A 65970-nucleotide genomic window follows, 5' to 3' on the forward strand; every position below is an offset into this window, starting at 1 on the left:
AAATGATCTCATTAAGGAAAATGGAGAATTTTACAATTATGATGAATTTATTAGAAATCATAATATAAAAACAACTTTCTTAGAGTTCTATGGACTAATCTTGGCTCTTCCAAAGGAATGGAAGAATATAATTCATTCACAAGTATTTATCAAACTAAATACTGTCAGTCACAAAATTGTTACCGCCATAAAAACAGTTGATAAAGTATCAAAACATATGTATAAATTTTTTCTAGAGAAAATAAAGGAAACCCCATCACGCATACAAGAGAAATGGAAAATAAAATTGGGAATAGATATTGTGGCCGAAGAATGGAATTATTTTTTTTAGTCTTCCTTTACTTATAACTGAAGATCCCACATTAAGGGCATTTCAATACAGATTACTCCATAGAATTCTAGGAACAAATATTTTACTTATGAAGTGTAAATATAGTGAAACAGAACTGTGCACTTTTTGTACAGAAACTAAAGAAACATACATACACCTCTTTTTTGAATGTAGATACGTTCGAACATTCTGGCTTAATTTTTTTCAAAAGTTAGAAGATGTATGTAATGTAAGCTTTCTCCCAACCTTATCAAGTATAATCTTGGGTGTTAATTATCACATATTTAAAGATATTCTAAATACATGTATTCTGATATTGAAGAGATATGTTTACTTATGTAGAGTTAGATTTACAGTCCCATCTGTTGCTGAAGCAATTGAATGGCTTAACTATTATTATAGGGTTGACATGGTCTCTATGAGTTTGTGCTCTACCAATAAAGCAAAAAGAATAAAAGAAAAATGGTCAAACATTAATAATATTATTAAAAAATAGAGCTCGATGCAGATGTATTCTGTATTCTGTTATTTGACTTTGTACAATGTATTTTATAATTTATAACAAGTATGGTTAACCATATGTTTAAGATTTATAGCAGAATAATTTGTGTGTACATCTTTATTTGTAGATGAGATTTGAAAATGATATGAAAATAATAAAATATATATTACAAAAAAAACATTTCGGTGTTGACATGAATATCAATAATGTGGTCATTTTTATACATTTCCTGTTTACAAAACTCTGATTTTGTTTCGAAAACTAAGGATTTTCTTATCCCGGGCATAGATTACCGTAGCCGTATTTGGCACAACTTTTTGCAATTTTGGACCATCAATGCTCTTTAACTTTGTACTTGTTTGGCTTTATAAATATTTTGATATGAACGTCACTGATGAGTCTTATGTAGACGAAACGCGCGTCTGGTGTACGTAATTATAATCCTGGTACTTTTGATAATTATTTACACCACTGGGTCGATGCCACTGCTGGTGAACGTTTCGTCCCCGAGGGTATAACCAGCCAACTTGTCGACATTTCGGTGTCGACATGAATTTCAATAATGTGGTAATTTTTATAAATTTTCTGTTTACAAAACTTTGAATGTTTCAAAAACTAAGGATTTTTTTGTCCCAGGGCATATATTACATGTACCTTAGCCGTATTTGGCACAACTTTTTACAATTTGGATTCTCAATGCTCTTCAACTTTGTACATGTTTGGCTTTAAAAATATTTTGATATGAGCTTCCCTGATGAGTCTTATGTAGATCGAAACGCGCGTCTGGCGTACTAAATTATAATCCTGATACTTTTGATAACTATTATTCTGAACATGTTCGAATAAAAAAAGATTGATTTTTCTAAATTTTCATATTTGAAGTAAATAAACTGTCGTTTGTTGGTTTTATAACTAATAAAAGGGTATATTCTGACAAAAAACTGAATTATTTCACTGAGTACATACATTCAATATTTAATTCTGGAAATCCGTGATAGGTCATCATATATTTAATGTTTTGGCCAATTTCGTCTAAAATCATACCTACTTCTTTGACAATGCATGAAGTAATATGTCTTTATTAATGTAACTATATACACAGGTATAAAATGCCATGTTTCCTGTGATTTAGATCAATAAATAACCATTTATTATTTAAAGATACGAATCCTCGTAGGGTTTTGGACAGTCAAATTTAATATTAAAATTCAATTTCTATTTGGAAATTATGTTTGATAAAATTTTATTAACACATTAAGGAATCTGATGATTAAAATACTTATCAAGTTGTCTCCGATGTCATGTAAATAATGTGCAAGTATAACTAAAGCTTCAACTTAAGTATTGTAACATATAATAAATATCGCTTATCAGATATTTCGCTTAGCTAGCACCTACTGCTTTAGCTGGTATTATTTTAATTTTATTTCATTTATAAATATAAATCTCTAACAATTCAAATTTTTAAGATACTCAATAGAAGGTAAAAAAGTATAAAGATGAGAAAAAACTGTAAAACTGTCACAATTAATGATTGCGAAATACAAATATTTTTGACAATAGTCTGTGATAACATCACCAGCTTTTTCAACCGATACAATATTTTCTAAAAGACTCAAGCTGAGTAACTTACCATACTACAACATAATCGAATCTACAAGATCCTTAAAACAACATAATACACCTAGGAAACACTAGATAGAATTAGATGCAATTTTACCAACTACTCTTTTGACTGAAGCACTACTGATGCAGCTTGAGTAGATCGATGCACTTTCTTCAAATGTCATCTTTGTTGACTTTTAGCGTTCTAAAAACTTCAACTTTGACGAAATTTGCTTGCACAAGTAATTGCTATTGTGCATTAAACTTGTCCATATGACTATACAATTATGGTTATGCATTAAAATTTATTTCCTTGGTGCTGTTTAATATGATGTAATTTTTGGGAAAAGCTCAATATATTTTACTTTGAAGATTATATAAACACTAAGTTTATATTTTTTTTCTTCATTTTTTTAGTCAGAAGTTATGTTGAATATCTATTTCAAAAGTAGACACATGAGAAGAAATTTATACAAATAAATCAAAACACAGAAAAACTCTTGTACATTTCTAAAACTTTCAAAAGTGTAGTTTATTTTAAGTATTTACAATAAAGACTGCATAGAAAGGCTTCTAATATCAAAAGAAATGTGCGGTTTGAACTGGTACATTTCTAAAAATATATATATATTAAGATGAATGTTTCAGTTTTTATGTCATTCAAATGATGGTCTAATTTTCATTTCAGACGCCTTCAAAGCTATTCTACCATGCCAAGTTATCCAATGAATTGTGGTACCTCCTTTTCTACCTTCTGATTTGTATTGACCATTCAAGTTGGAATAAGAACATGATCTATGCCACCACGGGCCTTTTTTGCTGTCCCGCACGCAATTCTTGCTTCTTTCATCGTTATCTTGATCTGTTGTTGAAAACATGACTCCATTTAAAGTGTTATTGCTGTCCTTCATCGAGTCACCTAAATAAATGCAACAACAGTATTTTTCGATTAAAATCTGCATTGTAATTTTTAAAACAGTCTAGGGAAAAAATGTCCACTAGGCTGATTTAAATATTACATCGTTGATTGATGTTTGAGGATGTAAGGGATCAAAAGAACCTTTTTTGTAGTATTTTATTCTATCTTGTCTCATATGCATATACGTCCTACACACATTAGTTGTACAATATAAGTTGTAAAAAAATATTTTATATTGATAATGAGTTACTAAAATTGAAAAAGCAATAAGTAATACTATGTCGGAAATATATATTTATTACGTGTCAGATTGACATATAACAATGAGTGTTCCTATCTTTCAAAAAGATTTTTTATTTGTTTTTTTGTTTTTTTGGATTTGTCATCTATAATTTTTAATACACACCAAATAATATATGTAGCACAAGAAATTTTGCTTTAAACGTTCCTAATGAAGATAATTCTAGAAATGCGAAACGGATGCATGTAATGATAGTATTAATTTCATGTTATTAATTGGTGTTTCCCACCATTATCCAAAATATTGCCCTTGAAACAATATCAATCACTACTTATATATTAACAAAACTAATTCTCACCAGCAGTTCCAGTATAACTACCAATAGTCAGTTTATATTTAGAATCAGCATCGTCTATACTAAATGTACTGTATATAGCATATCGAGTGTTTCCTGTAAAATCTTCAAGGTCAATTCGTAATTGGCATCGTCTTTGCGATGTCAAAGCGTGAATATTCCTATTTCCTAATAATATGTTGATAAATGTAAATTTAACATAACTCACATGTAGTGTTGATCTCAAATATACTACTGAATGGGTCTGACATAGTCACTAAACACCTCTATCATGTCACCTAAATACGAACGATATTATCGAGTCTACCTGCGTAACACGATGGGTGTCGAAAGCGGATAAGAAACTGTGGACATGTCGTGACTCACTCTTTTTTATATTTTGTTAATAATGCTCAATCTTTAGTTTTCTGTGAAAGTGTAGTGTTTGTAGTTTCAGTTTTTAGCCGTTTAAATATTAAGAAAGGGTTATCATTTAAACTTTACATGCGCGACTCCTGTTATGCATTCGTAACAACGAATAATAATTAAAGAGGCTCGCGGGTATAAGATTTTCAGGAAAAACTTAAACATTAATTTTTCAATACAAATTTTATTTATTACCTTTAGTGGTTGTTACTTTATCATATGGTACAAAAATCATTCCAAAAAATCAATTCGTGTTGGCCCCAGGTTACTTTTAAAATGTAGATATCATTGAAAAAGCTCCAAATTATCTCCCTTTGGTGCAAAAATGCCATTTTTTGGCATTAAAATTGAAATATCTTTTTTAACTCATCGGTGACCTATATTTTTTATTATTGTTTTCGAATAAGCTGTACATAAACTAAATAATTGTAAAATTTAAGCGATTTCTGTAATTTAGTTCTTTTTGTATTTCGATATTACCGCTATTTCTCCTATTAGTTCAACAGAAAAAAAGGACATTAACAAAAATGTATGCTTCTTTCGAAGGCAGATTGTGAGCGTAAATGAACGGTGACCCATTTTTTTATTTCATTTTTCTATTAAGTATCAGAAAAAGTTCATTTATAGAAAATTATAGAGAAATCCTATATAAATTAAAAAAAAAAATGATTTAGACCCGCGAGCCCCCTTAAGACTCGATAAGGAAAATGACGCAATCGATAAATAAACAAATCAGACGAATTTTCCTGAAAAGAAAGAGGCGGATAATACCCAAGGGATATCCAAACTCATAAATCAAAAATAAATTGATGACGTCATGGCAAAAATAGAAAAAGTCCAAAAAAGACAAACAACGATGTGAAAAAATTAAACTGAAACTTCAGATCTAAGACCTTGAAATGAAAACAGAAAACATCTTGGCAAAATCATAAATCGAAAAACGACGAAAAGACAATAATGGTTAAATACTACAAATCCAATTAAGATTGACCTATATAATCACAAACAAAACCATGGGTTAATTAATGTGTTCTGAAGGGGTAATCAGTTTCTGTTTTACCAGTATAATCCGTCTTTTTAATCGTTCAATTTAAATATGGCGATAATAAGCATTCCGTCAACTCATTATTGAGAAAAAAGAGGAAAAATGGATTTATCATGCTTGAATTAAGTACACATTCATGGATCTATATTGATAAGGTTGCTAAAATATTCATGATGTATGGTGAACAAATTACTTTATTAAAAATTACAAATTTAAAATAGACAGGACAAAAATTATTAACAAAGGACTTGCCCAACCAGAATTCATTTTCAGGATCACCAAATCCACTCTCGTAGTCGTTCCATCCACGGTAAAAATTAGTGACTCCGTCCCGTCTTCTTTGGAAAACCTGGGAAATTTATCAATTAACTGTAGTAAATTCAAAATTATTTCCATATACTTTTGGTTCAAACTTAAGATATCGCATACATAAGAAAAGAATAATCATTCATTTGAAAATTATAAATTGTCAACATTATAAAAAAAATAGCGGAATTCAATATTTGTTTCTAATTTTCCCCATAATTTTCATCTTATACATGCATATATATTCACATAAATGGCTTGGTGGCGTCCATAGCTGAAGACAATTACTCGTCAAGGTATCCCGACTCGCTCAATACTATTTAGATCGTGTGAATTCTCAAGTTATTACCTTGTAAACATCAAAGGAATGCTAATCCAATTCCATCATCAGGTGGGGTCCTCCTTCCTTGGCTGTTTCGGCGCTATTCCACAACAACCTCCAGAGGTGCGCCGGCTCAGAAGATCAATCTGAACCTGGAACTGGATGGCCTACACGGCTCCGATGTCTCAGCTGATGTCATTGCTGTTCTTCTGTAACTGAATGCTGTTCTGTATATCTAAATCTGTCCATTATCTACACAATAAATGTTCATTGTTCTAACACTTTGTACTTTTCCACACTTCGTCTCTTTTCCTCCAAATCCACTGTGATGCCACTTCTGCTTCTCTACACACTTCTGTAATCAGTTTCTTCCTCTCTGCTCCTACTACTCCCAAGGTCCTAAGTGCCCGCCACATTGACTGTCCTGCAAAGCCCCTGCATCCGACTTCTATTGCCAAACACCACGTCCTCCATCCCCGTTGTTTGCAATCCTCTACTAGCTGCTGGTATTTTGCCATCTTTCTTTCATAAGCTTCCTCTATTCTGTCTTCCCATGGGACTGTCAGTTCCAGCAAGACCGCCTGCCTAGTTCCCTGTGACCAAATGACTATATCTGGTCTTAGCGATGTTGCTGCTATTTCTGCTGGGAAACTCATGCGTTGATGTATGTCTGCTGTCATCTGCCAGTCTGATGCTGTTCCAAGTATCCCTAAACCTTCTGCCTGGTTGTCTTTCTTTTCTCCAGCCCTCACAAAATTTACAAATGTGATGTTCTTCTGCATCTTTCTCTTCTTTCTCCTGGTGGTATCCAACTTTGCTGCTATTGTTTTCAATACACTGTCATGCCTCCATGTATATCTTCCATCTTTCAATGCGACTGGACATGCTGACAACACATGCTGTAGAGATGCTGGTTTGTCTTTGCATAAGGTGCACGTTGGGTCGTCTATCAACCCCCAGGTATAGAGGTTTGATGGGCTTGGTAAAACATCATACACTGATCTTAGTAGAAAACTCAATCTGTATCCCTCCATACTCCAAATCTCGCTCCAGGTCAAAGCCCTGCTTCTCGCTCCTTGCCAATTCAACCAACTACCCTGCTGTTTCATTCCTACTGCCTTAACATTCCTACTCTCTTCTTCCATCTGTCGTATTTCCTGTTGCACCAGTTCCCTCCGTCCCTTCTCATTTGCTGTATCCCACCTTGGTTTTGTTGTCATACCAAATCCCTGTCTACCAACTGCTGTTACACCAACGATGACACTGTGCTTTAGTCTAGTCTCAGCTTCCTTAACTGCTTCCTCTGCTTTCCATTTCTTCCTGTCCTGATCTTTACTTTGGCTCCTCTCACTTTAGCATCTTTGCTGTCTCTCAACGTCATAACCTGTCTTGTCTTTGTAACTTTATACTCTTCTGTCAATGCCTTCATTGGTAATTGTAGCTTTGTTCCTGTGCTGTACAATCCAATGCTGCTGAAACTTCTTGGCACACCCAACCATCTTCTTAGGCATGCACTGATCTTTCTCTCTAAGGCCTCAACTTTGGACAATGGGAACTCGTAAACTAGTAATGGCCACAATATCCTTGGTAAGACCCCATGTTGATATATCCAGGCCTTATATCTTCCTGGGAGCCCACTTTTGTCTATCTTCGTCAGCCATTCTACCAATTGCACTTGAACTTCACCCATGTTTACCATATCTGCTAGTGTTGCATCAAACTTTTTACCTAGGCATTTCACTGGTTTCTCTCCAACTGTTAACTCAAATGTCTCATCTTGTACTTTGCCTTTCCTCACTATCAAACTTCTAGATTTACTTGGTTTGAACTTCATCCTGGCCCACTTAATCATCCTTTCCAATTCCTCTAAAGTCCATCTTCCCTCTATGACTGTTTTTGCTGTCACTGTCATATCATCCATAAAAGCTCTTACTGGTGGTTGCCTGACCCCTGATGACAATAATGGTCCTCTACTTGGTTTTTCTACTGATTTTACAATCAAGTTCATTGCTGCTGCAAACAGGACTACTGATACTGTACACCCCGTTAGTATTCCAACCTCAAGTCTCTGCCAAGCTGTGGTGAAGTCTCCAGCTGTGAACCTCATTTCAATCTTGTCAAAATACTCTCGCAGCATAGTTCTGATAGTTGGTGGAACATGATACCTCTCCAATGTCAGGTCTACTAGTTTGTGAGGTATGGACCCATAAGCATTAGCCAGATCTAGCCAAAACACTGCTAAGTCACTTTTCTTCTCCTTTGCTTCTCTTAAAATCTGTGTAATAACGCTGGTGTGTTCGATGCAACCAGATACTTCAGGCATGCCTCCTTTCTGGACTGCGATGTCTATATATTCGTTGCCAAGCAGGTACCTCGTCGTTCTCCCTGCTAAAACTGCCAGGAATATCTTCCCCTCAATGTTCAATAGGGAGATGGTTCTAAACTGTTCAACTTTCCTGGAGTTCTCTTCTTTTGGTATAAAACATCCTTCTGCCTTGTACCATGACTCTGTCATCTTTCTCCTCCAAATTACTTTTAATAGCTTCCACAACCTTCTGATCAGTCTGGGACAGTTCTTATATACCCTATATGAAATACCGTTTACCATTTTGCCTTTCTCACTACGTCCTGCACTTCTTGGAACTTCAGGTCTGACTCATCAAACTGTTCTTTTGGCTCCTCTGGTGTTAACAATTTCTCACATTCTTCCAGGTCTTCTCCTCGTCTCTCATCACTGTGGGTCTTCCTGAGATGTTCTTCCACTTCTTCCCTCGAGTTTTCCAGTTTGCCAGATCCTCTCGCTCCAAATAATCGCTTCATATACTGAAATGGGGTTGCTGTAAATGTTGTTCTCTCCTTTGCCTTTTTCTTTCTATCTCTTCTATGCGTTTCTGCTCTTGTAAGTGTTTTAAGTTTCTCCCTAGTTTCCTTTCTTAACTGCTGTAATGGTAACCTTTCATTCTCATTGGCGACGTTGTACCTCTTCTTTAACCTTCTCAGGTCTCCTCTCAATTCCTTGATCTTCTTCTGTCTCCGGTTACTATGGCCTAGTTTTGTTGGTTGTTTCCCTTGTGGTACCACTCCAAATCTGTCCTTTCCTACGCTGTAAATAATGGACGTCATTGCTGTTATCTTTCTGTCTACACTGCCTGCTAATGTTGCCTCTAAGATGTTTTCCAAATCTTCGTCAAGCGCTTTCCAAGCTGCTTTGTCTGCATTCGTTGGCCATTTGATCTTCTCTTTGCGTGGCTCATTCTCTTCTCTACGGGTTGTTGGTTCTATCCCGTCTTCTTTACGGACTGTTGTTTCTATCCCGTCTTCTCTATGGACTGTTGGTTCTATCCTCTCTATCTCTTCTGCCTCGTCAAGTTGTTCTACCTCTGTAGGCTGTTCCTCGTGCTCATCCTCACCCTGGGTCACAGGGAGGCTATCATCACTGTGGTTTGCTTCCTGGATGGTCTCCTCCTCCGTCTGACCAGATCTCTCTGTGCGTTGATTGCCAGAATGGGGTTGCACACATTTCATTCTACTTTGATGGATCTTCAAACCTCTAGAATTCTTACAGACTTTACCACAAAAACATTTACATCCGTTGTTCTTGTTCGTTGTCCTTGTCGGTTCCATAGTCGTTTCCTGGTCCTGTCCTATGGGCTGTTCATCCTCCCTCGCTCTCGCACAGCCCCGAGGGTGTCTTAGTATATATCGTTCCATAGCGTGTAAAATGGGTTCCCCTTCACAGGAGATGCACTTTGACTTGCCAAGCCTCATGCCCCGGTTACCAGTCTCTCCTGGCTGCCTCCTGTCTCTCCAGGTTGCCACTGTTCTCTTTTATTATTTTTCTTATTATTTACCTTGATTTGTACGTATCTAATTATGGAAGTTGTGGAATGTATACATAGGTTAACTATTTTCTAATTTAAAACATTGAAGTTTTTTATAACGTGTAAGCTGTTTTCAAAAAATTATTACATTGTAATTTTCTAACAGAGAGATTCTTACTTTGTGGTAACACTTAAATTCTCTCTGTTTGAAGGCGTATGATTTCTTCTTTGTCTACATGTACTTTGTACCGTACTACAATGTTATTGCAGGCCAATTATTATTTATTTATTTTTTTAGGGGGGGGGACTTTTTTGTGATTTTATTGTGCCGAGTTTACCTTACAACGTAACATTTGATAACAAGTAGAAAGTCAATCTACTCACCGTCCATCCACCACCATCAGTATCCATATCACAATAGACATTAATTATCTGGACCTGGTTGAGTCGGATCGTATATTTTCCACTTGGCATTTCTTTATGTAATCTACTACAGTCAGTTACTGGTTGGGTTGGGGCTAGAAGTTGGATTACAATAATCGATGTTTTAAGGATTATAGTTATTTTGGTCTTAATACATAACCATTCATTTTTAATTGTATACACACATTTACATGTCACAGTCTTTTATATTATACAAAATATTTTTTTTCCCGTTGTTAATTATATTTAACCTTTCATAACAAACTTGATAGCCTTTATTTATCATCATATGCAAATTTGTAAGATTTGATGAAATAGAAAGATTAATATCCATGATAATGATTACAGCCGACTTTCGCTGGGCTTCGTGTTGCTCATTCTTTAGTTTTGTATATAGTGTAATGACGAGGATTTCTTGTGCTTTCTTTACTTTTCAGTGTTTTTTTTTTGTAATGATGTTGTCGGTCTCTCTTGGTCGTATAAGTTTTGATCCTCCTTGTGGTATCATTCGCCATTTTTTGTATCTTTCATTTATCTTTTGATTAGTGACAAAATAAAAAAACAAACATTGAAAACAATCAGCATGAAATGTGAATCTACTATTAAAAATAATCGGTGTGTTTTAAATGGCAATGGATCATTATGTCTGCTGTTGAACACTTATACCTTAGGAATTATCTCAGTAGATTAACAGCAATTTGCTTTCAAGTCAGCACTGCAAAATATTTGTCATTATACATATTTGATGAGACACTTAATTTTCACGTTATCATTATATTACTTACCCTAACCTTTTACTAGATATTTTTTTTTATAATTAGATAAAAAGAAGAAACACATTTCTTGTAAATAATGGTCCTATATCAACTTACACGTGTCTTTAGCACAATGCCCAGTTCCATTTTTCATCGTGTTGCAAATCTCTCCAACTAGACAAAACACTCCAGTAGAGCATGGATCGTATATACGGACCTAGTTTATATAATGAGAATTCTATCACTAATTGATGTAAACAAAACAATAAATAAAGGCAACAGTAGTATACCGCTGTTCGAAAGTCATAAATAGATTGAGGGAAAACAGATCCGGATTCCGTTGTCAATATAATGCAATTCGAACAACTGTCCTACAAGTGAGAGGGTTAGCTAGCTATGGAACAAGGTTAAATCCACCATTTTTTACATATGAAAATGCCTGTATCAAGTCAGAAATATGAGAGTTGTTATCCTATCGTTTGATGTGTTTGAGCCTTTGATTTTGCCATTTGATTATGGATTTTCCGTTTTGAATTTTTTGAAATTTGAGTTCAGTATTTTTGTAATTTTACTTTTTAGATAGACAGTATAACTTAATTAACCGATATGCAATATGATGACTTAACATATTTATGACAGTTGTATAGAGTTCTGTTACATTGACAAAATTATCTAAGCAACCCAAACAGACATAAGTGTTTCTTTGCAGCATTCCTTATCGGTTTTATTAAAGCTGTCAGTTTTAAATGTACCAAACCTTGAATTTTGCTGACCGCATTTGATACGGATTGAAAATCTTACTTCAAATTCTGTCCATTGACAGCTTATCTTCATTATGTGTTAGATATGTTGAAAATAACATGCATTGCAAACAAATATATTATGTAGCCATACCTTTTTGTACTGTTCTATGTTGACATAAACATAGTTATTCCCCTCCACTACATCTGCTTCACGGTTCCCCTCATTTATTTCACAATGACGATTTATTCTGTTGTAATTAAAGGAAAGGCATCTAGGTCTTCGTATACAGTCATCAAAACAGGTATTCGGACCAATTTGTTCAAAAGAGATGAAGGTATATCCATGATGTCTAGACTCAGTTTTATCTGGATCGACACGTAAAGTCCTCACTGTACATTGCTGACATAACAAAAGATCAAAATTCAGGAATATGCCACAGACTACAACATTGTTCACCACCGGCATCATGTGTTTCATCACTTCGTGATATTAAATAAAAGTTGGACTTCTTGTCGATTCAAATATTCTTGTTATGCGAGTTAGTTGCTGAAACTTAACTTTAAATATTCAATTTTCTTGTCACTGATTAGGTATAAAAAATATTAAAAGGAATCTGTTTTGAATCGAGAAATTAGTTTTAATGCTCCAGTAGCGTTTAATTATTTTTCATCTGTAATTGATAAATCAAAGAAATCCAATGTGAGAATTTACAGTTACATCATACCATTCATTTCAAGATCAGCCAACAATTTTCGAATAGAACAGAAGATAGGGGTATTCAAGTAAAAACTCATTCTTCACGATTTTTATCAAACCAAAATGTAAATTAGCATTGTTTTTACATGTAAAGTCAAAACAAAAAATCATTGATATTTTACCATTCAATTCGTGTGTTCGTCATCATATCAATGTCGCTAGACACAAAACATTAACACGACAAAATCAAATAAGTAGAGCATGGACATCGAACAACAAAGTGATAAAAAACGTAATGTCGCTGGGCTTCCAAAATGTCTTATATAACTTTTTTGGCTAAAATTACTTTTTTACACAAATTGACCTGGCGGAAGGTTATCTTTGATACTTCAAAATAGCATTCAGTTAGCCAAATCAAAACATTTAAAATAAGATGATAAAATTGACTGTAATGGCCTGACCATTAAGTTTAACCGACGATTGGGCTCAAGCAACAAGACTATCAGGTGCTGATAATTTATTCTCAAACCAATCTAACAAATGGTAAAAAGCTGAAAAACAAATAAAATACAATTTTACAATGTGTTCAATTAATGTTATTAAAACGAAATGTCAAAGGTAATAGATAGCACAGTCCGTTGAATCCGAGAAAATGTTGTACTTTCAAGAGCAGTTAAATTTCCAGTGTTTCACGGAGAGAATGTTCAAATATGTATAGAGTAATTTGAAGGCTTCAAAAACAATGTTGTAAAGTTAACTCACTCTGTGGTTAGCCACGAATTGTGTCCTAGATGACGTTTGTCCTTTGAAAAGTTCTCCAGAACTGGTATGACCTTGCAATGTTCGGTTTGAGATCCGTGTGAGCAGGGGAAAGGTAGCGATGATACGATGTTTTAATGTTCTTATGAGGTTAAAGATGAATAATCCTCCTAGACTGGAACACATAAATAGATTAAGAATATAATCAAACGAACTATATAAATTACGGAACGGTGTAACAGAATACTCCCCGTCTGATGTCTATCTGATATCACTTTTCCATAAATTTTTCGAATATGTATACAAGATTTACACAAATGAATTAATCCCAATATAAATTGAATATATACAGGTGAAATGTCCACTATTTCGTGTGAGAAATATCAGATCTCAACGATTTTTCACTAAAAAGGTTCCTAATAAGTACGTTCCACGTGAAACTGGGTAGGCACAGTTTTTTGTCCTTTAGAAGAAGGGTGTCTCGGACGACATTGTTGTGTTCTGTAGAATGTTCTATTACTGCTGTATCGATAATGGGAACTGTTTTCTCCAACGTAGTTAGACGGCGATGACGATCGAAGATAGATCGAAGTATAACAAGAGTTAGTAGTTGGTTGTCTTCCGATTTGGCGATATGACACATCTTTGTGAGTATCAGACGAAATTAGGCGTTTCGTCATAACGTCCAATCCTGCAGATCTAGTCGCTCTATCTGTAGAGTGGCGTCCTCTATGTTTGATTTTGTCGTAGTAATGTCCAAGAAAAGGTGTTACTCTGTGACGATGTCCAGATAAGACTACTGGTTCCTTTTCACTTATATTCAAGTCAGATTTGACAATACTGCTTCCTCCTCGTAGTAGACGTTACTCATGCAATGGCAGATTGAGATTGGCAATAGGTCCTTCTTTCGGAATAGGTTTGTGAATGCTATTGATTTCCTCTCCACGAACTTTAGGTTCTGTTGATTTCGGATTGAAACTTTCTTTATCTATAGATTTTTCTATAGAAGTCACAGATTTTGCTTTTAGTGACGCGAGTGATGTCCCTTTAGATGAATTTGTGCGTTTACCAGGCTTGGTACTAGGTCCATTACATTCAAGGGATTGTATTGAATGCGATTTAGCGACCTTGGCATTCGAATGAAAGTTTTTGTCGTTATACTGAACAACAATTGGATTCTTGTCCTTGACGGCTATTTCCGGTCTTGAGGCAAGACGTTGTTCTGATTCCGTGATTGAAACGTTAGTTATCTTTGTGTTGACTTGAATAGAAGTTTGCTTGTCAATGTATGTATTTCCAATTATGACCCAACCAAGTCTCAACTTTTGGGCAAATGGAGTTCGGGATGGTCCTAGGCGTTGTTCAAGGACGTGGTGTGCCTCTATAAGGTCCCTTCCAATAAGGAGAAGAATTTGACAACGTTCCTCTATTGGTGGAATGCTTCCTCTGAGTTCTTTCAGATGAGGATGATGCATTGCAACTTCAGGAGTAGGAATTTCGTCTCGATGATTGGGAATATTATTACATTCAATTAATGTAGGCAGATCAAATTGTACGTCACTATGTACAGATTTTATGACGAAATCTTTTCCTCTTTTCCCGGAAGTAGCTACTTTGCCGGAGCATGTCGTAAGAGAGTAGTTTTCAGGTTTCTCCCGAACGTTAAACAGACTGAAGAATTCAGGAGAGGCAAGAGACCGGTTGCTTTGGTCGTCAATAATGGCGTACATCCTGATAATTTTGTTTGTCTTGTCCTTGTGGTACACGTCCACAGGTAATATCTTGGCATAAGATTTCTCGCTCTTATGATCTTTGTAGATTTCTGTGCAGATCGAAGTTACAGAGGTTAACTTTGTTTCAGCTGACTCGGTCTGCTCCCCGCCGTAGACTTGTGTTAGCTCCCCGCCGTAGGCTTGTCTGGGTGAGCTAAACTGGGAACTTTCAGATTGTTGTGGTCTAGTGATGTGAAGTGCTGTGGTATGTCGTTCACTTCCACACTCGTTACAACTGATACTTGCGTTGCAGTCCCGACTTCTGTGTGTGGTTGACTCACAACACTTGTAGCACACATTGTTTTGTCTTAACAGTTCCTTGCGTTCCTCGATTGGTTTGGCTCGGAATGCTCGGCATTCATTCAAGGTATGCTTTGTCTTGTGTAGGATACACAGATTTTGTTGTTGACTGCTGTCTTCAGTTTGCTGTTCAACAGCCGTCTTATGGACGTTGACTTTAGAGTACGTCTGAGGTGTGAACCTTGGCGTAGAGTCTTTTGTATTTGGTGTTACCTTTGAACCAAAGATGAACCCAGGATCGTTCTTAATTTTGCTCATTTCCCTGATGAAGGCAGAGAATTCTGTAAAAGGTGGAAAGGCAACTTCATATTTAGACTTGTATCTTGAAGCCCTTGTTATCCACTTTTCTTGGAGTCCGTATGGTAGTTTTTCCACAATAGGATTTACCCCCTTTGACGAGTCGAAGTAAGCTAGCAAACATCCCAGCTTGGGATTTTCTTTGTGATACTCTATTTCTGAGATAATGTCTGACAAATCGTAAAGGAGTGAGTTGTCTTTATTTGTCAGTGTTGGAAAGTTGTCAAGTTTGTTGACGAGAGACGTCTGCAACATTATTGGAGCACCATATCGATCGTCCAGTCTTTCCCATAATCTGTGTAGGCCTCTTGTTGGGTTGTTGGCATTTGATGCCCTTATACTCATGGCATGTTTACCTGACTCTGGTCCAAGCCATTTAATAAGTAGGTCTATCTGTTCTGAGTCTGAAACTTGCAGTTCGTCTATGACATTTTTAAAGCTGGCTTTCCATGTATGAAATGATTCTGCCTGGTCGTTAAAGCTTGTTAGCCGGGAGAACAGCAAGTCCTTGCGAAGGAGAAATCTGGTTATCTCTAACGTAGGATTGTTTTGTTGCTGGTATGCTACAGGGTTCTCTTCTATTACGCCTTGTTTTGGGTGTGAAACAGGGATCTCTTCTATGACGCCTTGATTTTGGTGTAAGACAGGGATCTTTTCTGAAACGCCCTGTTTTCCTATGTTAGTTATTGTTCCCAGATCTGGGAATGCATTAACATCTGGTGACTTAGCACGTGTAGGCAAGACCTTGGGTGTTTGTGATGGCAAGTTCAGTGCCACAGATGGCACAAACGCTGGTGCTTCATGACTCAGCTCAATTTTAACAGGAATTTGTTTTTTCTTTTGAGGTCCTGTTACTTCCTTTACAGCAGTTGATACAGGAAGTTTATTGACGAAATCTTGCACACGCTGGAGCGGGTCTTCCTTTTCGTCAGGGAGATCGCTAAACGCTTGGCTGTCATCGTATTCCAGGATACGAGCCTCGGCTTCTGCGGCTGCAGCTTCTCTCTGTGCTTCAAGAAGGTTAAATTTGGCTTTAAGCTCGACCTTTTCCCGGCTTACTCGTGCGGCTTCTTGTTGCATTTGAGCCTTACGTTGAGCGACTTCTTGTTCCATTTCAATTTGTCTGGACAGGGCTTGTTCCTCTAACATTGCTTCCTGTTGTAGGATAAGGGCATGTTTTTCTACAAAGGCTATTTTAGACTTGGCAGCCTCTGCCTTGGCACGCTTTCTCCGTGCTAGGCTTGACATGTCTGACACGTTAGAGCTACCACTGCGTGAGGTTTTCTTACCTTTTGACCCTGAGGTCCTTGTTTTGGTTGATTTAGCCTTAGTGAGGGCAAGGCGATGCTCGTGTAAAGAGTCCATGGCCAGTTCCACTTTGGACAGACGGAGATCCAATGTAAGGTTACATGCGTCTATGTCTTTTTGACTGTCCAACGTTCTGGTCCTTTTTAGAAAGTCCAGATATTCGTCTGTGAGCCTACGATAATTTGTACAGGCTTTTACAAGATTGTCCTGGGCTGTTAAGACTTGCTGAAGTTCATTGGGAGGTGTGGTGATTTCCGATAACTGGGTCGTTATATCTGACCAAAGGACCTCTAATTCCTCACAGAACTTGTTACGTCTTTCTGTGTAGGCTCCTTTACCTTTTTCGGTGAGATCCCGTACTCGCCTAGTCTCGGAATTTTCATCTAAATGTGTGGTATTAGACGGATTTTGTAATAGTTCTAGATCTGGGACATTTCCCTCTGGGGGCTGTATCTCTTCTTGTTGTTCCACATGACTGGGATCCATGTTGACTCAACGTTGTTGGGTTGCTGCCTAGTACACACAAGATATGTACGTATGTACGTTGCTACGTTGTCGTTCCTTGTCTGGATATGTAAAGACAGGTTGTCGTCAATTAACTGTATGTCAAGGGATGACGCGTACATGCAGGGCTCAACAGGTAGGTTGCTGTGTAGCTGTGGAGTGGCGTTATCTGTGAGACACAACAGGCAAGTTGTAGACTTTTTACTGTAATGGCCTGACCGTTAAGTTTAACCGACGATTGGGCTCAAGCAACAAGACTATCAGGTGCTGATAATTTATTCTCAAACCAATCTAACAAATGGTAAAAAGCTGAAAAACAAATAAAATACAATTTTACAATGTGTTCAATTAATGTTATTAAAACGAAATGTCAAAGGTAATAGATAGCACAGTCCGTTGAATCCGAGAAAATGTTGTACTTTCAAGAGCAGTTAAATTTCCAGTGTTTCACGGAGAGAATGTTCAAATATGTATAGAGTAATTTGAAGGCTTCAAAAACAATGTTGTAAAGTTAACTCACTCTGTGGTTAGCCACGAATTGTGTCCTAGATGACGTTTGTCCTTTGAAAAGTTCTCCAGAACTGGTATGACCTTGCAATGTTCGGTTTGAGATCCGTGTGAGCAGGGGAAAGGTAGCGATGATACGATGTTTTAATGTTCTTATGAGGTTAAAGATGAATAATCCTCCTAGACTGGAACACATAAATAGATTAAGAATATAATCAAACGAACTATATAAATTACGGAACGGTGTAACAGAATATTGACAATCTCAATTGCTGGTAAAGTTTACTTCCAACATTTTGTATGTAAACTTGAAAAGTGTCGTATAATTGATAACTGAATCAAATTCTTGTGTATTTCTGTTTTTCTGTAAAATAAGTTTAGTTTCAATGTTATCTACAAATGCATAGTTTTTATTTCACTACCATTTACAAAAATATTCAGGTTCACTAACGACATTTTGAAAGCATACATGTCAACCAAATTTTCAAGGCTTGAATATGAAAATAATTTTTTTTAAATTTTTTATTTAGTACATTTTGGAAGCCCAGCGACGATATGGCCAAATAATCAACTTTAAACTCGAGCCTTGTTATTAAATCATGTATTATTCTTTCTCATTCAAATTATTTTACACAAAGAATAAAGATTCAGTCAGCTACAGGCTCCAATAAGACGCTAAGTGGAGTTTGTATTACTCAAATCCTATATTAGCCACATACCCCATTCTTGTTTATATTCAGAAAAAAAATGTTGTGTTAACAGTAAGAAGACAGACTTTAAACGGATAACACTGCAAGACGGCACATGGATTTGAACATAAAGTTAAAAACTGACAGAAGCATAATCAATATATCCATATTAATAGGCTATAGTAAATCAAAAGTTTAGAACTGATTAACTGAAAGGAGTAGGTTCAGTAAGACCCCTTTTTGGCCCCAAAATATAGCAGTTTTACAAAATTGTTAAAATGTAAACCTTTAGTTATTTATTGGACAGAAGAATGCTTCTGCTACATAAATATGGGCTGTTTTTTACAATACAATGCACATATATCCGGTACGAGCACCATTAAGTCATGCTAAATTACTGAAATCCTCATAATTCTAGCATTTTAGTTAAATTTTAGACGGTTTTCGTTTAAAACGAAAGTGGCCGCATTCGTGTTCATCCTTAATATTGAAATGTAAGTTGTACTTTATGATAATACATAACATATATAAAGGTTGAGGATGAACACGGATGCGGCCACTTTTATTTTTACGAAAAACCATCTGAAAAGTGACATTTTTCGGCATATTAGGTAGATTTTTCATATTTAAGCTTAAATCGTATCGTTTTTAATGACTAAATCGGTTAAAATCTTTTACATAAACTAACTAATTCAAATAAAATAGACACTTAAGTGTTTAAAAAGTGGTCAAAATCTTTCGTCAGATGAACCTGAAATTTGAGGCCAAAATCGGTCCTTACCGGACCTACTCCTTTAGAAGATTTTCAAAATTCTGCTATCGACATGGAATTCTTGAAATTAAACCATCAATTTATGCTAAGTAATAAAAACAAACAGTGATAGGACAAACACATGAATATAAAGTAGGATTAAAGAAGGTTTGTTTTCATAGTTAATATCTAAACCATCCTTTGTCTATCTAAAAGATAGGTAATAAAACACATATTCAAACAATTGGATGCATAACTGCAGTAAGTTACTACTATCAGTACTTTGTGTCTTGTCTATCTGATGAGTCACACATTTTCCAACTGGTTTTTATTGTTCGTTCATAAGTGACACTGTTATGCCACTGTCTAGGGAAAGAGAATAGTTAGGACTTGCTTATTGTTGAAGACGTACTGTACTCCCTCTTTAGCATAAAACAGTCATGTAAAAACAAATAATATAACATAATTCTGCCTATGTTTTAACACTGTTGGTTCAATTCTTGAAATAAATTTGTCATATTCCCTATGTAAACAAATAAGACACAAAGTTCAGTGAGAACCAATTTATTATCTCTAATAACCATAATATTTTGAATGATTCGTCAAATCAGCTGTGTAAGTTACTTTGAATTCTAAATTATTCTTTCTTATAAATAATTTACTGGGAGATTTGATTCTGTGATTGTTTCCATATTGTTTTATTTATGGTAGATTACTCCAAAGTTATTTAGTAATTAGAAAATGTTATGTTATCAAATATTTAAAAGTAGGAACGATTTAATTATTTTGTAGTTATGGAAATAAAAAAAACCCACCTCTGTGACGTAAATTTTTCATTTAACGCTCAGTTGAATTTCCAAAAAAAAATAATTAAGTCGTTATTTATTTTTCTTCTGTATTCATTAAGATATTTAAAAAGTTCTTGTGGTATTGACATGGTCATGTTTCTAAATAGTGATCACTAAAGTACTTATTGTTTTCTGCGATTTTTCATAAAAGCAAGAAGTCTAGCTGGCTATAAAAATGTATAAACCCATGTTTAATCCACCATTTTCTACATAAAGAAATGCCTTTACCACTATTGTTTTCCTACCGACAGATGGGTTTGCGATTTAATTTTTTTTTTTTCGTTTTTAAAGGACTTTCCGTTTTGAATTTTCCTTGCATTTCGGTGTTTTTGTGGGGTTTTTTTTCAGTAACGAAATAACTAGTAAAAATTTTAAAAAATCGTATAAACTTCTTAATACTGGAATTCAAGAATGAAAAGAATCGATGATGATCAATAAAAATCAAGTACCACATGATGTATAGTCTTTAAAGGATATAAATTATTTTGAGTAGAATCTGTAATTCTTAAGATATAATAGGACATTTTCAAATCCTTTCAATTAAAAAAATCCAGTCGATGCAGTTATAAATTATTTAAGGACTAGGATATAATCAGTTTCATGATTCTATTTTCAAATTCTTCTTTCCAATTTTAGTCATCTATATGGATATTGGTATAACAAGCTAGAACGATTAGCATTCTCTAATGACAATTTAAAAACTGCTAATATCTTGAATATATCGTTTCGTTATTTTCGTTATATTTAAAAAAGAAATACGTGACGCTTAAAAAACCCAAATTAATAAACCTGACTGAATACCTCTGAATTTCCTTAGTCACTTCTTATCATAATCTTTTAAATTCTGTTAATTAAAAACAGCGGGATATTGGAATTTGAATTCTTATCTTGAATATATTACGGTTCAATCGTGATTTTTAATTGTATATTTTAATTTTATGACTGTAGTATACTAATTTTATATTACAGTTGAAAAGTGACTGAAACAATTAATTTGTCTCGAATTTTCTTTTATTGTGAAATAATACGTCTTTGCATCGGAAATAAACCCACTAATTTCATAATCACTGTTGTTGGCAAGATATGGGTTATGTACAACATGTAACTTTCATGATGATATGATACTTAATCCACAACGGGAGGGATTGTGAATGATTTTCTTATGACGAAGACATAATATTTCAATCAGTTTGAATGAGGTCTTGATATGACATGCCAGTTACTGCTAGTACACGTAATCCTTTCATTTTCCGATTTTAACACCGGACTTGGACTTATTTTAAACTGGGTTTACTGTGCGTATTGATGTGTATTTGTTTATTCCACATTGAGTAGGAGTATAGGGGATGATTGATTTTCTCAAAACATGTTTAAACACGCCAGATGTTTTGCGCAAGTCCCAATTCTGAAATATCAAGCCTTTGTTTGTCTTCTATTTTTTATATTTGTTTGGGTTGTTGTTTTTTCCGCATAATCCCAGTTTAATTCTTTATTCTATTTATATGAAATTATAGATATAGGAAGATGAGGTATGAGTGCCAATGAGACAACTCTCGATCCGAGTCACAATCGGTAATAGTAGACCATTATATATCAAAGGACGGCCTCCACCACGGAGCCTAGGCTCACAACGAGCAGCATGCTATAAAGGGCCCCATATATTACTAGTGAAAAACCATTAAAACAGGAAAATCAAAGGTCTAATCTATAAAAAAAACGAGAAACAAGAAACACTTATGAACCCCATCAATATACGACAACCACAGAACATCAGGTTTCTGACTTAGGACAGGTGAATGTAAACTCAACACAGACACAAGGATTGGAATTTTGTATTTGCGCCAGGCGCGCGTTTCGTCTACAAAAGACTCATCATTGACGCTCGAATCAAACTAAGTTAAAAAGGCAGAATAAAGTAAGAAGTTGACAAACACATGCAGCGGGTTTGACCGTTTTAATAGACTCCAACCTTTGCCCAACATGAAACAATAATGCAATTTCACAAAATAGAAAGACACACTATCGAATATCGATTATTATCTCAATCAAAAGACATTCACAAAAATAAGTGAACAAACACCGAAAGAATAAATTTGATTTATGACACAATGTAAATACAAAATTAATAAAACAAGGAGATACGATGTATGAATACTCTTTTTAACGAGGTGATACGTTGTATTTTTAGATTCAATTAATGAGTAATTATAGTCTCACCACATTCAACAAACATTTCAAACAAGACATTACAGCAATATGCGTATTTCATGAATTATGTCGGATGCAAAATGATAAAATACAATAATTTAGGAGAATGTATTTCATCAAATTCAACTTATCTTACGTTAGAGTATGATAATTAAGATTCATGTAATAAAATTAAATGCCACCTTGATGTAACTCGGTATTGCAAGCTAAAACACGGAGAGAGAAGCGGAAGCTAGTGTGAAGCTAATTATATATGAGTACATACGCACGTACTTCGTAAAATGATTTTTATAAATAAGTATTGTGCCTAGTCACATATTTAGATCAATGGTCCTGCATTGTTTAAAAACGTTACATTCAATTAACCGTATATATTTAAACGGATATTTTAATAACATTCAAATTATTGATGACAAGTCTCTTTCGTTTTGAAGAACGTTCCGAGTATGAAGTGTGTTTTACAAAAAATATTTACAATCTTGATACCGTTGCTTTTGTTGGGTGAGTACACATTCAGGTATGCAAAAAAAAAGGAGGAAAACAGAAATACATATACATTGTGTATCTGCTATGGAACGGAAATTCAATGGTTACTTCGCGTACAATAAGTCAAGGTTCGTTAAAAATATTTTGTACTTCAGAACGTTTACAACTTATTCACCAATTCATGTCAACTGCCAAAAGTGACTTAAGTAGATATTCATTTTGTATATCGACTATGAATTGTACAATGATCGGCTCTCGTGTTTTAAAAGGTGTATATATGATATTAACTCTCTAATATTAAAATATTACATTGGACATTGTCGATATCCTTTATATGTGCTTTTTTATTTCAATTGATACCTAGCAAAATATAAATGTTGTATTATTATCCAGCTTGCAAGATATATTTTGTTACTATCTTACAAACGTATGTCAAGAAAAAAAAAACAGAGTCGTTTTGATATAATTAAAGCGAAAAGTATTTGAAATCCAAATGGTATAAGAATTGTATTTGATTAATTCTTTCATCTTTCCTATGTTTTAATTTTCATGAAAAAAAATGAAATGATTACATTCATTTAAAATATACCCTTGCCACTGTGATAGGCCTAAGAACATAGCCGTCGTGTAGTAGTAAATGCATTGGACTTCTAACACAGAGTTTACTGTTCGATCCCCACTCTGGTGAGAAAATTTCAGGGACTGAATTTTCGGCTCTCCCTTGACACCATTTGCGACTATGGTCTTGAGGAAACGATAATAGTCCGTCGGAAGAGGACGATAAATGGCTGACACGTGTTAAGAGATAGCCATATCTCTTGCACGTAAAAGATACCCTTGTAGATTTCGAAAAAGAGCAGGCTTATGCCGCTACAAGGCAGCACTCGCTGCCGCAAAGTGAAAATGGATTAATATAAGTTGCAATAACTTGTTTCCTTATCCACTATAAATAAATATGTTTAAACTAAACTAAAGACAATTTTATAAATGTTTTAAAGCAAATAGCTACAAATTTTATTCAATATTTGTTATTGCGTGATTATCATTATTGATATACAATTGTTTTTATGAACGGTTCTCGCGTCTTCTATAATTTGTTGCTTGCTTGTCTGGTTTCTAATTGTATTTCTTATTTCTGTCCGTGTCTTTTAATTTTTGGTTTCCAAGCCTTCTTGTGGGCTTTCGATATTCCCTTTATATCCCGGCTATTTGTTATATCAACCCATAAAAAGGCGTGTCCTTCTTGGGGATTGTTTGTATTGTCTTTTCAAAGGTTGCAAGACATATCTTGAGTTTTTATTTATTACGCTTTTGAAAGTTGTTGTATGCCTCAGTGTGTTGATAATTTCTATACGTTTTAGCACATAAAATGCATTTATTCATCAACTTATATTTTCAGTGACTAATGGTAGAACAGAAGGCGACGATTGCTACGACTTTTATGACACTTATTATAACTCGTATACTGTTTATTGTGCCTATGACTCGTAAGTAAGACATTTACAAGTGAGAGGTTGAGCTAGCTTTAAACCAGGTACAATCCACCATTTTCTACATTAAGTTATCATGTCATTATAATATTTGACAAAACACGATCGATAATTTCATATTTTGATAGCAGTTATGCTTAGTGCCTTCTTGTGAATAACACAAAAGCTTTAGTAGAAATATGTAATAAATCGGGTATAAACAGATGAAAATGTTATAAAACTATATAGGACTCGAATGGTCTAAATAAAAGTGAAACTCCGTGCGTTATCAGATTAATAATCTCATGCTGTTAGTGTATTATCCGTCAAAGGCCATATCATGCGGAACATATGGGCCTCTGACAGAATGGTCTTAGTTGTTCTTCAACGATGTCACTAGCATGCCAAATATGAGATCATGGGGTCGAACCCTGCATTTGACACATGAAATTGACTCCAATGCAATCTTCATTGACTGGGATTGATTTTTCATCTGTAAAATGTCTGTGTTTTTTTCGTTGCACTGCAGTTACCTCCTCAATACAAAACTGACAGTCACTATACAGTCAAGAGGACTGAGAGTGGCATTAAACAATAACAAGCAATCAATCATATAATATTTTCTAGTATGTTAAGAATCTAAAACACTGTAACAATCAGCATATTTAGTAAGAATTTTGTAGAATTTACAGTGTGATAGTTTGTGTCGTTCTTTTTCCTAACTTAGTGTTGTAGCTATTGAGAAAAAAGTACCTCTGTTTGTGCGATAATTATAACATACATTGCTATGATGAATAAACTGAGAAACTTAAATTATACCGATACGAAAAAAAGAATTGAAAAGAGATGATAAGAAGACAGTGAATTATACATCACTTAATAATAAAACAACTTTAATTCTGACTATATAGTCAGAACGACAAATCAAAATACGTTACAAGAGGTTGGTCTGATAAGGTGCAATACAAATTCAAATTTCATAATATACTACAAAAAGACTAAATTGCAATGTGTCAAATTTTCTATTCCAAGAAGCGACGAACACTATCATGTACAGCAGATAGAGCTTTTACTGTTAAGTCATATTTTAAATTATTTCAACATTTGTCGCAATTTGTTCATAACACGATTTTTTGGAAGAATTCTTTGTTCTATAGTTTAATCTAATATCTTTGTTTTAGCTACATGATAATAATTTTCGCTGATCGAAACGAAATTGGTCTCTGACGTAATGACGTCTTTACACTAAATCCGTTGTGTGTTAGACGTTAATGGCTTTAAACTAGCTGTCAGTAACTCCGAGTGCTTTCAAATCTGTGCTAAATGTCTTTTTGTTGTGGGGATGAATGTTTATCCTGTCATGTCCACTCAGAATTTTCATTAGATGTATTTCTATTAGTATCAATCTGATAAGCTAAGCAATTTTCAACTGATTCATGCAGTTTGTTCTTATGTTGTTGTAAATAAATAAACTCATCATAGATACCAGTATTGAAATTAGCCTTTGCGCCAGACGCGTGTTTCTTCTACAAAAGACTCGTCAGTGACGCTCTAATTAAAGAAATAAAAAAGGCCAAATAACGTACGAAGTTGAAGACCATTGAGGAACAAAAATTTCTAAAGGTTTTGACAAAGACAGCGAAGGTAATCTATTCTTGAGGTAGAAAACCCTTAGTTTTTAAAACAAATCAAAGTTGATTCACCACTGTCCCTTGTTAAGGGAGGTTTGACACCTGAAGAATAGTTTAATTGCTCCACATTATGTATGTGCATGACCCAAGTCAGGAGCCTGTAAATCGTTGGTTTTCGTTTGTTGCTGTTTGTGGTATTTGTTTTTCATTATTTTGTATAATAAATTTGGTCGTTAGTTTTCTCGTTTGACTTGTTTTGCGTTTTCATATTGGGGCATTGTATAGATGTGTATGCGGTAAGGAGTTTGCCCATTATTATTTATAGATGGTTGGTTCTGTTAATTTTGTGTCATTTGGTCTCTTATGGAGAGTTGTCTCGTTGGCAATCATGCCGAATTTTCTCATTTTTATATGTTACAATCGGTCATTACTGAGATATTTTTAGTAAACAGGTTTTTACTTTTTACACGCACATTCTATTTATCAAGCGATGCAGCAACATTGGATTTATTAAATTGATTTTTTGGTTATCAAATATAGTTTTCTTAAACTGTTCATACTGTACTTTATTTTTCATTTGTAGTATCAAAAGGGGAAAATCAAATGCACAGGCTAAGCTTCTCCGACAAAGACACCATCATTCTCATTCTTCATATCTCTAGTGAACACCGTCATGATAGAGGGATAATACGACTATCATGGTTTCTTTGGATGCAAATCCGCAAAAAAGGAGTTGATATACAGACATATTTCACCAAACACCAATAAAATATATTTTATTGTCTGAAATTGACAGGAATGGACGACTTCAAACTCATATCAAATAGAAAAATTATACTTTTGGGTTACCAATTCATCTTTTCATTTTGAAGATGAAACAAATCGTCTTTCCAATCGTGACGCGTTTACGTATCTGTATAGATACGTTAAGAATATGCATGGTGATGTTCCTTTGGCACCATCTTACGGTGTTTATATTTCACAGCTCGTTCGCTATGGCCATTTCTGTTGTGACGTTTTTTTATTTTAACGAACGCAATCTATGTATTACTGGTAAATTGTTAAACCAGGGATATCGTTAGCATAAATTACCTGAAACCTTTACTAAATTTTTTCCAAAGATATAAAGATTTGGTTTTGAAGTTTGGTTGTACCTGTAGAAAACTTATTTCAAACGGGATAGCACATCCTCATTTGTAGGGAAATGTTGTTAACCGTGCCCGGAAATTTAGAAATGATCCTTGTAAACTTATCGCTCCTTTAAATAAACTTATTCTAAAAGGTTACCAATTCAACACTGAAATAAGATCATTGAATATTGATTTTATTGGTATAAATATTGATTTTGTTATCAGTAAATTAAAAGCAAACTAAATATTACTAGTATGTTATATACATATCCACATTCATGGATCTACAATCTGTCGATACTTGTAACTTGGCATTGCACAAATTCATGTTTTTCTCTGACTGTTTATGACGTCTTTACACTAAATCCATTGGATGTTGGATGTGTACGGATTGATTGTTTAGTTTTAGATGCATTATTTTTTTTATTAGTTGTTAGTGGCTTTGAACTAGCTGTCAGATAACTGCGAGTACTCTCAGATCTGTTCCTAGTGACTTTTTATTTATCGGGATGTACAAGTGACCGGCCACGTCCACTTGTATTTTTGTCAATCTGATGAGTTAAGCCTTTTTCAACTGATTTGTTATAGTTTGTTCTTATGTTGTACTCTTATACCACTGTCCCAGGTTAGGGGAAGGGTTGGGATCGCGCTAAAATTTTTAACCCCGCCACATTATTCACATTAATTGGACTCTATTGTAATTGGTCGGATTCTTGTGGAAAATGTTCTGACGCAGAGGAGTTGGCGAATAACCAATGAAATAAGGTTGGTGATAACCGACAAATGTTTGTGTCTCAAACACTTGGTTTTGACAGGATAGTTAAACTTTTATATACTTTAGGGTAAACATGCATACAGGTCTCTTTAATAAAATATGAAAAAATATTGACATTTCAGATTAAAAGGGTGATCTTTGACATATTTCGAGAATCATATTTGTGTTAAAGTCGTTCTTATACGTTTTCTTTTGACAGAGTTGTTGGTGCAATAATAGGAGGAGTAATTGGTGGTCTTTTTGCACTCGGTATATTTGTAGTAGTCATTGTTGTATGTTGCCTTCATAAAAGAACAGCACGACCAGGACATGTAGTGAATTTAACAGCTGTTCCAACTGTAACACAAACTCAGTGTAAGTTTATCTTTACATTTCTAGAACTACAAAAAGAAAGGAATATGGAAGATGACACCTTACTCAGGGTTTTATTATTCTTGAAAACAAATACTGTTTTGTAAAACGTAAAACCAACTTGTGATTTCTCACGGTTTTTACTCTTGAGAAAGCATTTCGCATACATATAGTTATAAACAACAAAACATGCAAAACACCGTATCAGAAACATTGTTCATTTTGAAATTTAAACAGAATAGAATCTACATGCTAAATATCACATCAGTCATTTTTAAAACCGAAAAGAAAGCTATGACATATCTCATTCTAAAGACATACAATATAAACAGCACAAGTTTGTCGTTTTATCTGTTATGATTCATCAACGGTTTTTACATCAATCATATGGCTTTAAGACCCTTCTGATCACGAGTTCATCCGATTATTATTTGGTTTGTGTCTTTATATTTTTATCTCTTTTATGCAAAGTTGTATGTAAACTCGGGAGTGGAGACGGGTGTCGTTGAATTTTTTTCTTTTAATTGTCCCGTTTTCTGTTTTTCCCTACGGCTTTTTATCACATCCACACCTCCCCTCGGGTTTCTTTCTTCTAACTTTAATAATTATTCATAATGCATACTTTCTTTTCCAGTTGGTGGAACCTATGGTAATAATTTTTCAAACCACACTACCACCCAGTTTGGAACTCAGTTTACATATGGTCATCAGCAACAGTCTCAGCCTAATCCGTACCAGCAACAGTCTCATCACGATTTGTATCCTTCACCGCCAGCATACAACTACTAGCATAATTAAGACCTTGTATATTGCACCAACGTGATTGTGATGTAACATTATAATGAAAACATGGTTCATAAAGACAATACTGCAATAAACTATGTTTATTGACTTTAATGAATTCTTCGCAAAATATTACGCCACTCAGATTCTATCAATTTCAAAGTTGAACATACCATTGTTAACGAACAGAACAAGTAAACAAGATCGTTCTTCATCATCATAGAACAGTAATGTTTAATCGAACTTTACGTTAAACAACCAATAAGCAATCGATCAATGGGCTAAATGATATCAGCAAATGATGCATACTTTTCTTTGCGTTTGTATATTCTAGATATTTGTTCCTTTTGCTGCTGTCAACTACAAAAAAATTGTGTTGGTGTATTTATCAAATTCACTATCAATTAAAAAACATTTTTATTTGTGTCTATTTTAATTTATCTATTTGTATGAGTGTTGAACCTTTTAGTCAGTTTTGTTGTATGTTCAATATAAAGAAACTATAAAACAACTGGCATACAAATGGAAGATTTATCTATCTATGAAAACCAGGCTTAACTAAACATTTTCTTCGAAAAATGTATGTACCAAGTCAGGAATATGACAACTGTTTTCTTTTCGTAATCTAATCTAAAACCAGACTTAGACTTATTTTAAACTGGCTTTTACTGTACGTTTTACTGTGTGTGATTATGCAAAATTTGGAATAGGAATAGGAGAGGGTTGGGTTCTCTCAAAACATGTTTAAACATGCCAAATGATTGCGCCTGTCCAAAGTCAGGAACATCTATCTTTGTTTTTTTTATTTTGGTTCATTTGTTTTTTCGAAGTTAAGTATTGCGCTTATTTCGCTGAACGAATATACGGTTGCAGGAATTGCTGGTTGCGATGTTTGGTTTGTTGTCTTTTTTGACACACTCTTCGTTTTTATTCTCTTTCATATTAAAATTAGTTTTCATTTATTCAATTCATCTGATTTTTTCTATCAATAAACTAATAAACTCATCAACACAGACTAAGAAGCCGTAATAATTCTTAAATTGAGTTTTCTTTTTTTCAATTGTGTTCATCTAGTTTAAACTGTGAATAAGGCGTCATGCAGTTTATCGATGAGTAAATCTCGGAAACGATACAAAAATAAATAGAAAAATAAGGTAGCGAACAAAAACTCAAAGAATATCATGAACTTCAAAAGGAGCGAATCTGAATTCGTCGAAAGAGCACTTGCTTTGCATGCATCTTCAACCATTCAAATTCCAATTCAGTGGTAAAATTATTAAAATTGGTTATAGGATAACAGATCTGACGAATAACGATTTTTAAAGAAATCATGTGGCAAGTATGTTCATACACCGAAACATCGTCTCGGTCAAATAATTCGTGAAGGTGACTTTAAAACGTATGCAGTATCGATTTCAGTCGATCTTCCTCATACATGTTACTCTGTTTGAGTAGTTTGTGTTTAGCAGCACATCTATGACATATTAGTCAAATAGTGTAAACAAGTACGATCGTAACTTATTTTAAGATATATAACCGACATACAAAAGGACAGAGTGTATGCTTTTGACAAGTAGGAAATTGAAATCAACGTGTTTGTCGTAAATTATCGTCTGAAGTCGTTCATCTGTATCAATATCGAGGAAAATATCAAGACACGAAAAATGATATCACGAAGTTCGAATGTATGTATTGAAACGATAAGTGGGTCCCCTGAAATGGAACTTGTTTCTCCTAAATTTGTGTGATGACGTTGTTTAAATCTTAACGATAATTGACTTTTCTTATTATATATTTCTTGTAAAACTATTATTATTTGAACATTGTTAACTCTAAATCTCTTTATTATTCTTGCCTATGTTTTTACATTCGGAACACCTGTGCATTGTTTACTTCAACTGTTTTCTGGATATATTGTTCCGCTATCCATTTTCTTTAATTCACGATATTCTATAAAGCTTAAGGTTTATGACCCCTTCTATAGCCATTTTTGTACGAATTTTTACACTTCAATTGTATCAAAACTACAGATATAATGTATAATAGAGATAGGCCATTTTGTACATATACCAAGGGGGAAATTTGATGCAAAGCATTATTATTAACTGTTTAATTGCATTTAAAAGAAAAAGAGTACTTTGTGGCAAAAAAACAAAAGATTTTTATAGAAAATCCTCAGCCTTTAATACAGAGATTTTTGTTATAAAATTTGAAACATAGATTACTCACTTGCTTTTCTATAATGTGCTAGTGTTTATATTTTACAAAAAGTTCTAACCAACCTGTAAATTCCAAAATACCTCGTGCTGAGTCACTAAAGTCGAGTACACCCTAAAAGGTGTACTTTATTTTATTTGGTCCATATTTTTATTTGTTTTAACCAATAACTACATTAATTAACTTGTTTTAAAGGGGCACTAGCTGTCAAATTCATGGTCATCGATTATAACATTACAACAATGTAAAACATTTATCCAAACTATCAAAAGTCTAAAAAAAACAGTTTACAGAGCATGGGATAGATAGTATATAGGTTCGTTTCGTGTGTATTTTAGTCCAGACGCCATCTAATTAACTATCGATTTGACCTCAGATGACCATATAAGCTACGTAAACATAAATAAAGATATGAATAGATTAAACCAACACGTGCAATTGGATTTTTATAGGTCAGTTCGATTTTATTTTATAGATTAAAAATAGATGTTTCTCATTGTTTTTAACCGTATAAGAATGATTTAATGTGCATCGAATTAGTAATCAAATGATTTACCGTAGTTTCACTTTCATTGTTGACATTGGTTTTTTAACCTCTAGCTAGGGGTTAAATTGAAGTTCACATGAATACGGATTTAAAGAGGTCGACTCATTCACTTGCAAGTGAATAACTAATTATCAATGTTTCTTAGCGTAATTTGACAAAATTTAACCTTTTTGGCTGCAAAAAGCGAATTGTTATTTCACTATTTCACTTTCATTATTGATTGAACAGAAAAAAAATCAAACTTTAAGATTTTTTATATATCTCCTAGCTAGTGCCCCTTTAAGGATCCTATATCTATCAGTCAACAAATTGCCAAATATGAGAGTACAAGGATAAAGTCTGTGGATTTTCTATAAAATTTCCATTTGTGTAGCATTGAATCAACGCAAGGGTACATAATCCTTAATAAAGTATTTATTACTTTTAAGAGGTATGATATTTGTATGTGTTGTTGATGTTTAATGCATCTTTAAGTTAATACAAGTCTTTTTTTTTAAAGTCTGTTATTCTTACAAAAGTTACCATACAAAAACCTTTAAGCCAATCTACCCTTTTATAAACATGGAAACAACGCTTATTCAGATGAGCAAAAACAAATACACAAAAATGTCACATGTGTACAGGATATGCTAATTTTTCTTGAGCATCTGAAATCACCCCATGTCTTTGGTTGGTTTAATCTTTCTCAGTCTTTAATTTTCTATTCCGTGTTTTGTCTATTAATTTTTTTTCGTTTGTTTGTTTGGTGTGTTTTTGTTGTTGCCATGTATATTTGTCATTGATATATGATATGCATATCAAATGGTCTCTCGTTTTTAATGGTGAGTGCTACATTGTATTTATGAATTCAGATTCAATAGTTATATATAGTCTCACCACATTTAACAATCATTTAAAACCAGATAAACAGCAATATGCATAAGTTAAGTTAAATATACGAGTAATTTCTTCCTGATTTTTGGATAATGCAAACGAATATAGTATATACAATAACTAAGGAAAATGTCTTTCAGTAAAGTCATCTTATCTTATGTTAAAGCATGATAAATGAAAAGCATTCAATAAGAGTAAAGACATCTTGATGTTATCTCGCTGATTTTTTTTTATTGAATTGCAAGCTAGTACATAGATAGATAACTACATCTAGAGTAAATCTTATTGTTTACGGGTACATAAGTACGTACTTCGTAATATGATTTTTATAAATAGATATCGTACCTACTCCCAAGTTTAAATTAACGGTCCTGCATTGTTTAAAAACCTTACATTCAATTAACCGTAAACCGATATAATGATAGCATTTAAATTATCGATCATATGTCTCTTTCGGTTTAAAGAATGTTTCTAGTATGAAGTGCGTTTTACATAAAATATTTACAATCTTGATACAGTTGCTGTTGTTGGGTGAGTACACATACAGATAAGCTAACATAAAGGGGGTATAAAACATAAATACTTCTACCTGATATGGGAGGGAAATTCAATGATTACATTCGCGTAAAGTAAGTTATGGTTGGTCCCCAAAAAAAAATGTAATCCGAACGTTTACAACTAATTCCCAAATACATATCAACTGTTGAAATTGATTCTCAGTTGAACCATAAGTGGATATTCATTTTTTTTAAATCGCCTAATAGTACAGTAATATGCCTTCATGTTTTAAGAAGGAGATTCATGATATTGACTCTCTAATATTAAAAAAGAATAGATTGGATATTGTCGATATCCCTTATATGTGCTTTTAATTTCAATTGATATCACTGCAAACTGCAAATGTTGTATTATCATAAAAGAGGGACGAAAGATACAAGAGGTCAGTCAAACTCATAAATTGAAAATAAACTGACAAAGCCATGGCTAAAAATAAAAAGACAAATACACAAATGATAGTAGAGAGGACAACATAGAAAACTAAAGACTAAGCAACACGAACCCCACCAAAGCTTGCGCGATAGCTTTTGTAACAATTTTACATATGTATGTGTTAAAAGTTTGAAATAAACTAGAAATTAATTGTAAGATATACATTTACAATCCTTTTGTTTGCTTAAGAGGCAATCAGGAAGTTGCTCTTTGTGTGTATATATACGTTCTATTCATGGTATAAAACATTAGAATAACAAAAAAGCATATGTTTTGTGAAATGTTTAATCATAAATCACTTGAATTGTCCTGACGTGTATGCATCTTCAAATATCCTCTTTTGCCAAGGTTTTCATTTACTGTTTCCATGACACTCGTATGAGAAAAGGCTGAATTTCTTGATCTATATATTTTTTTTGGATAATTATGCATTATAAGCATACGACATGCAATACATTGATATCGACCTGTCGTAAATATTCTAATATTGTGTTAAGTCAGCCCCCCTTTTACATCTTTGCAAAACTATAAAAGTAGAATAAAAAACTGATGAATAATATCCCTTTACAAACTTTAGGATACACTAGTGACATATATATATACATAGATATAATTATCATATAGAGATTTTATGGATAATTCGATTCTACGGCACAGTGTGACACATAAATTTTAAAATCTTTTTAATTAAAGTTCAAATTTTAAGTCGGTAGAATACAGGCCATCTTGCACTTAGAATGTGGGGAAATCTTTTTAAGGTGGAAATTTTTGTACAATATATTCACTGTTGAAGAATATACGCAGTACTTTTTGTGACTTATTGGTGACAAATAATTTCTTTAAAATGCAGAAAAAAACAGTAAAAATTAAAATAACGTTATTTTATAAAAACAATTGAAATGGTATAAACTGTTCAAAACCTCGATTTTTCTTGATGTCAAATGCAATCATTTTTTTCTGTTATGACTACGGATGGAAAAGGGGAGTGAAATAAGTCCTTGCTTTTCCTCTTTTTTCAGTGCAATATATACGCTTACCTAACAATAAACATCGATTAATTGACAGAATAGTTACGTTGGCCCAGAAGTATTTGTCTTTCAAAAATTCCCTTTATACCTTAATATTACACTAGGCACTTATCTCGCATTTTGAAAAATCCCAACCGCAAACTTCATTTACATTTCGATTTCTCTGTTGTCTACCGAATTATTACTTGTTATGCCGTAAATCTAAATAAACTCATCATAGATACCAGGATAGACATTTTGTATTGACATTTTTGTTGGAATAGTTATCAAAAGTACCAGGATTATAATTTTATACGCCAGACGCGCGTTTCGTCTACATAAGACTCATCAGTGACGCTCAGATCAAAATAGTTAAAAAAAAACAAACAAATACAAAGTTGAAGAGCATTGAGGACCCAAAATTCCCAAAAGTTGTGCCAAATACGGCTAAGGTAATCTACTCCTGGGGTAAGAAAATCGTTAGTTTTTCGAAAAATTCAAAAGTTTTGTAAACAGAAAATCTATAAAATGACCATATAATTGATATTCATGTCAACACCGAAGTGCTGACTACTGGGCTGGTGATACCCTCGGGGACGAAACGTCCACCAGCAGTGGCACAGACCCAGTGGTGTAAATAGTTATCAAAAGTACCAGGAATATAATTTTATACGCCAGACGCGCGTTTCGTCTACATAAGACTCATCAGTGACGCTCAGATCAAAATAGTTAAAAAAACCAAACAAATACAAAGTTAAAGAGCATTGAGGACCCAAAATTCCCCAAAGTTGTGCCAAATACGGCTAAGGTAATCTACTCCTGTGGTTAGAAAATCCTTAGTTTTTCGAAAAATTCAAAAGTTTTGTAAACAGAAAATTTATAAAAATGACCATATAGTTGATATTCATGTCAACACCGAAGTGCTGACTACTGGACTGGTGATACCCTCGGGGACGAAACGTAAAGCTGTGTTCTTTTTCTACTTTGTAGTAATCAGATTGTAACGTTTCTTTAAAGTTGCTATTACTGTACACTCTCGATCTTTCCCTTTGGTTTATGATTAAAATTTTACAGTTATCTATATGAATGGTGCTTACTTCGTCTATATACTTCTTGATATCTTGTCTGGCTTCAAATTGCATTTGTTATTTAAGTTTATCTTGTATTTAAATAGCCTAAGGTTGCAAGACATATTCAGAGTTTCTATTTCCTATTGTGAGGTTTTTGAAAGCTGTTTTGCGTCTCAATTAGGTAAACATTTCTAAATGCTTTTGGACATAAAATGTTTTATTCATTTACTTATATTTTCAGTGACTACAGGAAGAACAGAAGACGACTGCGAAGGCTATTACGACTCATCTGATGATACGTATACTGTTTATTTTTGTGACAATTCCGCGTAAGTTACACTTTTAAAATACTCATTATAATAAGTATATTAATTCATATACGTATGATTGCAAACTATGTTCTAAGATATTTGAACTTTTACATACTTTTAATTCAACGCAAGGATTAAAGACGTTTTTTTATGGTTAATGTATTTTCAATAAAAAATTGAGATTAATTGAGATTTCATGGGAACAAACTGGCGATATTTGACATATTTCTAAAATTACTTTTATTCTTTTACGTGTTCTTTTGACAGTCAGGTCACTGCAATAATTGGAGGAGTTTTTGGTGGTGTTTGTATATTGGGACTAATCATTTTCATCCTTTGCTATTATAAATTCGCAAAACGACCAGGACGCGTGGTAAATCCAACAGCAGTTCCAACTGTAACACAAACTCAGTGTAAGTTTCACATCACCATTGTAGAAGGACACCTTTCCTGGGATTGTCTTTTCTTTAAAAAAGTAGTATTTTGTAGAACGTAACATTGGAGATTTCCTAGGGCTTTTCCTAGGGCTTTCCTAATGCATTTCACATATCAGAATCGTTGTTCATTTTGAAAATTTTACTCGATAGATTCTACATGTTACAAAACACAACAGATATGTCCTAACAAAGTCAGCTCTGACCTATATCATTCTCCAGGAATACGATATAAGCGGCACATATCTGTCGGTTTACCTGTTATGACTCATTGGCATTTTTTTACAGCATCGATCCGTCTGAAGCACACGACTTCATCCGGACATTATTTGGTGTATGTCTTTAAATGTTTTCCCTTTGTGTAATGTTATATGTAAACTTGAAGGTGGGAATGGGTATCTTGAATTATTTGTGTTTTGTTCGTCCTACATCTTTTACCTGACCACACCATCCCCCTATTGGTGTTTTGTTTTCCTTTTGATAGTTGATAAAATTGAGAATGGAAATGGGTAATATGTCAAAGAAACAACAATCCGAACAAAGAGCAGATAACATCCGAAGACCATCAATGGGTCTTTATTGCAGCGAGAAAATCTGGCTCCTAGAAGTTTGGTCTCAGCTAACCCCTAAATAAAAATTCGTATTAGTTCAGTGATTATGGATGTCATACTAAACTCAAAAACATATAAATGTGACTGTGAAATTTTCAGAACCGCCAGGCGAGCGAAATGTGGTCACAGGAGTCCATAACTTGATATATCTGTTTAATTACATCGAATAGATTATGATTGAAACTCTCTGTACAGGATAAGGATTTGTTTTTACTAATAAGCTTTAATCCGTTAACATTTGTATGTATATTTTGAGGATAAGAAGAGAGTACCCAAGTACCGCGGAACTTGTAGATGTACATTTACGTATCAGCGTTGTCTCTATGTGACATCATAACCGAAATAATTTTGTCGGTAAAAGACTCGCGAGGGTTAAAAGGGAATATCAAAATTGACAAATACCACGGCATAAAGGGGAATTTGAGGCATATATCCACCGAAAGTGGTGAAAAATGTGTAAATTCGTTTGAAAAGAAGAAAACGGGTGAGAATATGCGAAAAATACAATGGTCACCAACAAATCAAAGTCCGGCATTCTCATTTAAGGTGTAATTATGGTATTAAGCTTCCCGTTAAAGGTATAGATATCAAGATCCCGAAAAGGGCAGCGTTCATTGTTAGTATTAGCTTTATTTAAAGTCAGTCCTGACTGATAAATCTCTTTAATGTGCATACTGAAGTCATCATTTTTGAACGCCAATATATCATCCAAATATCTAAAAGATTTATTGAACTTTTGAATCAGATATTGTTTCGATGGTTTTTGTTTTGTCATGAATTGTAACTGATTATAATACAGAAATAGGTCTACAATGAGTGGTGCACTGTTAGTTCTCATGCGAATTCCGATGACTTCACGATATGCGGAATCTCCAAAAGAACAAAAATGTTATCTAGTAAAAATGCATGAACAGTTATAGTATCAAAGCAGGTCCAATTGATATTGTTATTTTCTTTGTTGTTACAAAAAATGACCTAACAGAGTTTGAACATATATATTCGCATTTTGACTTTTAAATGCCTTTTTAAGGAGGTGTGTGATTTTTTTCCTGAATAAGATTAGGAGGCAAAGTGGTATATAGGGTAGAAAAATCAAAACTTTGAACAGATTCGAAACCAGCAATATAAGCATGCAAGTTATCAAGTACGTGTAAGGAGTGTTGTGCAGCTTCGGAAGCCAGTACATAGTTGGAACTTTCATTGTATTTCTTTCTGCTTGTGGAAACGTAGCTAAAAGTTTATGTTTTGTTAAAGATGTCATTATCCGAAAATGGAGTCAGTTGGACTGCTGGTGAATTCGTGATTTTCAGAACCTGAATGTAAGATTTAGGTCAACTATTCTATTATGATATTATTATAAGCCTTAACAGCCGGGAGCTCTTTTAGCTTATGTTTGATACGAGAAATAGGGCTATTATGGTTGGAGTAAAATGTTTTTAAAACTTTGTATACGTATATCAATTATGTTCATTACTGAATTGCAAAAAGAATCTAAGGATTTCTTGTCAGCTTTTTTCTCGTTTTATCCAGAACAGTAAGTACGGAGTGAGTCGTGGATGATGTTATGATACTTATTCTTATTAATAATTAACAGGGGTCAATATTAAGGTCCTGTACCAGTCAGGAATATGACAGTTGTTATCCATTCGTTTGATGTGTTTTATCATTTGATTTGGGACTTTCCGTTTTGAATTTTCCTCGGAGTTCAGTATTTTTGTGATTTTACTTTTTACTGAGAAATGATTTCAACTCTCGGTCACACACTATTTTCATTATGCATATCTTCTTTTCCAGTTGGTGGAACCTATGGTAATAACTTTTCACACAACATTCCCACCCAGTTTGGAACTCAGTTTACATATGGTCAACAGCAACAGTCTCAGCCTAATCCCTATCAGCAACAGTCTCAGCCCGATCAGTATGCACAACCACCAGCATTTACTTACCAGCATTAGACGTTGGATCTTGCGCTCACGTGATAGAGATGTAACATGATAAATAAAAACAAGACAAGGTCACCTTCAAAAATAGACACTACTGAAATAAATTATGTTTATTGACTTCAATGAATCATATACTTCGTAAAATATTATGTCAACTGAGTCTATCAATTTCAAAGTTGAACATGCCATTGTCAAAGAACGGAACAAGTAAACAAGACCGTTCTTCATCATCATTGAACAGTCGAGTTTCATCAAACATTACGCTCTAGGCGTTAAACAACCAATAATCAATTAATCAAACTATTCGTGCCAATAATATCAGCTATGCGCTTGTATATTCTAGATATTTGTTTCAATTCGAGCACGTACACAAACTTTTTTGTTAGTGTCAACTGCAAAAAAATGTGTTTCTGTATTTGTCAAAACTATCTACTACAAAAACAGTTTTGTTTGCGTCTCTTTTTTTTTATATCATTTGTATGATTTTTTGATATTTTTGTCAATTGTGGTGTATGTTTGTCATGTATGTTTGCACAATTTTGGATGCTGGATTCCAATTATTGTCACATTATTGTTTTGATGCTTACTCAGCTTTGTCAAAATAATACAAAATTGCCATCGATCAGATTTTTTTTTAGATTCAGAGGGGCTGCCGACAAGAAGATTCCCTGTCACCTCATATATTTTTACTGTGTGCAGAAATACTTGGTATACTTATACGAAACAATGACAAAGTTAAAGGAATCACTATAGATGACTCAGAGTATCTCATTTCACATTTCTCTTATACTTGATGCATCTCTCCGTACTCTAGATAAATATGCAGATTGTTCAGGTCTTAAATATTTTAAGACAAGACCAAGGATGTTTGGATTGGAAAGAAAAAGTTTAGCCAAGAAACTATGTGTGTTAAGTGGGGATTTGAGTGGGGTTCCAGCATATTTACACTTTTTGGGATAAAATTCTCAGTGGATATTAGTGAAATTGAAAATTTAAACTATAACCCCAGGATGAAAGGTATCGAAAATATCATAAAAACTTGGACTAACCAAATACTCTCTCACCAATTGGAAAAATAACAGTGATAAAAACACTAATAATATCAAAATTAAACCATCTTTTCCTGTCCATACCAAAGCAAATAAAGTCAATAGAGACACATGCATTATCCAAACCACACTGGTTAGGAGGACTAAAAATGATAAATGTTGAAAACTACATAAAAGGTCTAAAATTAACCTGGATACGAAGAATTAATAGAAATATTTCAAAAATAGTGAAACTTTTCCTCTTTTCAGAAAATTTCAATTTTTGGGAAATGGAATTTTCTTGGTCCCTATAAAAAGCTAAATAATCCATTTTGGAAAGAACTATTTGATGCTTGGAAAGATCTTCAAAATGTACATAATAACTCTCAAATTAACACATGCCCTATATGGAAGAATGGTGGAATAAAGATTGGTAACTATTCAGTTTTATATAAAGATTGGACAAAAAAAGGGGTTTGGCTGATCAATGACTTGTTAGAGGAAGGTGGAAATTTTATGACTTTTGATCACTTTATTAATATATATGTAGGACTCAAATCTATGGTGGGTTCCAAATCTATGGCAGATTCCTAATCTATGGCAAATGTGACGTCATGCCATCTCAAATCTATGGCAGATGTTTTACAATCCTAATCTATGGCGGATTTTTGTTGTTTCCGAATCTATGTTTATTCTTTAGTTTTTCTTTAATTTTCTATGTTGTGTCGTGTGTGCGCTTGTTTGTTTGTCCTTTTCATTTTTAGCCATGGCGTTGTCAGTTTGTTTTAGATTTATGAGTTTGACTGTCAATTTGGTATCTTTCGTCCCTCTTCTATGGCAGATTTTGTGCAAATGAAGAACAAGGCTGAGTACATATACAATCACTGACTTGTCTTAAATAAGTTTAAATATACGACAATGGGAGCATGTCTATAAACATTTGTGAAATAAATTTTCCATAACGTTCAACCAAATCGTGAAGTCAACCATAAAAGAGGGTAGAAGTGATATACCATAATACAGAAATCATGCAGGATCAATCAGGAAAAATAAGCATTTCCTAATCTGCTTGGCACCGGTTTAACCTATTAATAACTAGAAAAAATGGAAATCCCCTAAGAAACAAGAAAGCATTTTTTTTTTATTATTTTTTATTTATTAAACAGTTTGAATTTTCACTTAATATTTACTTCAGCGTTAATCAATCTTTTCAACTGGTGACGATTTAAGTGAAGGGGGTTTCATGTAATTTCATTTTCTAACTTTAAAAACTTTTCCAGCCGTAGACGCTTAAAAATTATTTACTTTAACTCCATTACCAAAATATCCACTACTAAAAACAGCTGTGCCTTTCTTGGTCGCGGGAATCGGATGGTACATCACATAATTATTGTCACTTCTATGGATAAAATATCACCTCTTTCTTTAAACCATCAGCAAATTGTTCTAGAAGGAAAGCGGAAAATTTTCTGAGTATTTTAAACACTGGACTTCAGGAAAGTTTGAATAGCCAACATGGCTTTATTTTATTGTGACGTTATATTTTACTCTTTTTCCCGGAAAATTACGTATTTCCTAAATCTGCCATAGATTAGGAGAAAACAAAAATCTACCATAGATTTGACTTTGTTGACGTTTGTAACGTTATATTAGCCATAGATTAGGAATCAGCCATAGATTTGGAACCCGCCATAGATTTGAGTCCTACATATATAATATCAAAACTAATTTTCTCACATATCAAGGCCTAATTTCTGCAATAAAAAAGTATTTAAAATAATATAAAATATGTCCAAATGACTTAGAGAGAGGAAACGGTCCAATTTTGCCCTCAGTGTTAAAGTTTGTTTTTTTTTTAATTCCAGAGAGGTTCAAAAGACATGTATAATATTTTGAATGGTAAAAAGTCTAATCCTCAACATAAATGTGAACAAAAATGGTCACTAATTCTCAATACAAACTTCAATTAGAAAAATATCCATGTATTGCCCTTTTATATTAAAAAAAAGTTTAAAATTGCAATGGTTTCAATACAGAACTTCTATTTAATATAATTAAAAAATTAAAGATACAAATAAGTGTAGTTCTGGGTGCGGAGCGGTCGAAACAATAATACATACATTCTGGACGTGTTCATATATATCAAAAAGACCTTAACTCCTGGATATTTGAGAAGACACAAATAGAAATAACTTTAAATATTGATTTGGTTTTATTTGGTTTTCTAACAAAAACAGATAAAAATGATATAAGAAACTTAATACTTCTGTTAACAAAATTCTACATTTATAGAAGCAAATATATATATCGATGGAAGAAACCAAAACACTAGCACTAAAAAAATATTTAAAAGAAAACTTATTAATATTATTAAAGATAAATTACTCAGTAGAACAGAGAACTGCTAGGACCCCTGGACTCTTTTACTGTCATAAAAACAAACACAGAAAAAAAAATCACATATATTGTGTGTATTTTTCATATCCAAACTGCCTGTGTCTTGCAATAATTTTCTGCAATGTACCAAACTATAACAGCTGTGTCTATCAAATATATTATATATCTTCTGTTTAGTGTATATACATAGTGTGCATAAAAGTGTGTATAACTTATTATGTTCATGTGTAAATAAAAAAAGAAATTTATTATAGAAAATACTTATATTTTTCAAATCCATTTGTTATACAGATAATTATGTTTTATAATCTTAATGGTAAACTTCTTTTTTGAAATTACTGACCTGGTATAATATTTTTTTTTAAGTATGGAAAATTGTATGTTTAACACTAACAAAAAATAACAGCTGTATCAATATGTTATTTACTAATGTAAACGAGGCCGGGAAAGGTATCGGTACTTGATGTTTTTTCAACTAATAAATGTACAGATTTCAATAAAATATGCGGCGTTTTGCATTTGCACCGATCTGCATTTCATTTGCGCCGATTTTTTTACAGGTAAATTACAGGTAAGTTACAGTTGAGTGTTATTTTTCATTTATCATCATAGACCTCTTCCGTTAGCGAGTTGTACACATGTTATTAATTGTCAATGTCACTTAATTTGTCCTTTATTATACTCTGTGCTCAACTGGATTTTTCTCCACCATGCAGTTCTGAGCCAGAAGAAAACGACAACAATATATTCTACATTGTGGAAAAGCACCAATTATTGCGTTATGCATTGCTTGTTAAAGTCAAAATGCATAACCTCGGCCACAAAGAAATTCAAAAGGGTTTTTTTTTTACGGCAGAGATCGCAAATTGTTTTCCACATTATTTCATTACATTGTTCATCTTTCGCTGGTAAGAGTGCGTAAACTAGAGGTAAATAGATATAGGAAGATGTGGTATTGCATTAATTTGTAGGATCCTTTACTATAGATAATTGAGCTGATCTGTAACAATAACATCTCCATGCCTCATATATCATGTATTGTATAACGACGCTAGATTAAAACAGACAAGGAAAGGTAACACCCGGCCCCCGAAGCACTATCATTGTGAAGCCAAGGTGGTCGTGTGGCACTAGCGCATCGGATACAGTGCAGGCGATTTGGTGTCACGATATCTCAGTATCATGGGTTCGAATCCCGGCGAGGGAAGAACAAAAAATTTGCGAAAGCAAATTTACAGATCTAACATTGTTGGGTTGATGTTTAGACGAGTTGTATATATGTATATATATAAATATATAAAGCAATTATAAAACAATTCTCATGCAAGTGGCAGGTTTAGCTATCTATAAAAATTCAGGCTTAACCCACCGTTTTCTTAGAAAAATGTCTGTACCAAGTCAGGACTATGACAGCTGTTTTCCATTCGTTCTGTTGGTTGATGACGTATGACATTTGAGTTTGTAATTTTCATTAACTTATCATTTTTCTAATTTAGTTAGCGGAGACAGTAAACGGGTATTTACGACCATCAAATCAACAATTGATGCCGTCGGAGCTTAAAATACAATATTGTAATCTCCATTTAAATGAAACTGACAGAAAACAACGTTCAAACATGTATTTAAAATCTGTCATATATCGTCTGCGCTTGCGTTTACGTTCCATAGCATCAATTGGCAATTGATGCCATGAAAATTAGTGACGTTATCCAATCAAAATGAACGTAACAAACGTTGTTGCATTAGAATTAATAATGATGCTATAATTTTGTTTTGCTAGTTGTAGGTTTAGTGGTATTATTTCGTATTACGAATACAGCTAAAGATACCATTCGCATAGCGGTTGTCGTTTATAAATCCCCATTTGTGTTTTAGATCATGTATTTCATAGTACGTTATAAAATTTCTTATTGTTGAGAGTGCACATTTTAAGCTTTTGTAAATATAAAAAACTCATCATAGATACCAGGATTGAAATTTTGTATTTACGCCAGACGCGCGTTTCGTCTACAAAAGACTCATCAGTTACGCTCGAATCAAAAGAAGATAGAACAACAATCTTTAATTTATTTTATACCTTGCTAAACTAAATATTGATAATTTAAACCCATTATTGAAAGAGGCCTTTGAACTTTCAAAATACCTTGATTTACAAGGTATATATTCTTGGTATACATATGCTAAAAATGTCTTTCAGACAAAACCTCCAAGATAAAGCGGCCGATTGTAAGAGTATTACAGATGTAAGCCATTTAAAATCAGAAATTAAAAATGAACAATCTAATTAAAATATTGATCTCTGGTTTTGTTATACTACATATTAGCTGTAGTATAACGAAATCAGAGATCAATTATTATATTATAATTAGACTGTAAAAATGAAATAAATGAATATTATAAAGATTTATATAAAAGTAAAATAGAAAGAAATTACGAAAGTAGGAAACTTTTTCTGTATAAAAACTTTAAACCTTCACTTGAAGCAATATTTTACTTATTGTTTAATGATTTTTCTATCAGGAATAGTTTTACTAAATTTCGTATAAGAGACCATGCATAAATAGAAAATGGTCGTTACATTAAAATTCCTCGAAACAAAGACTGTAAAACCTGCAAAGTCATCGAAGATGAATTTCATTTTATTCTCTTTTGCAATATAATCGAAAATATCAGACAAAATTTATATCATGATATACTATTAGATGATGAACATTTTATTCATTTTCCTGATGGTCAAAAATTATTTTATATACATGTATATAGTAAATCGGGCGTATTGCATTTCCGCTAATTTTTCAAAGTTCCAATACTACGTTTCCGGAAACTTAAAGTATACGTTTCCAGAAATTGTATTTATTACTTTTCCGGAAATTTACCTATAAGTAAATTATTAATATTTGAATATGTTAGATGAATTATCTATTTCATATTTTTATACAAAAAAAGGTTCTGATCTTAAACTGGGGTCACACATTCACGATTTTTACTGCCGTCCTTCACAGTACCATTCCAGATTACAATTTGTCAAAAGTCTGATCAAGATTCTGTGAATCTTGGATGGATATTCAAACTTTAATTAAAATTTGTAAAAAAAAATATTTAATCACGATAACAATCAGATATTGTTCATGAAGCGTCGATATTCGACCGTTTCCAAACGATTTTATCTTGATAATCCCGTGTTCAATTCGATTCTAATCCGATTTGTATCTTTCCCATGGTAAAATTCGACCGAGTCTGTCACGACTGCGTCCCGATTCTACCGAAATAATCCGACAGAGATCAGACAGTGAACCGACGCTGACGGAAGTTATCAGTTAGAAAACTGTCGGCATATTCGGAATTATCAGGTACTGTCGGAACGTAATCCTATCACGGTCTGCTCTACCGCATTACACACGGCTTTGTCTGGTCTCAGTCGTATTGTATTCTGTAATTGTCGGGACTCTGACGTGGGTATCATTGACGAATTTCGTATTAATAACGGGACTGTTCAGGAACGGTTTCGGCAAAGACGGTTCGCAATCGAAAGATCTGAATGCTATCTGGACTCAATCGGCAGAAAAACTCTTTACAAAAACTGTCTGTTAGTAAGAAGTTGTGTTCCAAAAGAAAGACATATTCATCAATATGCTGTGAGAATATATATTTAGGATTGAAATACGCTTTAGTCAACTGGTAGGTGTAGATGGTATATAATCGTTTTGTGTAATTCATAAAGGTGCATGTATTTATTCCATAAATTGATTTGACGACGAAATTCACTAAAAGAGTCTATACAATGAATTTTCACAGTTTAACACTTTTTGAGCCGCGAGTGGTAATTAACACTTCCAAATTTCACTTATTGATGATGAATCAGACATGAAAGTACATTATTAACACTAATTATATTTGTATGAATTGATCAAATTATCAAAGAACACGTTAAAACTGGTTGCTTATCTACTGTTAGTTAGAAAATAAGTTAGATATATCTTATAACATGTACTTGCAACATGGATCGACCAGTGTTTTTGGATTTATACTGGAATGTTTTATCCTTTCTTTTAATAGGTATGCTATTAACAATAGTTTCCCAACCTGAATTCGATGATTATTTTTTTTGCTATAAAATTATTTCATAGAAATTGATCCAATATCCACCCATTTAGGTGGGAATCATAATTTATCTCTGGCCAGAGATATGATTCGCACCTAAATGGGTGGATATTGGATCAATTTCTATGAAATTATTTCGAATAATGACACACGTATTTTCATCATTATTACATAGGGTAAAAGGAAAATATGACAAACATTGAAACTAAATCAGTTGGCCAAAATACATGAATTTAGATAATGCTTATTTTTATCTGTTTCAGTGCCATTCAGTTGTAGCCAAGGAAGTCAAACATATTCCAACTACAACCAATATAACCATTACTACCACTATGATACCAAGTAAGTAATGATTACTTTTACAATAAAATTATCTTCTTTTTAACGTTGGATTAATAATTGTTTGTTAACTATTGCGTATCAAACTATCTGGACCATTCTATTAATCTCATTTACAAACGTAGATAAGGGTTTCAACTAAGATGTGTCAAATGAGACTAATCATGTCAATTTTGTTTTAGAAAAGTCAAACATATGTCGAAATTGACATTTTTGACGTAATATTGACAATTTATACACACATATCGACAAAGTAACAACATTACTCCAAATTTGTCAGCCTACGTTTACATCTATTTATAAATACGTCATTTGGTCTCTAGGTACTACGTCATGTGCACATTCTTCATTCTTCTTATTTTTATAGTAGGCCCATTTATTGAATTTTTATCCTTTTTTTTATTTATTTTTTAGATATAATGGTGCTGTAGCAGGGGTAATTATTGGAAGTTTTATGAGTGCAATTCTTATAACAGTTATTATCGTCATTTGTAATAATAAAACAAGCGGCATCAGAGGTCAGGTGATACACCCTCACCTACAGACTATATCAACTTCTATAACATGTAAGGTTATCTGTTTATCTGTTTATTTTGCAAAGGGAATATTTATTTTGGATGTGGCATTCTAAATGAGGTCAAGGACAAACGACACAAAATTGAAAAAAGAGAATTTAAAAGGTCAATATGTTTTATCTTTTTTAAACAGTTCCAATGGTTTGTTAAGTGCTATTTCAAATGTGTACTTAATGCAAAACGAAGCGTATTAATATACGTATATACATGTATATAAACCCGTCCTATGGTGTCACTTAAATGAATTCTATGATTTCTACTTAGGCGACACATTTGTAAGTCATGGAGCACCATTTTACATCTAGGCTCCTAATCACAACTCTAACATTAGTTAGCAAACTTCCGTTCAAACTGTAAAAAAAATACGAAAACAAACAGATCTTTTTACAATATATATTGAGCAATAAACAAAATATTTTAGTGTATTTAAATAAAAAAAGTCTGATGTACTGTGTTATATTTTCTGTCGTCATTCAATAGCTTTCCCCTTTATCACAATAAACAAAATACGAAAAGGAACAGCAGATATTTTTATATAATCAGCAATTAAACAAAACATTTCAGTATATTAAAAAAAAATGTCTTATGTACTGTGTAATATTTTCTGTCGTCATAGTGATACAATATTATTTATCAAAATTTTTCAGTCGAACAGTCCTACACAACATTTCAGGAACCGCCGCCATACCAACAAAGTGCTGATACCTGTTCCCTACCACCGCCTTATCCGGAAAACAGTGTGTTGCACTCAAATACAACATTATCTGACACTGATCAACTACCTCCAATATATCAAAAATAAAGGAAATTGCAATTTATATAGCAGGTTTTTTTTATTAGTAGATCTACGTTATTTTTAGACACGACACTCGTTCTTTTAAATTTAGCATCTGCAATTATATTCTTAAAGTAAACACAGAACCAAATTTGGCTGTTAAAAAGCTTTCCGTATTTTGCCAAGCCTCGAGACATCCAATAAAAACACGATTAATGTCATTTGTCTGTACACTTCAGGGGAGGATTGTGTTCTCGTAATACTGGTGAAATTCGTTAGTGCTCATGTTACTTTGTGATGCAAATTTAACGTTACCTCCCAACCCCTAGTTTAAATAACGGTGAAGAAAATTTCAATTTCATGCAGAGATAACACATATTTGACTTTTGAATTGCTGTTAATTTTTTAATGTTGAACAATTTTGAAAGAAACTATTTTCAAACGACAAGGAGAACACTAAACAACTCAACACAGTTGGTAGAATTTGATTGGATTTCAATAACATAGAACTTCTTATTTGCTTCAAATATTTACAATTATAAATTAATTGTTACATTTTTAACATCAGTCATGTCAGTAGAGGCATTTTTAAATCACCAGCAAGGTAGAATGAAATTCAAAACAGTGCGGCTGTGGCCATTGATTGACACATTAAATTCATCCATTGACTGGGACAATTTACGTGAACGTTTGTCTCTGACGACCACTGCTCACGACGTACCTACGATAGACATTTAAACTGTGGGGTCACCAAAGGTTTCTTAACGCCTTTAATTATAAAATAATTCGAAAAATTAATAAGGAATAACCTTTATGTTTTGATTTATATAATTGATATAAATCAAAACATCGTGTTATTTCTAATTAATTTTTCGAATTACTTTATTAAGGTGTTGAGAACCTTTGGTGACCCCATAGTTTAAGTGTCTTTAAAAAGTACATAATGAGCAGTGGTCGTTACATACAAACGTTCACCTAAATTGTCCCAGTCAATGGATGAATTTAATGTGTCAATCAATGGCCACAGCCACACTGTTTTGAATTTCATTCTAATTATTTTATCCGTAAATTACAAATGCAGGCTTTATAGAAAAGGAAACTTTATATTCATGCAAATGAGCGGTTGTTTTTGTATAGGTTTATCAATCATTGGTAAAAATGATTCCTCTGTCGTTATAATTGACTAACAAAAATGATCGGAAAAAATGATTTTAAACACATTAGCTAAGACGAAAGCTCAATCTAAATTAAAATCAAGTTATTATAAACAATAATAACAACAATTTGTAACATCACACACTTCCTTTGTAAATTATGGTTTCCGATGTTCTAAGTTTATTATAAGTCGTTGTATTTTCGGAAAGCCATATTTACTTTGCTGACCATCGTGAATATCCTCAACATGTTTTTGTTCACATTTTTATCCAGGCTTTTGCTAGTTATTATATCCCTTTTAAGTATGTATCTTTTCAGCGTATGCTATTCTTATTATTGAGATAAGATGGAACAGAGACATTTATACTATAGGGTTATTGCATGAATATTGGGGAATATTGTCCCGAGTAGAATTTTATATTGCACGAGCTTGTGAGTGCAATGTATGTTCTACGAGGGACAATATTGCCCAATATTCATGCAATAACCCTTTTATTATAAAGCAATATAATACTTGAAAGTAAAAATTGGTTTAAAGTAAGATTTTGTCGTTGATGACGTCATGAATTTTGTGATTTTATCAGAACTTATTGCACGCTAACTTTTTGGTTACTTTCTGTGGAAAATATTATATTGTTATGCAATAATTTCAGATTACTACATGGCATTTTGCATATCGCATGTATTACCAGCCCTAGGTTCAATATCAGTTCAAGAGCCGCAATGAAGAAAAATAACAAATTTTAAATATATTGATCCTTTTACGTGGTTCTCAAATAGAGGTTCAAAGAGTGAAAAGTTCACGGACGTCACGCACGTCGGACCCCAAATGTAGTACATTCGATCTGAAATCTTTTTTATCATATGCCTAAACAATGAAGAAAAAAAGCAGTATGATATATATAGATTAGAACATGGCATTTTTCATATCAGACCCCTAATCAGCCCTAGGTCATAATATCAACCCGAGAGCCGACAGGCTCGAGTGATGATTTTGACCATGGGCTGATAAGGGGTCTGATATCAAAAATGATATGTTATGTTCTTTTTATCATATACTTCAACAGAAGACCTATACAACAAAACTCGGATCAAGTTGAATCAGGGTGGTGTCACATTAACCGTTCATGTGCCTCTTTATAACTTTATGTGCAAGCAATAATCTTTGTCTCATGATTTAATTTTTTTTAAATTCCTACATTATTACATCATCCATAATTTTTCTGGATATTCAGTTTTGGAAAAATACGACCTTACAACAGCGAATTAGATTAGTTTAAACAGTATTTTATTCAAAGAAATTGAATTGGATTGGACAACAGGCTATGTAATCCCACTCCACAACGGTCACTTAGATCTATCAAATGTGCCAAAACGACCCAAAACTTTTTGCATTCTAAATTTTTTCACCGAGCACTTAAAATTCCTTTCCTTTGTTTGCATTCTAACCCATAGTCGGCCGTTCCAATCATAATTCCACTTATCCTAAAAAGGGCATACGTATATTCATGCACGTGCATGGGCCTTTTGAACTCTTAATTTATATGTTTTATAAGCATGGAAATTAAAATATACTATTTTCTGAAAATGCGGGTCAGTGGATTCAGAAGCCAGTATGCTGAACGGAAAAATCGATGGTCACTTCGAAATGAAATATATTTATTACAATATCATTAAAAACTATATATGCATTTGCTCATTTTCAATGGTTGGGAACTACACTGTATGAGTCTTACGTTTTCCTTAGACTCAACTATTTCTCCCTTTTTATATTTTTATTTTGTTGAAGGGTTTTCTTGTTTCAAACATCTCCATGCATCTCAAAACGCTACTTAGGGATAAATAGGCGAATTTTCACTTGGTATAATAAGATGTTCAAAACATTCAACCATAACGACACCTCTTGTGTGATGATTTAAGAAGGGTAGTGATTTAACTTTTAAGAAATTCGAACATTCTTATTTCCATAATTTATTGTAGACCATGTTGATGCCCTCGGATATTACTACTATAACAGAGCTAACTACCTGTCCTATCAAAACTACGTACAATATCGTAACTACTTGTATTACCGGAATAGATACTATACAAACTACTACAATTACTACTACAAGTCAAACAGTGGTAGCAACTCTCTGACATTGAGGTAAGATTATATCTCTTTATTATTTGTACATGTACAATACTACCAATTATTCTTACCAATATATAAAAATAACATGTGGTATGATTGCCAATGAGACAACTCTCCACAAGAGACCAAAATGACACAGAAATTAACAACTATAGCTCACCGTACGGCCTTCAACAATGAACAAATCCCAAAATGCATAGTTAGCTATAAAAGGTGTTGATGAATGATGTGTTTAATGATTTTGACTGGTTATAAAACAATCGTACGGTGGGTTTCTTTGAAATGGAAGATAATGAGAGAGCATTTCTGGTCTCTTATTATAGCTTGCTGTAATGTGGTATAGGTTTTGATCGTTGTTGAAAGCCGTACGGTGACACATAGTTGCTAGAATCTAAATCATGTGGTCTCTGACGGAGAGTTGTGTCAAGGATAATCATACCACATCTTATCATTTTTATAATAAAATTCTATACAAGGATATGTGTTCCAAGTAGAATTGTTACGAATTTACTGTTTAAGAAGATAATAATAGTTCTACAGTTATATATTTTCCGATATCTCTATTAGTTTCCCATATCATCTTTTTATCGTTGAAAACTATATCTAAAATCATCCCTTTATCCTTGGTTGCTATCAGACGCTTTACCTGTACAGTTGTTGCTAGGGTGCTCTCTTCGAGGTCCGCGTTAGAAGTATAAATAGTGGGTAGCTATTCAGTGTAAATTGTCATTCTTATCAGAGACGTCGGAAGAAGAAGATTAAAAAGGTAGGACCGTTAATATTTAAAGACGAGTAGCAGGAGTATTCAAACAAAGTGGAGTGTTTGAAACCTGTTGAGAAGATATAAATAGTTTCGGTTCGTAGAAGTTGTATAAACAGGATTAGTGCTAAGGTTTTGCGTTCCACATCTCTCACTATTGCAGTGAGTGTTTGCTGTTAAACCATACCTTAGTGCTACCCTGTTCCAACAGTTTTATAAATATATTTCAATAAAGTTTCATACGTACAAAGTTTACAACAGTTTGAATAGTTTCCATACATTTGTTTTATGCAGGTTTCAGCCCGTTTGATACATTAAGGTTTAGTCCCGTTTTTAAACATTTAGGTTCCAGACAGGTTCCAAATATTTAGGTTCCAGACAGGTTCCAAACATTTAGGTTTCAGACAATAGTTTCCAAACATTTAGGTTTCAGACAATAGTTCCAAACCGTCTGACCCGTTTCAAACATTTAGGTTCCAGACAGGTTCCAAACATTTAGGTTTCAGACAATAGTTCCAAACCGTCTGACCAGTTTCAATCATTTAGGTTCCAGACAGGTTCCAAACATTTAGGTTCCAGACCAGTTTTATACATTTAGGTTTCAAACCAGTTCTATACATTTAGGTTCCAGACTATAGTTTCAAACAGTTGGTTTTAAACAGTATCGGACAGAAAGGGTTTTAAACAGTTTTGATTCAACAAGTTCGGATTAGGTTGATAGGTGTTGAAATTCGTTTTATGTATTATAGTATTTGTTTCATATTTGATAGAGATAGTGTAAACATTTAATTGACTTTAGAACTTTTGAATTGCTTTTCAAATCCAGGAAACTGGTACGAACCCGAGGATAAAAATATCTAAACGTCCCCGCCCGGTTACACGTTACAAATGGTGGCTTAGCGGTGGGATTTGTCTAGCATTTCTCAAGCGTATTTTGTATATATATATATATAAATTGTATGTTATCATGAATTCAAATAGGAAAGATAGTGTTTTATATGATCCTGACATAAGTTCAACTGAGGAACAGTTAAGTCAGGAAATAGATATTTTAACTGCCGAATTAGAAAAATATCGGCATGTTAAAGACAGATCAATTTCCCATGTTGATACACCCCGAACAGTGTTTAGACATTGTGATTCGGGGATAGGTTCAGTCAGGCGTTCCGAACAATTGTCAAAACAAACAAACTCTCCGATTTATGAAAAAAATGTAAGTAGTAGTGTAAATGGAGGCGGTTTAGGAGCCCGACCTAGATCTTCAGTCAGGTTTGAAACATCAACACCTGCTGCAGAAAAACAGTCTTCGAAACATTTTACTGAACAATTACAATTCCCAATTAATGACAAATTTGTCACAAAAAGAGCAAGTAAAACTGGTTTAACTCGTGATACCGAGTTTTGTGAAGATAAACAATCCTATGCTTCGGATGGATACAAAAATAAAAACATAGTTAAAACTGCTACCTATGATGGGAAAGGTCCTTGGCTTGACTTTAGGTCATATTTTGATGCCTGTTCCCAAATTAATAACTGGACAGACAAAGAGAAAGGTCTGTATTTGGCCGTTTCTCTCAGGGGTCAGGCTCAAGGTGTTTTGGGAAACTTAACCCAGGAGTCTAGACAAGATTTCAAAGAATTGGTTAAGGCATTAGAAGAGCGTTTTTCTCCGTCTAACCAAACGGAGCTGCACAGAACTCAGCTCAGAGAGAGACACCAGAGAGCTGTAGAGACGTTGCCTGAGTTGGGCCAAGACATAAGAAGGTTAACTAACCTTGCATATATGCAACTGCACCAAACGAAGTGCGGGAGACCTTGGCAAAAGAACAGTTCATAGACTCGTTAATAGATTCGGATATGAGGCTCCGAATAAAGCAGGCAAGACCTACTGATTTAAATGACGCTATCAGACATGCAGTTGAGCTTGAGGCTTTTAACAAAGCTGAAAGCAAAAGGATTGAAGGTCAGGGATATTTAAGAACTGCGTCTGAAAATAGACACAGTGCTGACAACATGACAAGTCAGCTTTTGAAAACAATGTCAGAGACATTAATAGAGTTGCAAAAAGAAATGAGAGACTTGAAACAAAACAATAAAGGTAGGAAGCAGGGTGGTGCCCCGCAGCCCTTTCCATTTAGGTGCTATGCTTGTGATGAGGTAGGCCACAGAGCTTTTGACTGTCCTACTTATCCAAACTTTCAATATAATTATCAGCAACCTAGGTATCAGACCAAACCTAAAACAAGGTATACTAACCAAAACTATGAAAATTTAGATTTGACACCGGGAAAAGTGGGGGTCCATAAACTATCTCCTGATGCAGGTATGTTCTTGAAAGCAAAAGTAAACGGAATTGTCACAGACTTGTTAATAGATACCGGGGCCACAGTTACAGTTATCTCCACTAAAATGTTTCAGAAAATGTCAAATATGCCACGTATAATTCCAACTGAAAGGGATATAATTACAGCTAATGGAGATTCCTTGCATGTGTCAGGCAAAACTGAACTTGAAATTGAAACTGACAAGTTCAAATGTACAAACACGGCCATAGTTGCTGACATTAATGTAGATTGTATACTAGGGTTAGATTTCTTGAGAACACATGAAGCTAGCATAAATATATACAAGGGGACTTCAACTATTAAGGGACATGAAGTTAGATTCTATGTCCAAGGTCACATAGGCTGTGATAGGGTTGCAGTATCAGAAACTATCAACACACACCCTAGACGTGAGATTGTTTTAAATGGAGTTATATTCAATGAAGTTCCTGACTCATTTAAAACAGAACTTGTTCAACCTAGAGATGACTATAAGAGAACTGACCAAGCAATAGTAGGTAGGGCTCTTGTTGCAAAATGTAAAAATCATTTACTTCTCGGTGTAGAAGGAAAGTCTGAGATCAGATGTGAAGACTGTGAAACAGTTTTTAAGAAGCAGGAGTATCTAAAAAGACACACAAAAAACATTCACAGAGTGGAGACTATTAAAAGGAGTAACAGAGTTGTTGAAAAGAAGGTTGGTGTTACAGAAAGAGGACAAGATGATTTTTATCAGTCTGATCCTGAAAACCTGATAGAAGATATTTCGGATGACATTAGCAGTGTAGATAATCCGGCTGATGCATATAGCGATGGGCAGGATTCTAAACTGAAAGCATGCTATAGTGAACAAAGCACAGACGGATCAGTCAATGATAAGGATGAAGAGAAGGGAGCGGTTTATCATTGTACGGTATATTCTGAAGAAGACACGTCACAAAAGAAAGAAACTAAGAAGGTATATCAAACGCCAAAAGACGAAAGCAGTGGCCCTACAGTAAGGAAAAGGTGTGCCCCATTACTAGTGTTGGCACCAACAAAGAGAAAGTGTCAGTCCTTCATACGAGGGGACAATATTGAGAAACAAGTAAGTGAAGAAGTGGAACATCCTAAAAAACAGAAGTTTGTTACAAAACAACAAGCCACACAAACTAACGTAGCAAAAGAAAGGAAAATGGTTAGGATCATAACAAAGTATGTTGAGAACGGTCACCAGATAGAAAAGGTTGAGGAGCATGAGACAGTTTGGTTGGTTTAAAAAAATAAATATCTGTTTTTGATGCAGGAAGCGTCATATATTTTGAAACTGTATTATAAAACTTGTTTTTGATTTCTGTTGTTCATAAATGTATATGTCCGTCCGTCGGATGGGGACGTTAAATCCGAGGCCCCGTGTTCAGGGAGTACCACGCCTTGTGCACGTTAAAGAACCCTTTACAACAACTCTAATTGAGGGGTCCGTAAGTGGCCTGTTGTGAGGCAAAATTGTTTTAAACCGGTTTTTGGCAACACAACTTTTCAAGTGGTACTCAAAATATTATATTTGAAACGGTTATATCTGGTCAAAATTTAATTTAAGTTCAGTATTCAGTTGCTTGTACAAATATGAATACAAGTATGATATTTGGAAAATAGGAAATTAGCTAACAAAACAGAAAGAGCATGCTAATCTAAAGAGGCTGACAGGAACCCCAGAACTGTGAGTAGGCTAAGGTACCCCTAGGTCTGACGCTTGTCGACAGATTGTTGTAGGAATGCCATTAGTTGGTTATCATGGTATAACCCTCGGTGTACAAACAGTTGCTGGAAGAGATATTCTGTGGAATGAGTGGATAAATTGAGGTTAAAAGTAGGACCTTGATATGGTGTCAGCTAGTGTTAACGTGGACCGTTCTGATTGTGTTTTGATTTACTCAGTACAAAATTGTAAACTCATGCGAGGACGCATGAAATCGGAGGCGTGGGTAGTGTTACGAATTTACTGTTTAAGAAGATAATAATAGTTCTACAGTTATATATTTTCCGATATCTCTATTAGTTTCCCATATCATCTTTTTATCGTTGAAAACTATATCTAAAATCATCCCTTTATCCTTGGTTGCTATCAGACGCTTTACCTGTACAGTTGTTGCTAGGGTGCTCTCTTCGAGGTCCGCGTTAGAAGTATAAATAGTGGGTAGCTATTCAGTGTAAATTGTCATTCTTATCAGAGACGTCGGAAGAAGAAGATTAAAAAGGTAGGACCGTTAATATTTAAAGACGAGTAGCAGGAGTATTCAAACAAAGTGGAGTGTTTGAAACCTGTTGAGAAGATATAAATAGTTTCGGTTCGTAGAAGTTGTATAAACAGGATTAGTGCTAAGGTTTTGCGTTCCACATCTCTCACTATTGCAGTGAGTGTTTGCTGTTAAACCATACCTTAGTGCTACCCTGTTCCAACAGTTTTATAAATATATTTCAATAAAGTTTCATACGTACAAAGTTTACAACAGTTTGAATAGTTTCCATACATTTGTTTTATGCAGGTTTCAGCCCGTTTGATACATTAAGGTTTAGTCCCGTTTTTAAACATTTAGGTTCCAGACAGGTTCCAAATATTTAGGTTCCAGACAGGTTCCAAACATTTAGGTTTCAGACAATAGTTTCCAAACATTTAGGTTTCAGACAATAGTTCCAAACCGTCTGACCCGTTTCAAACATTTAGGTTCCAGACAGGTTCCAAACATTTAGGTTTCAGACAATAGTTCCAAACCGTCTGACCAGTTTCAATCATTTAGGTTCCAGACAGGTTCCAAACATTTAGGTTCCAGACCAGTTTTATACATTTAGGTTTCAAACCAGTTCTATACATTTAGGTTCCAGACTATAGTTTCAAACAGTTGGTTTTAAACAGTATCGGACAGAAAGGGTTTTAAACAGTTTTGATTCAACAAGTTCGGATTAGGTTGATAGGTGTTGAAATTCGTTTTATGTATTATAGTATTTGTTTCATATTTGATAGAGATAGTGTAAACATTTAATTGACTTTAGAACTTTTGAATTGCTTTTCAAATCCAGGAAACTGGTACGAACCCGAGGATAAAAATATCTAAACGTCCCCGCCCGGTTACACGTTACAGAATGTTCATGTTATGCTATAATGATTCTAATCTATTCCTATAGTTGAATTCGTTTAATGCAAAGATTCCACAAAGGAGTACAAATCGTGAGAATGATATATACTAGTTTGACAGAGCTGTAACAGTTCCATTTTCGTTTACATAAGGGATTCACAATTGACTATTATATAAGTTAGGTATATGTTTTTCCATATGTATATATATAAACAAACACAATGCTCTATGGTCGGGTTGTTGTCTCTGAGACTCCTTGACACATTCCTCATTTCCATTCTCAATCTTATTTGCAAATTTTCTATTATTGTTGTTAAAAACTAATTTTTGTTTATAAATTATTTTATATTTAATATTAGTTCATTATGAATGTATTGCTATACTCTTTTTATTTGATATTTTGATTTCATTTTAAGGCTGCACCATGATGTTTTACGTTTGGATGCTTTTTGTGCCTTAATTACATATTTCCTTTCATTCATATTTTATATTCAAATGTATGTTCAGAGACAAGTTAAACGTCGGGGTAACAGGTGGACTTATTGGCGCATTGGTTGGTGCTGTTCTTTTTGTTGTTCTTATTGCATGTGTTTGTTACCGTCGACGAAAGAGGTCAGCTATAACAGGTTAGTATCCATGATGATATTGTCGTCATTTTTCACATGAATAAGTGCAAACAAGACAGTTTAAAAGCTGATATAATAAATAAAACCGCGAACAAAAGAAATCAAAGTATCAAGAGAAAAATTCCAGACACCAAAAATTACAAGAATAATATATATGTAATTACTTGTTAAATTATCAAGCATATTTTTGTTGGAACAAAAGTCAGTCACACTTCTCACGAAAAAAAATTATAGGAAAAAAGTTAGTATTTCATGTGTTGGTTTAATTTTTAAATAGTAAGTTCTTCTATACGTATTACTTGATAATTAAACAACGCCTGTTTGATTGTCTGAAGCAAGATTTTGACAGCCAAATGTATAATTTAATTAAATGTTCAAGTAATAAATGTATTTTATTTTATCTGATACCATTAAGGGACGACATCAAAAGTTCAATGTAGGATAAAAAAAACTTAATTCACATAGTTTTTTCACTGACCCCCAACCCCCCTCTTAACTTAATTTGGGAAAAATTGATTGACCAATAGGAATATATGTAAAAATCGATTTTAGATATACAAAACTTGCAGAAGTTTACCCCCCCCCCTCCCCACCCCCTAACTATTTGATTTAAGTTTTTTTAACCTACATCAATCTTTTGATGTCGTCCCTAACAAACAAGCACTTTAGATATATTAGCTTAAAATGGTTTATATCTTGTGGTAGTAACCGAACCGACCATTCTTCACTCTTAATCATTTATGCCCCTAATTAAACGGAGAAGCAAAATCACATACATTTTAATGTCTTTGGTTTGACACAACGGGATGCGAACCCAAGACTTCCTGCACTCGAGTCGAGCACACTATCACAAGACCATTGATGTAATCGACCAAAAACATTTATTGTACATTTGAAGTATCGATGTTTTCAGGATAAATTAAATCCTCAAACAATAAAACCTGATGCATTCAATATTATAATTTTTATGGTCCGCTAAAGTCAAAATAACAACTAACACATATTATGATGATGCAGGCCACAGATGTGACAGTTTATGTTTCAGAATCAATCATATCAAAAGATACATGTATAAAATTTGCATACACTACAATTATAAGTACCAATTATGAATTTAAATATACACTACTATCATTAGACCTTACAGTCTGAACCAATGAGCATATTATGTAATAAATGAAAAGACAAATGTCATCAATTATTGAAGTTAAATTTTTTGAAAAGTCAATCAATTTAGAGTTATCTCCCCTTGACTATAAATTTGTTAATAATAGTGTAACATTTCAACTTTTGGGAGCAGATACCGCTCTTTTTGTCTTCATCTAATTCAACAATTAACAAATCTCTTTTCAAGGTGGAAGAAGGGGGAGGGGGAGGGGATTAAAATATTTTATGAAAATTGAATGTCACCAAATTTCTGTGTGTTCTTCCTTTGGCAGCTATTTGGAAAAGAGGCTGGAAATTAAAACATGTGCTTGAAGCAGCGCCACCTTATCAATTGCAAAATTCCAAAGAGTTTCAGGTTAGATAATCACATATGTACCATCCGTAAATTTTTCTACATATTTCTAAAATTTACAAAACATGATAACACAAGACTGAATACAATTAAAATTTAGTCTTTCATTGTACCATAAAGTCACCTATGCTGCACATAAGTGTATTTATGCCATAATGTGTATTATTTTAAAGATGGTATCACAAACAGTGCAATACGATACGATGCCAATGAATTGCAAAGTGAGGTGCAGAACGAAACACTTGCTGTATCAGATCACGTGACCATCGCTGCTGACGGAGAATCCCGTAATGAAACACTTGCTGCAACAGATCACATGACCACCGTTGCTGACGGAGAATTCCATAATGAAGCACGTGATACATCAGATCATGCGACCAACGCTCCTGACGTAGAATTCCACAATGAAACAGCTGATACCTCCTATCCAGAAGCAGCAGCTTTTGACGAAATAGACCACATTAAACTAAATGATACAACAAATCATGCTGTCACGTCATCTGATGGTCTGGTTTTGAATGAAAGAGACAATGAACTCGAATAATGCGACTGAGTCAACACCAAAAACAGAATGTCGATTTGACGTGCGCCGCTAGCTCAATGTGAACAACAAACAATACCAAAAGAAAGAATAAATGGTTCATGAGAATTTGCTTGCCATACTTGTTCTAAACTTTATTATTATGTACCTTGTCAATCAACGTTCATTTGAAAATGAATGTATATAAGGCGTTAATATAAATTATTGATATGTGTTTTCTATGTTACTTGTTATGTGGCAGCACCGTAACACCGAATATTGGATAAAAAATGAAATATAACAACAATACAAAATAACAATACGATACCACATAATATTATCTAACAAAAATACATTGTTGTTTTACCGAATTTCAACTCATTAAACATAAGCTACATTGCAGGTACCTTTGATGGATCCGAATCTGATTACCCTTCCGGCTCACTCGATATCACACCCAATGTGTTTGATGCGGTTCGTGTTGTTCGGTCTATAGTTTTCTATGTATTGTTTTGTTAATTTGTTGGCATTCTCGATGTGATGATTTTGATTTAAAAGAACACAACCAAGAACAATCCGTTGAATACAAGAGGGTAGAAAAGGTGGGGACGGGGAGGGTCGGAGGAGTTTAGACTAGAGAGATATTAAAGGGCCCAGGAAGAGAACAGTAATTTATAACAATGATTTTGATAATAAAAATTAAAAAAATAGAGAATAACAGGCGAAATAAAAAAAAAAAAACAGAAAAAATGACCTTAGAAATGAAATCACCATACTACACTGAACTTTAATATGATTAAACACACTTTTTTATAGAGGTTACTTATGTGTAAAAAGTAAAATCACAAAAAAACTGAACTGAAAATTGTAAAAGGAAAGTCCCTACTCAAATGGCATCGTCAAAAGCTCAAACACATCAAACGATTGGATAACAACTGTCATATTCCTGACTTTTATATAAAATGGTGGATAAATAGTTATCAAAGGTACCAGGATTATAATTTAATACGCCAGACGCGCGTTTCGTCTACACAAGACTCACCAGTGACGCTTATATAAAAAAAGACAAGAGAGTTAATTGGTGCATGCACCAAATTTTTCGGCCGGAAATATGGAGTTTTTTGGTGTAAAAAAAGTGCAAAGTATTATATAAACAATCTGTATATTGAGATGACTTTAATTCTTAATTTCCAGAACTGTTCGAAAATCAAATATTTTTAAAGTGCAGTTGATGAACTGGAATATCATCTTATTCATTTCCAAGACTTGATTTTGAAACTCGTGACTATCAAAGTTGCATCTACTAACAAAATATTTGTATTCCTCATCTCATATATGGACTTAAACGCAGCCTTTCATCTCATTTACTCATCCATGAAATTTATGTCAGGATGACATATTTTTAAGAACCCTAGATTCTGACTATATCAGACGCATCTGCTGACAAAATATTATTTCTCTACGAGTTGTATCTCAAATATGGACATTAGTGGAATGTAGGTCAGGATAACATTAATTTTATCAGGACCCCTTGGTTATCAAGACGCATCTATGAACAAAATCTCAAAAAAGAAGAAAAAGAACATTCATTGCTATAAATATTTGACATCTTCTTATATAAAAATTAATAATAATACAAAAAGTATTTATTTCAATAACCTGAAAATAAAGATCCGCAGAAACTCATGTAAAAATCTCAAACCCATATCATAAAATGAATAAAACCTGGTTTTAAGCTAGCTAAACCTCTCACGTGTATGACAGTCGCATCAAATTCCATTATATTGACAACGATGTGTGAACAAAAATGGTCGATTAACTTATAAACTGAACTATGATTGTAAGACAGCGGCTCATGCAAGAATTCTCCACTAAAACATTTGTTATTTGTTTCTTTCAATTTCAATTGTCTTAAAACCCCTGAATACAATTTATGGGTGTCATTCATTAATATGTCACAGTGAAATAGAAATAGTGTTTACAAGTTTATACGAAAGCAGTTTCGGCAACATGGTTTTTCGAAGTGTCAACCAAGGAAAAACGTCAAATAGACCAATCACATTCAAGTATTTGTAGATATGCAAAACACATATGAATAAAAACAACCAGATGACTTCCACCTGTATGTTCTTATTATTCGATACAATATTCTAAGGCTATTTTTCTATTCAAAATCGATTTGCTAAAGAAGAATCGCTTATATGAAGCCACTGAAACAATGGATCTTAATCATAGGCACGTTTTTCTGTCCATGGGAGGTCAATTTTCACCGCATTAGCACAAAAAGGCTAGATGTCCGGCGACAACTATTTCAAATATCATAGATATAAATATAAAAGCTTTAAAAGCAAAAAAAAACAAAAAACAGACAGTAAAGAATTGAAATTTTGCCATCTTTTGACTATAGCATCTCTTTAAATATACACGGTTTTCTTAAAATATAAAACTTTCAAAATCCTCACCAGAAAAAATAAATCTTCCAGTGTTGGACGGCAAATCCTTGGCATAACGCCCCCTATAAAAGGTCGACTTGTCGAGCACAGGAACTTGTTTCTATCCATGGGGAGGTCGATTTTCACTGCATTAGCACAAAAAGGCTATATGTGCGGCGACAGCTACAGTGGAGATCACTTCTAACCTCTCATTAGACTGACTGTCAGAATATTCTGTCATAGAACTGTTCCTACCTGTCCTAGAACAGTTCTACCCTAGAACTGTTCTAAGTAGAACTGTCAGAATCAGTTCTAGGTAGAACTGACTAAATCAGTTCTAGGTAGAACTGTCAGGATCAGTTCTAGGTAGAACTGTCCAAATCACTTCTAACCGTAGAACTGTCAGCAGAACTGACTAAATCACAGTCAGGACTGTAGAACAGTTCTAAATGACGTCACTGCAATAAGGGCACTTTAGAATTTAGAAGAAATAAATCACTTCCAATTACTTTGCTATATATTAAAAAGCAGATTTTCTATATTTTTTACTGATCAAACGACTTTTATTACGTTACATGTAAAAATATCGAAGTGAATAGATGGTTACCCAACTCATCGGAGAAATATTTTTATAAGATTGCATACGGAAACATCATTGTTTACGTTTCTTCGTTGACTTCCCCGTTTTTAACAGTCTCTTCCTAAATTTAATTCATGGAATTTTAATCGTAATTTACCTTGTTTGCCTTGGATTTACATTCATTTAAGATTCTGTTTTGACAAATGTTCAAACGAAAATTGTACAGTGGATGAAGTATGGGATATTAATGAAAAAAGTGTTGTACAACGTAAAAAAACTATATATATATATAGATACATTTGCACCATCTCGTCAATTTAGCCAGACTTATCCATAACGATTATAAATGATATCTGGGAGTCTGCAACTCAGAAAAATATACTGGATCTGAACACGAATGAAACATTTGCCCCTGGAAGTTCGGCTACAAACAAAATCATGCATGTTTCTTTGCCTTCTTCAAATTATATTAAGGGCATACGATACAGTTACAGGGAAGGTTATGACGTTGCTAACGTAAAATGTTATTTTCGCGACGTCAAACTATGACATATCGGGAAAAGATGCATTTTTCGCCTGATTTTTATCATTCAACCTGATTTAATTTGAAAACGAGTGCATGGACCCCTATTTTTTAAAACAGCAATTTGTTTCATTTTGCAAGGAGATTATGTGACCCAAATTTTATAAAACTGTAAATAGCGCAATTTTTTTAATTTTGATAAACATGCAGCAAAAAATGACGTTTTTCCTCTATTCATGACCATTTGATAAATATAGAGTTATTTTGGAATAAAAATTGCATAATTTTTAATGATACTTATAAAAAACAGAAATTACCGGTTATTTAACAAAAAAACAATTTGTGTTTATCTTTTAAAACAAAAAAGTTATGTCTTTCTTTCGAAAAAGAAAATACAGACACAAATCTGAATTTTGAGCAAATATACAAAATTTCGACCTCATTTTACTCAAAAAGTAGCACATGAAGGTATATTTTTTATTACATATTTGATTTAATCAGGTAAAAAATAGCCTATATGCAAATTTTCAGCAACTTGTAAATACAGGTTCAAAACTGTATCGTATGCCCTTAACAGTATACTATTCCAAGAAGAGAACTTCCCATACATGTACTTTTTATTTTATTTTTAAAATAAAGTATATGAATCAGTCATGTTAGTGTTGGATGATGCCATTAAATAGTTTTGTTTAAAAAAAAAACCATCACAAACTACTGACTTAAACATGTTCAAAAGTCACCCTAGCATGTTTAATGACGGTTCATTATTATGGATACAGAGAGGAAATAATGGCACGCTAAATTCTTAGATATGGTATAAATACACCTTGTCGCTATTTGTCTGCCATTACTGGATATCACACAGGTTCCCGTAAAATTTTGACGTCATAAAACAAAACAAAATATCTGACGCCACAATGGAAAAGTCATTGTTGTATGCTTCAAAAGTTCAAGAGGCCGGGTCAGCCAGGATTAGCGATAAGGTGTATTGTGTTTCAAAGTTGGTGTCATTTTTATCATACGATCCGTCCTCACATAGAAATAATATTGGTTTACCATGTTTACAATGAGGCCATATACATGTATTACATGATTAAAGTGTAAATAAGTTCAGTTTTGGTTGATGCGGTCAAATAATTTTGTTAAAACAACTCTCACTCAGTCTGATATATCGAAACCACTGAAATTTGTTTACAATTCAATATTTGGAATAAAAAGAGGACTTGTTGATATTCTAAATTGATGTGGAAATTTTTTTGTAGCCAATGTGTTCCAATATTCATTGATATTGCTGTCATTTGAATTATACAATCCATCGTAATATGTATTACTATAAGTGATTTAGTATGCGGCTATATATATATTAAGATTTACATAACAAAGTGTAATTATGGTCAGTTTTGGTTGATGCTGTCACATATGGTCAGTTTTGGTTGATGCTGTCAAATATTGTCAGTTTTGGTTGATGCGGACAAATAATTTTGTTATATTCATGAGTCAGTCTGAGATATCAAAACTACTGAAATTAGTTTACGATTCAACATTTTGATGAAAAAGAGGACATGCTGGCACTATAAACTGATGTGAGCATAATTTTATTTTCCAATATTGCTTTCGTTTATACTAAACAATCCATCCTGATATAAAAATATACGTGATTTACTTTGCGGCTATTAAGATTGACATTATATACATAATAAAGTGCAAATATGGTCAGTTTTGGTTGATGCGGACAAATTATTTTGTTATACCAGTCAGTCTGAGGTATGAAAACTACTGATATTTGTTAATGATGCAATATTTTGAATAAAAAGAGGACATGCTGGCATTCTAAATTGATGCAAATGAAATTAGGTAGCATTGTGTTCCAATATTTCTATCATTTGTATTTTCATGATTTTACAATCCATCCTTACATAAAAATATTACAGATTTACTATGCGACTAAATGTTTAAAGAGTTACATAAAAAAAAGCAAATATGGTCAGTTTTGGTTGATGCGGTCAAATATGGTCAGTTTTGGTTGAT

General features: G+C 33.6%; 3 protein-coding genes and 1 long non-coding RNA gene across 4 annotated transcripts; 3 read left to right on the forward strand and 1 right to left on the reverse strand.

The window, feature by feature from the left end:
* Positions 1-1835: 1835 nt before the first annotated feature.
* Positions 1836-12239, reverse strand: LOC139511401 (ficolin-2-like). The gene is made up of 6 exons (XM_071298142.1): positions 11925-12239; positions 11148-11247; positions 10237-10370; positions 5564-5752; positions 3957-4197; positions 1836-3357 (listed from the first exon to the last, which is right to left on the reverse strand). Exons 1-6 carry the CDS (start codon positions 12237-12239, stop codon positions 3095-3097), a joined length of 1242 nt encoding a protein of 413 aa, XP_071154243.1. The 3' UTR covers positions 1836-3094.
* A 12063-nt stretch (positions 12240-24302) lies between these two features.
* LOC139529862 (uncharacterized) lies at positions 24303-29410 on the forward strand. Its single transcript, XR_011665910.1, has 3 exons — positions 24303-24386; positions 28104-28258; positions 28890-29410. It is a non-coding gene; the product is annotated as an uncharacterized lncRNA (long non-coding RNA).
* A 3733-nt stretch (positions 29411-33143) lies between these two features.
* LOC139529868 (uncharacterized) lies at positions 33144-39379 on the forward strand. Its single transcript, XM_071325809.1, has 4 exons — positions 33144-33206; positions 35984-36071; positions 36321-36466; positions 38893-39379. Exons 1-4 carry the CDS (start codon positions 33152-33154, stop codon positions 39051-39053), a joined length of 450 nt encoding a protein of 149 aa, XP_071181910.1. The 5' UTR covers positions 33144-33151; the 3' UTR covers positions 39054-39379.
* Positions 39380-46464: 7085 nt separating this feature from the next.
* On the forward strand, positions 46465-60642 carry LOC139511463 (uncharacterized). The gene is made up of 6 exons (XM_071298272.1): positions 46465-46522; positions 46831-46909; positions 47321-47472; positions 51392-51557; positions 58250-58368; positions 60061-60642. The coding sequence occupies exons 1-6, from the start codon at positions 46465-46467 to the stop codon at positions 60429-60431; spliced, it is 945 nt and encodes a 314-aa protein (XP_071154373.1). The 3' UTR covers positions 60432-60642.
* Positions 60643-65970: the final 5328 nt, after the last annotated feature.

This window comes from Mytilus edulis, chromosome 1 (genome assembly GCF_963676685.1).
Source record: "Mytilus edulis chromosome 1, xbMytEdul2.2, whole genome shotgun sequence".
NCBI classification, from domain to species: domain Eukaryota; kingdom Metazoa; phylum Mollusca; class Bivalvia; order Mytilida; family Mytilidae; genus Mytilus; species Mytilus edulis.

Bases quoted from the DNA above. Each gene is read 5' to 3' on its own strand.
- LOC139529868 (XM_071325809.1), top strand. From the start codon at position 33,152: ATGAAGTGCGTTTTACATAAAATATTTACAATCTTGATACAGTTGCTG. The intron at 36,072-36,320 runs GTAAGTTACACT...TTCTTTTGACAG, and splicing joins TATTTTTGTGACAATTCCGC to TCAGGTCACTGCAATAATTG. The intron at 36,467-38,892 runs GTAAGTTTCACA...CTTCTTTTCCAG, and splicing joins AACTGTAACACAAACTCAGT to TTGGTGGAACCTATGGTAAT.
- LOC139511463 (XM_071298272.1), top strand. From the start codon at position 46,465: ATGGATCGACCAGTGTTTTTGGATTTATACTGGAATGTTTTATCCTTT. The intron at 46,910-47,320 runs GTAAGTAATGAT...TTTATTTTTTAG, and splicing joins TACTACCACTATGATACCAA to ATATAATGGTGCTGTAGCAG. The intron at 58,369-60,060 runs GTTAGTATCCAT...ATTATTTTAAAG, and splicing joins AAAGAGGTCAGCTATAACAG to ATGGTATCACAAACAGTGCA.
- LOC139511401 (XM_071298142.1), bottom strand. From the start codon at position 12,239: ATGCCGGTGGTGAACAATGTTGTAGTCTGTGGCATATTCCTGAATTTT. The intron at 11,248-11,924 runs GTATGGCTACAT...TATATAAACTAG, and splicing joins ACATAGAACAGTACAAAAAG to GTCCGTATATACGATCCATG. The intron at 5,753-10,236 runs GTGAGTAGATTG...TAAATTTCCCAG, and splicing joins CTGATGGTGGTGGATGGACG to GTTTTCCAAAGAAGACGGGA.